At 31.6% G+C, this 62664-nt stretch overlaps 4 protein-coding genes across 5 annotated transcripts in view; 2 read left to right on the top strand and 2 right to left on the bottom strand.

Moving 5' to 3' along the window:
• The first annotated feature begins 11322 nt into the window (after positions 1-11322).
• On the top strand, positions 11323-49511 carry LOC111707050 (uncharacterized). Of its 2 annotated transcripts, none has more exons than XM_023480047.1 (15): positions 11323-11430; positions 12918-12975; positions 14210-14276; positions 17639-17709; positions 20044-20126; positions 21275-21322; positions 29238-29311; positions 31638-31740; positions 32228-32322; positions 34698-34770; positions 36099-36176; positions 37896-38009; positions 39492-39612; positions 41112-41214; positions 47437-49511. In XM_023480047.1, exons 1-15 carry the CDS (start codon positions 11347-11349, stop codon positions 47480-47482), a joined length of 1218 nt encoding a protein of 405 aa, XP_023335815.1. In that variant the 5' UTR covers positions 11323-11346; the 3' UTR covers positions 47483-49511. The 2 variants fall into 2 exon arrangements, with proteins under 2 accessions (XP_023335815.1, XP_023335816.1); XM_023480048.1 differs by having other exon boundaries at positions 11324-11430; positions 41112-41218.
• LOC111707051 (uncharacterized) lies at positions 44666-45713 on the bottom strand. Its single transcript, XM_023480049.1, has 3 exons — positions 45341-45713; positions 45038-45156; positions 44666-44848 (listed from the first exon to the last, which is right to left on the bottom strand). The coding sequence occupies exons 1-3, from the start codon at positions 45417-45419 to the stop codon at positions 44681-44683; spliced, it is 366 nt and encodes a 121-aa protein (XP_023335817.1). The 5' UTR covers positions 45420-45713; the 3' UTR covers positions 44666-44680.
• Positions 49512-55280: 5769 nt separating the features above from the next.
• Positions 55281-59905, top strand: LOC111707042 (trichohyalin). The gene is made up of 5 exons (XM_023480035.1): positions 55281-55455; positions 56571-56673; positions 57284-58210; positions 58332-58567; positions 59580-59905. Exons 1-5 carry the CDS (start codon positions 55295-55297, stop codon positions 59650-59652), a joined length of 1500 nt encoding a protein of 499 aa, XP_023335803.1. The 5' UTR covers positions 55281-55294; the 3' UTR covers positions 59653-59905.
• A 2016-nt stretch (positions 59906-61921) lies between these two features.
• LOC111707043 (uncharacterized) overlaps positions 61922-62664 on the bottom strand; it is a 12804-nt gene continuing 12061 nt past the window's right edge. Inside the window, exon 14 of the mRNA XM_023480036.1 lies at positions 61922-62625. Coding sequence (XP_023335804.1) covers positions 62296-62625 — 330 coding nt within the window. The 3' untranslated portion in view covers positions 61922-62295. The remainder of the gene's footprint in view (positions 62626-62664) is intronic.

The raw sequence follows: 62664 nt of genomic DNA, 5'->3' as shown, positions 1-62664 counted from the left end.
CCAACCTTATTCCGCAGCCTTCTATACCCAACAAAAGAGGTTATACCCAACCTTACTCTGCTATCTTAGTATAAACAAACCAACCTTACTCCGCAGCCTTCTATACCCAACAAAAGAGGTTATACCCAAACTTACTCTGCTATCTCCAATACTTACTAAACCTTATACTCAGCGATCTACTACACTAAACTGTAGATATTTAAAGTATTAATTCTTCTAAATAAGATTGTCTAAGTTAGAAAAATGAAAGTTTCCATCATAATGGGATTAGAAAATTTGTTTATTTACTTTTATTCATCTGTAAATATATATCTGTATAATGTCCGTCTGTTTATATTTCTGTCTCTGTCAGGGGCGTAGATAAGGATTCTGTAGGGTTGGTAAAAATTTTTAATTTGGCGCCGAAATTTTTTTTACGGGGGTAAAAAAAATTTCGGCGCCAAATTAAAAATTTTTACCACCCCTACAGAATCCTTATCTACGCCCCTGGGACCAGTTATACACACAATTTGGAATGAAAAACATTGTTCAGTCAAAAATAGTTTTTTGCAGATTGAACCCGAAAAGTTTATTGATTCACTTTTTAAAGGGTTCAACCAACGGTCAGCATAAGCAATCTATTCTAATCATGTAATAACTATAATAATATCCTCAATATCTTTGCAACCTGTATATATTAATCGTTGTAGTTAACTGACCGTATTATCGGTCAGTTTATTATTTTAGGTTTTTCAATGGGTTTTTATACTATTTTACGTAAATCTTGCAGTATTTGCGAAAATAAATAAATAGCCATGAATATGCTGGAACAGTTTTAACGAGTTCCATATAATCATTTAATTAAAAAACTAAATATCTGCAACATTCCATTATCAGAAAGTGAAGAATACAACATTTGATGAATTCTTTCGATGTATGGCTTAGTTAGGGTTTAACTGTTTATTACATGCCAAATACGTTGTAAAAATGATGAAAGTTGAAAATCATAATGAAACAAGACATTCATATATATGCTGCCTATAACCGGCCTAACGGCTGGACCGAATAGGCTGAAATTTTTTGTGGACACTAATGGGTAGCCAAGTGGTGTTTTAGGCTAAAAACCAATTTTTTTTCCACGGGCAACGCCGGGCCGTTCAGCTTATATAATATACGCCCATCTTCTATAATTTAACTTCTCTTTGTACAGTATAAAACAAAAACAAAAAAGTTTGCGGGTTTCTTAATATTTTTGATTTTTCGTGCATTTTCAAAATAAAAAAACTTTTAGATATAAATTTTTATCATTCATAAACCTTCTTTAAGGTCACGTGAGATCCCACACAAAATTTGGGCCCGATCGGTTCAGCTGTTTTTACGTTTATTGGATACAAACAAACAAACAAACAAACAGACAAAAAGACAAGCTAAATTTATACATAGACGTCTTTACCGCATTTAGCAATTTTTTAAGGCCTTCAGTGCGGCTCATAAACTTCTCAACGTTAAAGCTTTAATCTGGGAAACGCAAAGTTAAGTTTTGTGTTTACCATGTTTATGTAATATCTTATAAAGTTGGCCTTCTCCTTCAGGTTTGCGGTGCAGCGCTTGGTATACAAATTGGGATTTAAGCTGACTGGCCCAACGTTTGCTGTTGAATTAGAAAACTTCTATTTTTTCAGCCTTTTCAAATTTGGTCCAGCCGTTTGGCCAGCTATAACGAACAAATATATATTTTATATATAATAATATGCATGAGCGAAGAGCTTTATTTTGAATATAATTTAAACTATGATTTTTAAAAATTTGTTATAATAACAAAATCATCAACGTTAACTCTGTAAGCATCACCAAGAATTAGATAATAGATAATCTCTGTTTAAGTGATCACCAAACAGATAATCTCTGTTTATGTGATCACCAAACAGATTATCTCTGTTTATGTGATCAACAAACAGATAAACTATGTTTATGTGATCACCAAACAGAAAACAGATGAATAAAGGGGAATTTATCCTTGGTATTTTAGTTTCTTTGATAAAATTGTTCAAAGAGAATCTTGCAAAATAGACTTTGTTCATTCTCACCTTCATTTAACCCAACAACAATAAAATAAAAAAAATGGAGAAAATGATATTTTTTTATTAAGAATTTAAGTTTTATAGTTTTTGGACCTACTAGTCCCAAGAGCTAGTTCTTTTGGAAACAGATAGAAAGACAAATAGACTGAGAGATAGATTGACTGATAAACAGAAATATTTAAATATAGATATATATTTATATTATATATATATATAAATAAATAGTTAGATAGATAGATAAACAGATAGATTGATAGATATATGGATAGATAGATAGATCGGAGAGAATGCGGGCTCTGATCCTCAGCAACAGTTTGTCTGTAGAGTCGGAGACTTACCTCTGATAATTATCAGTCCCGGAGATATTCTCATCCGGAGGAGAGAGATGTAACCAGAACCCGGAGATATGGATTCAACTCTTCTCTGTCCAGAAAAATAAACCGGTCAAATAAATGCTCCTGAAGGGAAAGTTTGGGAATTTTACAGACTTTTGGCTTTATAAAATAAAACATCCCCCACCCCTTTTTTCTAAAAATGGGTTTGAAAGGAACATAGTCTTTGTCGGCTCAAACTCTGATTGTCTAATCTTTGCAACCCAATGTCATAACATCAAATAATTGAAGTTTGAAATATCAAGTAGCAAGTAGTAAGTAATTATTTATTTATGAAATATAACAAAGACATATACATAATTAAGTTTTTCATGAGAAAATATTTAAAAACCTCCAAAAAAAACGGTGTGGGAATATTTTCCCCCAATTCTAAAAAAATAACAGGAAAAGGTAAGGAAAGGAAAGTTACATATTTATTGTTTACATCATATTTAATATAACTTGTGGTGGATTGTTTAGAAATTGTTTAGAAATACAAATTATGGATATATTTGTGGTAAATGTGGTAAAAATAAAATATGCTTTAAAGCATCTTTTAAATTCGCGCCGATTTTTGACATCCTTTATGTTTATATCTTTTACATCATCAAGTTACAATGATATAAGGATGAGTTTGAGTATGTGGCAATAAATCAATTCCTCTGGTTCTTAGAACTATAAAAAAAGAATGCAGTTATTTAGGAAGTATTTACAGTGAAACCCTTAATAACGAATACATCGGAAGAATTTATAAAATGTCGTCTTGACAATTTTTCAATGAGTTTTGTACTATATTACGTAAATTTCAGTCTTTGCGAAAATAAATAAATAGCCATTAATATGGTGGGAACAGTTTTGAAGAGCTCCATATAATCATTTAATTAAATAACTAAATATCTGCAACATTCCATTATCAGAAAGTGAAGAATACGACATTTGATGAATTCTTTCGATGTATTCGTTATTAAGGGTTTCACTGTAGTAAAACTGAAGTCATAACTTTTTAGCTGTGAATCAAGTTTTCCTTTGCAGTCCTTTTAAGTAAGTAAGTAACAGCTCAGCTACGCTGAGATTACTCTGGGCCACGTTTTAGAGGAATTCAAGCGGTTTCCGAAAAGTTTAAACACAGCGATCTTTTGAGTCGATGATCAGTTAAACCAGTAAAGGCTGGGGGTCTGAATCTATGTATATCGGGGGGGGGGGGGGGGGTTTTGGGGCCCCCCCCCTAGAAAAAGGCCTTAGAAAATAGGTATAGGGTTGAAATGCAAGTTCATAGCCCAATTTTTCATGGCCAGCTCAAAGAAAAAAAATTAGACCGATAACTTTAATAGTTTGGGTGCTAAAGAGGGTGGAAAAAAATGTCTAAAAAGGGTAAAAAAAATAAAAAAAATAATTTTTTTGGTTTTAAACAAATATCAAAGTGAAAAGTGTGACACATGTTTCTACATGCATCTTTCAAGGGCTTTTTAAAAATATAGTTTTTAGATCTGTAGCTTTAGTCACAAAAAGGTTACGGGCTATTTTGTATTTATTTTTCACAGACCAGACTTTTTTCCGCACTGTACCCTACCCTTTAAATTAATAAAAAATTTTGTTTACAAAATACGCCCCCCCCCCCCTCCAACCTGTTTCACTCCGTACAGACAAATTTATAACTATATATTATTTATAAATACTTGGGACATAAAATGTCGTCATCCAACTATGAGTTTGGCCCACTTTAGTATTTAATCACTTTGAGCCTGAGGGTTAAAGAGCTTTTTCCATGCCAAATTGATTATATTGACTCAAATTGAAATATTTTTCTGAATTTGCGGAATTGGAAGGTAAAGGGCAAGGAGATGAGGAGATTTAGAAGAAATCAATTTGAGGAATTCTTATTTAGTTGGACAAGAAGATTGGGAAGAATTTGAATGAAGTTTTCAGAACCATGAAAACAGGATTTTTTACAGGGGTCTCGGGGAGCATCTTTTTTGTGTTGAAAAAAAAAATTGTTAGCGTATTTTAGGTTGGCGATTGTCAAATAACTATATTAATAATTTTTAGTTCGTTAGGGTTGGCTAATCTATTTTTTTATATTTTAACAATGGTTAATCGTTAATTATGGATTGATGGTAACAAAGTTTTATCTCTAAGGATGTCTGATCAAGCATCGATAATGTTGATGATTGTTGGTTGTCAACGCTGACTGATTGAATGATGGATTGTGTACCGAGTACGGTAAAGAAAACAAAGATAAGTAATGGGGGGGGGGAGGGTGGGTTGTAAACAGGGAAACTGAAAGGGACAGGAAGTGTAACTTCAAGTGACCCTTTATGTAAAGATGACCATGCCCGATTTACAACGATGACCTTGACAGCTTTGTCTGATCAAGTATGCTATGTTTTATTTTCTTTGAAAATTTTTATTTTCATTTTCGGTTTCTCTGCAAAACTGACTTGCGCATTTTTTGCGAAATTTTCAATAACACTTTTCCAGGCAGAAAAACGAAGATATCTCCCACATTTTTGATAAGATTAAGGTTTCAATGGTACCCTTGTAAATCGGGCCTTCTCATCTTCGCATAGAGGTTCACTTACAATTACGCTTACAGTCCCTTTCAGTATGATGTTAGTTCCTCTATAGAGATTAAAGTTGGTTCAAGTTAAGTACGTGTATAATATATCAAGTATACAATATATATAAACTCTATACTATGTAATATGTATATTAAGTACTCTTTAACATTATACTTAATGAAGGACAGCCATCCTATTAGCATTAACAGGGTTACCCACACAGGATTATAATTAAGAGACGAATGTACGAAATATATTTAGTCCTTTCTCTTTAATTCCTGGTAACTTGAACCCTAACACTTATTTTTTTATATTTGCCATATCAAATATTGTACACAAAAAGTTGAATTAAGTACAAATTCAATTTTTAGGACATTCATCATTCGGAAAGAGTTTCAGATAGTAATTAAAATCTTCTTCTTTGTGGGTGACCCTGTGCAAAAGAAGAAGAGGTTGCAAACTTGTACCAATATATCTGCATAAATAAACTTATTCTTTATATGTTGATTTATGTTGAAGTTGGAGCAGTGTTTGTAGATTTTTCAAGATCAAAAGTACAATAAAGAAGAAGCTGAAATGTATTTCACGAATTAAACAGCAAAAAAGAGAAAAAAAATCTTGTTTTCAGCATCTTTAACCTCTAAACACTATAAAGCATTAAACATTATATTCCTGAAACATAAAAAAACACTTCTGTAGTTGACTTTGTGGCGTCGCGTCTTCATTTCTGCTAATTAAGCAATATCGGCTAGGGTTTTGTACTTTGTATTTGTTTTAAATAATTGTTATACTTAGGGCAAAACTCTTGATTGGGATAGTGCCACAGAGGATATAGTGCCACAGAGGATAGCGCTTATCTGTAAAATAAAACAGGACATTCGTATATATGTTACGTAAAGCCGGCCAAACGGCTAGACCGATTGGGCTGATATTTTTTGTGGACACTCATGGGTGGCCAGGGGTGTTACTGTTAAAGGCAAAAAAAATTCGAATTTATTTTTTCAAATTTTTTTCATGGGCCCTTTAGCTAGTTAGTTAAAAATAGTGACTGAACTCGATATACGCAGTAAACTCTAGGCTTAATTATGAAAATTCACGAAGTAGTAATAAATGTTTCAAAGAGCTAAATAAGACCTTGTTCGTTAATGGTTAGAAAATTAACGTAAATGTCAATTTATCGTTTATTTTCTTTAATTTTTTTTCTTTTAAAGTTTATTTTCATTCCTTTACAAGATTTTTATAATTCTATAATGCGTTGCTGATCATTAACAAAACTTTGCATGCTTGAGGTACGAGTCTAAAAATACCTATTTTACACATTAAAGTAAAATATTTTTCTTAATGAACTGTTCTTTTGTTTTATAAACTAGTAGCATAACAGTTTACAAATGGTTCGTCAGCTGTTAGTTTCCGTTCATTTTTAACTCATAACGGTTCTTTATGCTCATTATAGTAATTATCTAATTAAAGACCCCTATATCTTTGCAAACTGATGATATTTCAGACTAAGATTATTTCATTTAATTGAGGCCGAATTTAAAGAATTTGAGCCGCCTCTCAATTTAAGACGTTGCCTAAGTTAAACATGGTTGGTTCCACTTGAAATTGTATTAAGAGTTTCGAGATTTGAGCCGGCGCTCAATTGGAACCGGTTTTTGGTGGTTTAAATTCTTTATATTCGGCCTCAGAATTCATATATTTCATGAATTCATAAATTTCTTAGGTCTATGATATTGGATGTTGTTATAGGGATAAGAAAATCAGAGTATGGCAATAACTCAGTTCATTTCTGTTAAATCTTAAAATTATCTTTTTTTTTACAGAATGTTACACATCGCTATACTCTCACTCTAGTTTAAGTTTAATTAAGAGGATTAGTGAGAATACATTATCCTTGAATGTACATCAAGCGGAAGTAAAAGCGGAAGTATAGACTATTTTAGCCTCCTGTAGATAATGGGTTTTCAACATTGCAGAATAATTTAATATTTTGCATCATGTTCGGAACTATGCAGAGGCGCTTAATGTGTGGAAGACGAATTCGGTGTTCGATGTATCCCGATTTTGGCTTTTTATGCAATTTCTTGTTTAATATCTTTTCCTTCATGCTTGATCCATCTAAAATATAATTAAACACCAAATATAAAGATTTTACATAGGAATTTTTTTTAATACTTTGAATATACTAAAAGCAAAATCATATTTGGGCGATATTTCACATTATAATCAACTAAAATTGTGCAATTAAAAACAATTTTATAAATATCGAACAATTTTTTTCATGCAGTGAAGAATCTGTTCATAGTATTTATTCTAAATATTATAATTGCAACATGTATATTTCAAATTGAAAACAAGGAACTAAATATTTCTTGGTTTAAAACAAGGAACTATATACAGGAACGCACAACTCAGATACGCAAATTGTGTACTGTACACTGCGGGAGGAATGTAAACAAAGCCAGTGCCCCCATAGAAGTTGAAGGGAAAGGAATAAAGCTCTGATGTGATATTAGTCCAACAAAAAACAAGTTAGTATATCAATCGTTAGATCGAATACTTATTATTTTTGGCTTTCTGGTCTTAATATGAAAAATACGATAGCAATATATTTTTTCCCTCAAAAATGATGCGTTGCCCCTGAATGCTTTGTTTTGATCTCCTCCCACTGCAGCACACATATTTGACGCATGCGATATGGCGGTTCCTGGTCTATATACTTCTTTATGAATACATAGAGTAACAAAGTAAAAAGAAAGTACCAAATTGACAGAAAAACTGCTTAAACACGTAATTTTTAAAATTTTTCAATTTTCGTTTTAAAAAATATTCACGTAATTTAACCTCTTATCACAAACACACGACATGAAAACAACAAAGTCAAATCTCAATGTAAAAATGTAAAAATGTAAAAATGTAAAAATGTAAAAATGTAAAAATGTAAAAATGTAAAAATGTAAAGATGTAAAAATAACCAAAAAGTCTTATATTTAAGCTACAAGTACAAGTGTAAAAGGGCAGTTATATTATACTTGGTTCTTCAATAAACATGGGAATTCAGTGATGAATTCAATATCTTCTTTTTAAAATAATTTTTTTATTTAGTATAGTGATGCCTACTGAGAAAGCTATAATCTGTAAGAGTTTCGTCTGCTATGTTCACATTTTGTTTGTTTATGTTTTGACTGCATGCGGTTGTACTTAGTAAAACAAGAAAATTGCATAGAAACGGAGTAAACTTGTCCGTCTACACTGTTCATCTTAGGGAGACATTATAAACACATCTTTACAGTCTTTTTATGAAATAAACTCTAGCAGACATAATAATAATATGGCTTGTTAAATCAGGTATTACAATGCTAATTCATAACAAAGACGATATCGAATTCGTCACTGAATTCCCATGTTTTTTGGGACACCCTGTAGGTAAACCCTGTTTATTTTTACCTTGACCTGGAAAAGCCTAGACACGGTCCATCTAGTAACACTGGTCAGGAATTAATTCCAACCCTGATTTACAATCAATCTCTCATCTTAACTTTTATTGATTTATACCATGTGTAGGCTAGATACAGGGTTACCCATAAAGGATGATACAGAAGGGACAGGCAAGGAAAGTTAATTGCGGTTGCGTATACTCTGCGTACATATTGAAACCAGTTCTCTCTGGGCGGGATTTGTAAACAAAATGCATCAGTGTTCGTTTTGAATCCGAGGAGGATAAAAGCATTTAATTTTGAAAATTTTAATAATTCACATAACAGTTTCCTATGAACAGAATATTTCATAGATTATTTTTGTAAAAATTGATTCCATGTCACGGATCCGTCATGTGTTTACTTTTTCCGCCCAAAGACAGTACACTGCAGTAAAAAAATGCGTAACCCTATGAATTATCTTTCCTTACATTAGTACCTCGGTCCAATATGTTTTTTTGTTGACGTTAAAGGTTCCAAGGAACTGAATAAAAAAAAATTTTCTTTGAAAAATCATTATCAGGACTGCGAACGTAATTTAAAGTGTCCTTCCATGCAAAGACGACAATGCCCGATTTTCAACGGTACCCTTAAACGTTTTGTCACATCAAATTTTAATTAGAAAAGTGTATTTTTATTTACGTAAACTGTTTGTTTTTATTTTTGGTTTCACTGTCAAAATGACTTTTACGCATGTTTATGCTTATAAGAAACAATGGAGAATTTGATTATACATTTTTTTTCCATTTTCTCTCGAAAATAATTTTTTCAAAAATGTTTAACTATGGTTTTTGACCAGTTACCGAAAACTCTGGAATAGGAAGTCGACTTTTAAGGTCAAGTTATGGCTTTAAATAGGCCAATGAACATGAGACATAGCAAATTTGCAGTCTAAACAGACACATTTCACTTAATGAGTGATTTAATAACTTACTAGTAAAGCTTTTAACTTTGTAGCAACATCAAATGCACTTCAGTTTTGCTTTAACGTCGTCTTTCTATTCTACAGTTTTCTGGTTATCACTGTATAATACGTTTGAAGGACCCTAGATATATTTAAAGATCTTTAAAAACATTAAATTCGTCATCTTTGTGATGTAAAAAAGTCAAATTGTCAAAATATTGGTTTCGACGTTTGGAAGTTGTATGAGAGCCTCCTTACGCAGAGAAAGATTAACAACGCTGAAGAGGATTAATTTCTTTATTAAATGGTTTGTAATATTAATAACGCGTTGTAAATATTAAAATTATCTTTTTGTCCATGTACTTGCGTTTCTTTTGGTAAAATCACCCTGTTTGATAGTTAGACAACTTGTTTATGAAAGTAAATGTTTGTTTATTTACAATTAATTTCTCAGACAACCTCAATACAAGAAATATTTATTTCGTAGAAATCACAAAATATGTTTGTGTACTGCATTGTTTACATTTCTCCCATTCCTTGATCACAACTATTATTATTTAATCCCTATATCTTTGCAAAATGATGGTGTAAAACTTATATAATAATATATACGAATTCTGAATTTCATAATTATAATGGTTCATAATTAAGAATTTGAAGTAGCTGCAGTTATGAATTCCAAATTCCAATATACCATAGTATGTCGTGAGATATTTTCTTTAAGGATTTTTGCAACTGTAACAATGAAGGAGATCTCCAAATTTTTTCTTTACTTGTTCAACTTCATAGTTTTTTATTTATAAGGTAGAGGGGAGGACATTCACACGGCGGTGGGTTGGTGTTTCGAAAAATTTAGAAATGCTTAACAACTTTTTAATTAATTAAGCTACAGAGCTAAAATTTGTATATTTAAAACGACCTTGATAAATGGAGTTGATACTATGTGTCACATGTTAATATTTGTCGAAAATTAAAATTATTTTTGAACATTTTCCTACGTACTTTTAGAAAGTTTTAGAAATCCTCTCTTGCACCCTAACCATTCAAGGTAGAGGTCTTCTTTTTTTTAATGAACACTCCTTGAAAAGTTGGACTGGGAACACGTATCACACTCGCCTAGCTCAACTCTAAGGACGAAATCATAGGCGGGGAATGGGGGGTAAGGTTAAGATTTACATTCTTGAAATTATAATCCGACGGGTTTCCCTTGAAACAATCTCCTTACTAAATAAAAGTTTTACTCTAGACTAGAGCACAAAATTAGGTGAAGAATTAGAGCTTTCGTGGCATTGCACATAGAGTAAATCATTTAGCTTAGAGTTAGACACTGAGATATTCAAAATTAAAATTGTATTTCCTTTCAGCATCAGAGTATATGGATCACAGAGCTTTCAGGCAATGAGATTACAACTTCTTACACAGAGTTAATAAGTAACATTGAGCATTATTATTTTATTTTTAACAGAATTGCAAAAATATATATATGCTGAGTCAATCTCGTTGTATTTGTGTATTTTCATAATGTAAGGGCATTTTTTTGTAATATCAATTCAAGATGGACATGACCGTTTTGCTGCGACACCATTATCAATATTGTGGAAGATATTATTGTTTTTCTAGAAACGTGTTAAATTCTTACAATTTCCTCCTTTTTTTGTAGCAGCATATCAAAGTTATTCTTAATCAATTAAATCTATTCACACGGGCAGCCGTAGTACATTTGAATTTCCGATCCGGCTCAACCTTTCCGGTCCCAGTTTGTACTGCACCGCATGGCCATTTGGTTAATAAAGAAGACAATCAACAGAACTAGCCAGTGCAATAAGACTGACGCGGTCAGACTTTATGCTTTAAATAGGTTGAATTTACTTTTACTAAAGTGGCAGCGGTGCGTGTTTAAAATATCGTTTAAAACGAATGGTCTCTTGAAATTACGCCTACATTCCCTTTAAACAATATTATAATATTTCAGATGAGATGGCTGCGGCAATCAAGCCAGGATTGGGATCTATTCCCTCTTCAGAACAAAAATGTCCTCCAAACTTCACTTGCTCAGCAACGGAAAATAATCTTTTAAGAATTTGTAAAAAAAATCTTTTGTCAGTTAAAAGGAGTGTTATTAAAAAATAAAGGGAGTGTTATTGAAAAAATAAAGGGAGTAAAGGCTAAACCTGGATTGAATGAAGGACGAAAATGGATGAGAGAATCGAGTCAGGGAAGAAATCATCAGCATTGAAGTCTTTCATTGGAGACCCGAATGGGCGTCTCGTTGGAGACCCCTAGATTCTCGTTGGAGAATGGAGACCCCCAGATTTTCTTTATAGACCCCCATATTCTCGTTGGAGACCCCCAAATTTTCATTGGAGACCTCATTTTTTCGTTGGTGGCCCCATATTTTCAAAGAGAATCTGGGGGTATCCAACGAAATCATGGGGGTCTCCAATGAAAATCTGGGAGTTTCCAACGAAAATATAGGGGTCTCCAACGATAATCTGGGGATCTACACCAAAAATATGTGGGTCTTCAACGGAAATCTGGGGACTCCAATGCACATCTGGAGATTTCCAATGAGAATCTGGGGGTCTCAAACGAAAATTTGGGGTTTTCAAACGAAAATTATGAGGTCTCCAACGTAAACATGAGGCCTCCAATGAAAATTGGGGGTCATCAATGAAAATCTGGTGGTCTCCAACGAGAATCTGGTGGTCTCCAACGAGACGTTCTAGGGGGAATCCAATAAAAGGGGTGTAAAATAGTACTCCAATGATGATTATTTCCTCCAAGACTCATGAGAATTGAGAATCACCTTCTTTCATCCAGACTAAAAAATCTTCTAAATCAAATATAACAAATCCACGAAAAACTGGATTTAAAAATGCACAGAAAAAATTAAATAATTTAGGTTTTTGCCGCAATAGTTGAAAAAGATTGTTACCGTTTGTTTTCAACTCTGGTTTAGCCTTTTTACCCCTTTATTCTTCAGGAACACTCCTATTAAATTTTTAGACTTTATTGAAAAATTCTTTAAACTTTATCTTACAAATTTTAAAAAGCTTTAGAATTCTTTCAAATTTTCAATAAACAACACCCCTTGTACTTTCTTTTATATTTTTGTCCTTTCAAATAGTTTTCAATTCAATTTAGGAGAAAATGGAGAATAAAATATCTGGAATTGACAGGCTTTAATAATCAAAAAACATTTTCGTTTTCCAAATCAAGATTTTCTTTTAAAAAGTAAGAATAGATTTATTAGGCATTGTTTTGATACTCAGATTCTTACCTTTAAACTCATTTTTGGATATTAACTTTTGAGGTTAAATTAATATGGCAAGCTAATTTTGTTTTCAAAATATGTTAAAATGAGTATTATTTTACAGACAGAGTTTTGTCAAAATCCAAAAACAATTTGTTTTTCTGCATAAGAAATAAGTCATTATCTAAAATCTAAAAATATCGAAATTCTGCGAACTTAAAATTTTGTATTCTAAAAAAGACAAGATATTTTTGAGGAAATATTTTCAGTCCTTCTAAAAGATTATTTTGTGTAGCCCTCTCTCACCTGTACAGAGGATATGCACATATCCGCCATAATCCTTCTCATTCTAGGAACATACAGATATTTCAAGTTTTTTTACATTAATAAAACCCAAGTGAGAACCAGAAAGCTGTAGCGTGATTTTTCCCCCCTTTTGTGATTTTGCAATGGTTGCAACTAAATGTTCAGAGCTGGGAATTTCTGTTTTGGATTCTCATAATCCCGATTACTTAATCTCGATTATCGAATAAATTAACTAAAGATCAAGAGCAAGCATTGATCTTGATATCCACAATACAATAGTTCCCAGTTAAGGCATTTTGATGAAAATGGTTCAGTTACAAATGACCAAATCTTTGTTTTTCATAATCATAACCAATCATAATCAGATCATGTTTGAATAAGATGTCAATTATTCTCTTTTAAAATCTAATTATTTCAAATGGTAGTTTTTCATACTGTTGTAGGCGATAATATCAATATAATGAAGACAACATTTTTATTTATAAGGTTTTAATTGTTAACAAGCTTTTTTCGAATTAGAAGTTTACAAGCAATTAAAGAGAAGCTTTTTTCAATGTTTTTTTGTGTATTTATTCTGTTTAAAAGCTTGATATAGATAAAAATTAAAATCGAAAGTCGTCTGACATAATCGCTTATTATCATAGCAAAAATTACTTGCACATATATACAGCAAATGAAGGGAAGGGAAATTGATAGAATTACTTGAAGGGTCATCTAAAATTCCAGCGACAGAGTGTTTTTTTATAGATAAATAAATAAACATAGATAGCTTATGTACGCAAATCACCAAGAATTGTACAGTCCGCGAACTCATACTTCTAGGGGTCAAAGTGTACTTCAATGATAAGCGGGGTAGTTTGGTGTTTTAATGGATTTCATAATAGAGTGAAAATAACTCCGGGAATGGAACTATTTGAACAACAATATTTCACTGAGCAATATATCATATTGACGAGAACTGAAGAAGGACATGAGAAGGACTAAACTAACTTAAATTTCTCTCTACAGAACTCATGCACACCACAAGTACTCAATGACATAAGAACAGCCAATGTTCACAACCAACCTAGTTAATCTATATAATAGGAATATCTTTAAAACATTTCAAGATGAAAAATGTCGTCTTATGCGCAATCTATCTTTATCTATGGTGTTTCTTAGTACATAATTTTCAAATATTTTTTTTATTTATATTTTTGTCTATTATGGGATAATTATAATATATACAATTAAGAAATTGTATGAATGAAAAAATACTAATAAATGGATACTGTACTGTAGGAGGATCAGGGGTTTTCATGAACTTTCTCTTTGTTCTCATAATAACAATCAAACGACCGCTAGAGAGGTAGTTTTATTCTTATTTTAACTTTCTCACCATTTAACGAAATCCACATTTACAAGTGATAAACTCATAAACTTTTGTTTACAATTAAAATAAAAGCCCTACCCTCCCCCCCTTGGGTGGCCCCCTAATTTTTCACATTATTTTTGTCCGTGGGAGGATGGGGGGGGGGTCTATTTGTCCGTACGTGAGAGGGGGGGTGATGTGTCTGTTTGTCCGTGGGAGAGGGGGGTCTGTTTGTACGTGGGAGGAGGGGGGTCTATTTGTCCACCAATCTAAAGTAAGTCTGGAAGGAATTTTACCGAGAAAGGTCTTAAAGAGATCTATAGCTGTAAAATATAAAAGATAAATGTTAGTTCTAAATTATTTTCTATTCTTCAATGTCTTAAGTAAACATTGAATGTTGGTAAACATCTAGAAGACGGATTGATGAAAATCAATTAAAAATGTTTTGAAAACTGAAGTTGGGTCTGTAAAACTTTAGAGTGTGAAGACGACATTTCAGAGATCTCATGTGTATTTTAGGTTGATTATAAGCAAAATAGTTGTACTGCAGTAGCTTTATTATACTCAACAGGTCTGTGTCATTGCACAATTGTCGTGTTTCATGGAGGCTTGATATCGCGGATCTTCGATATTTTAAGCTTTGAATTATGCTTTTAGATTACAAAAGCCAAAGTTTAAACTGTTTAAAATGTTTGAACCATATCTTTTTGAGAAAGTCTACAACGTTTGGTCTCGGTACCCAGTGCCCCCCTGTGAGGCTGTGAGTTGTGACAACGTTCAATTCATACAAATTTGTGTTTTTGCCAAAAATTAATGTTCTCTATAACGAATCTGTTGTGCCCTTCCTTTGTTAACTACAGTTAAACCCTGAATATTAAATACATCGAAAGAATTCATCAAATGTCGTATTCTTCACTTTCTGATAATAGAATGCTGCAGAAATTTAACTTTTAAATTAGATGATTATTTGAAGCTCTTTAAAACTGTTCCCGCATATTCATGGCTATTTATTTATTTTTGCAAATACTGAGATTTACGTAAAATAGTATAAAACCCATTGAAAAATTGTCAAGACGAGATTTGATAAATTCTTTCGATGTATGGCTCATTTAGGGTTTAACTGTATAAAATAATTTTAATAGTTTCCATTTATTATCCCATCTCCTAGTAATTCGCACTCTACAGAGTTACCCACTGCACAAAGGATGAGACTGTAAAGACGACCTCAAACTTTAATAGTATGACTTTCCCAAGCTTGAAAAAAAGTCCTCTTCTTCTTCAGTCTTTTAATGCAGATTATTTAATGATTGGGCAAAGAAAGTAACAAGTTTACAGTGCAGGGAATCATGAACATAAGTAAACAGTGTCCGAATTTAATGAACTTGAGCCGTGTCTCAAATCTGCCAAAAACCGGTTTCAATTGACCGCCGGCTTAAATCTTCAAAAATTGAAAACAATGTTAAGTGGAACCATATTTGCGCCGCGGCTTAAATTTAAACCGATGCTCAAATTCTTTATATTCGGCCCCAGGCAGTATAAATTTGGTACAGTCTCATTCTTTGTTGATAGCCTTGTGCTAGGTTCCAATTATTCTGCTTTGAAGTGTACTTGAGCTTAAAGTAAAACTTTCACATAGATATTTCATTAAAATATTCCTTGTCATTGAAAATTCACAAAAATCAAATTTTATTAACAGTCTAATTTTTTCCAGAAACCCTTTTCTTTCATAAGATGTTCGTTGTTAATATCATTAGACGGTGAACAGATCATAACTCTGTTTTAATATTATTTAAGATAAAAGGAAAACTTTTAGACATTGTTTTGATGTCGATTCGATGTTTCTGAAATTTAATGCTCGTCCTAAGGGATACAAAGGTTGCACGCTCTCAAGCAAAAATTCATGAGAATTTTGCCAACTTCTTCTTAAGAACGAAATCTGAAAACAAAAACTGAATAGTCTAGGGCTACAAAAAAAGCATAAGCTAGTTGGAGATGAGGTAAATTCAAATTCCAAGGCGTTGCGACAGTTTAAATTCAACCCAGTTTTGAAAAATGATGCAGTTTTTAATAGCAGTCTGGATCTATATGCGTCGTGGCCCCTTAAAAGTTTATGCACTTTGGAGAAAACAAAAAATACTGCCAACCAGTGTACAGTAGGTTATGCCTCATACCTTTCTCAAGAAAAGAAATTATACAGGGTGTCCCAAAACAAACGATCTTGAAGACATTGTAATACTTACCATGGTTCAATTTTCAAAAAAGTATTAATCGTTTGAAGTTTGTCATTTTGGCCCTGGTTGAGTTCATGAATTCAAATTACTCCAATTTTAAACATATTATGGAATTTAATTAGGGTCTGAAAAACATGCTAATCTTCTAAACAAATCACAGCTTTGCCTGAATTAGAACTAAGAAATGGTGGCTATTTGAATACTCTATCTATGGTGGCAGAAGGGCGGATCCTAATACTTCCTTAATGTTTGTGCTACAAACCACTAATTGGTATCAATTTTAAAATTTACAATTTAAAGTGGTGAGTGCTACACTGTCTTAAAGATCGTTATTTTGAGATACCCCGCAAAGTTTGAGATTTTACTAAAATTTCAGATTTTCTTTTTTTTTATTATCACAGGATCTAATTACTGGTTCCCCCCCCCTTTTTATTACGACTTTTTTAAAATCTAATTTTATCAAAATTCTATAAATCATTAGATGATAGCAACTGCAAATATTTTTACATCTCTTTTTTTCTAGATCTCCATTTTCTTCCTGTTGTTTTTGCATCATCCATTATTTTGATAAAGAAAACAAAATATTGCAATTGCCGATTTTGCCGATTTTGAACTCTGTATAGTGTTTGATCACTTAAAGTGAATATTTTTCTGAACTCTGTATAGTGTTTGATCACTAAAAATAAACATTTTTCTGAACTCTGGATAGTGTTTGATCACTTAGAATAAATATTTTTTCTGAACTCTGTATAGTGATTGATCACTAAAAATGAATATTTTTCTGAACTCTTTATAGTGTTTCATCACTAAAAATGAATATTTTTCTGAACTCTGGATAGTGTTCGAGCACTAAAAATGAATATTTTTCTGAACTCTGGATAGTGTTTGATCACTAAAAATGAATATTTTTCTGAACTCTGGATAGTGTTTGATCACTAAAAATGAATATTTTCTGAACTCTGTATAGTGTTTGATCACTAAAAATGATTATTTTTCTGAACTCTGGATAGTGTTTGATCACTAAAAATGAATATTTTTCTGAACTCTGGATAGTGTTTGATCACTAAGAATGAATATTTTTTTCTGAACTCTGGATAGTGATTGATCACTAAATGACTATAATTTCAGGTGGAGCCAGGGTCTGATTATTCATCAAGCGTTTATTGACTGTGCTAGAGCATCTATTCTTCTACCCATGGGTATATACTAACTATATATGCATATACATATATATACGAACTATGTATATATACATATATGAATAGCGAGATCTTGAATATAATAAAGCATTTTTTTGGTAATCTCATTTGAAAAATATGTATAAAATATTAAATTTTTATTTTTGATGGGCAATCTGATGGACCCTTCAAAAGAAGTTAAACTTTTTTTCCCTCAAAATAAGGTGAGTAGACATACAAAAGTGCGGGGATGTATTATTTCTATCACACCATAAAATCTTAAACAGATCATATGATAATAGTTTTTGGAGAAAATGCGCAAAATTAAATTCAGAAAATCCGCAATCAACATACTTTCATGAAAACATTCTTTTATGTGATTATTCCCGTTATTCTGATTCAGACATTCTTAACTATCTCAGAAATACATACCACAAAAACAATTTAGAAAGAATAAAAATCATTAAAATAAATTTTTCAAAAACAAAATTGCACAGTTTCTAAATTTAATATCGCGCATTTTTCCAAAAATATTCATCTGAGCTGAAAACTTTTGAATGGTGGATATCGAGATTAATGCTTGATCCTTTCTTTATCTTAATATCAAGACTAACCTAATCTTGTACTTGTATCCTGAAAAGTGTATAAAATTCAACCAATCAGAGTCGCGTATATGAAGCCGATAAATTTTAAATTTTGCCCGACATTCAAGATTAATTCAGAAACGGGAGGGACTCTCTTATTTTAAAAAAAACAGGTTTCTGATTTTAGTATACTTTATCCAAGAAAGAATGGATTAAGAAGAAAATCAAAAGTGTGTCCATTAGATATTCAGATTAAGTAATCCGGATTAAGGATATATTTTAAGGTGTTATAGAAATAATATATGCCCATACTCATGTTTTTCTACTTATCCAATTTTAAGAAAAAAATTGTGTGGCGGAATTTTTTTAAAGGGTTTATCAATCATATTGCCTATAAGAAAAAATTCAAAAATTTCATACTTTTATTGTCAAAAATGAGATTACCAAAACAAAAATTCTTTATTATATTCAAGATCTCGCTATTCACCCTATTTTTTTTTACTCACCCTGTTTATATATATAACCTCTTTTCTTTTCAACTTCTCTCTCTTTAACCATACATATTTATTTGACTTTTCGTTAACTTCCATTTAACTTCATTCGAATTGTCTTTCCCTTCCCTTTAACTTCATTTGACTCTGGGTTTAAATCCCTTTAACTTTATTTCACTTCTTTTTAACTGCCATTTAATAACTTTATACTTCCTTTACTTTTTGAAACTTAAATTTCACTTCTCTTTAACAACACTACAACTTTCTATCAACTTCTCTTTAACAACACTACAACTTCCTATCAACTTCTCTTTAACAACACTACAACTTCTCACTTCCCAACAACTTCTCTTTTACTTGGTCAACTTTACTTTTCCATCCCTTAACCTTACTTTTAACTTACCTGGCACTTCCATTTAGCTTCCCTATAAGGGCTCTTTTTACACTGCTTTAACAACAATGAGATTTCCACCAACTTCCCTTAAACTTGTTTTAACTTTCCTTTTACTTTCCTTTAACTTCTGTTTAATTACTCCGTTGCAATATTTTATCTTCATTTAAATATTTTAAACTTATCTTTAACTTTCTTTTAAATTCCCTTTAACTTTCCTTAAACTTTTCTTTTACTTCTTTTTAATTTCTACTTTGCAATGCTTTATCTGCACTTAAATATTTAAAACTTACCTTTAACTTTTCTTCAACTTTGCTTTAACTTTCCTTTAACATTTCTTTAACTTTCCTTTAACTTTCCTTTTACTTACCTTTAACTCTCCTTTAACTCTCCTTTAACTTCCTTTTACTTCCCTTTAACTTCCTTTTACTTCCCTTTAACTTTCCTTTAACTTTCCATTACCTTTCCTTTAACTTCCCTTTAACTTCCCCTAACTTCCCTTTAACTTCCCTTTAACTTCCCATTTATTTTTATTTTTTCTTTAACTTTCCTTAATGTAAGGGAATTAATATGTGACACATTAAGACAACTATGAACGTATAGTTTACTTTTAATAACTGTCGTTACTAACCTTGTCCTGGCCAGACACATATCCATCTTTAGTATATAGGGTTGTTCTATGTATTTTTAGCAATAAATCTTTACTTCCCACAATGGATGAAACTGAACAGGCGAACCAAAATGAATTCCGTACAGTCGTCTCCGAAGTCTCATCCTTTGTTGGTAACCCTGTATATAAGTTGACAACTGATTTTGTTTATCCTCTCAACCTATTTGTACCTACGTATATATATATAATTATAGTAAACATTTACAACTATTATCTTAGCGCGGAGTATATTTGAGTGTACACCCATAACAAAATGTTCTCTGGTAGAAACTACATTTCTTCTTCTAGTAACAGTATCTACGGTAACTTTTTATATCACACTTTTATTCCAAGTTCAAACTCATTTTCTATTTTTCTATTTTTTATATTTACGCTTTTATATTGTTCCATTTAAAAAATTACGACATTTATTTTATGCAAACTTTTTTAACATGACCATTTATTTATATTGATATTTTATTATAATTTACATAATAGCATTTTTATTTTTATTCCAAAAAGACAACTAACCTTCTTTCTATGTGATTTCTATTCACTGTTGAAAAGTTAATGTTTCTCTAAGAATAATCTGTAAGAAGTTTTTGTAATAACCAATAAAAACTTTTTCTCAATTCCGCTGAAAGATTTCTTCTTCCGGGTTTTATAAAATGACCTTATCAGAAATTTATCGGAATTGATCAGAATTCAACAGAATTTATTAGAAACTATCAGAATTTATCAGAATTGATCAGAACTTATCAGAATTCAAAGAATTACCTTGTAATTACAAGTACAATGAATTACCTTGTAACTACAAATACAAAGAATTACCTTGTTACTACAAATACAAAGAATTACCTTGTTATTACAAATACGAAGAATTACCTTGTTATTACAAATACAAAGAATTACCTTGTAATTACAAATACAAAGAATTACCTTGTAACTACAAATACAAAGAATTACCTTGTTTTTACAAATACGAAGAATTACCTTGTTATTACAAATACGAAAAATTACCTTGTTATTACAAATACGAAGAATTACCTTGTTATTACAAATACGAAAAATTACCTTGTTATTACAAATACGAAGAATTACCTTGTTACTACAAATACAAAGAATTACCTTGTTATTACAAATACGAAGAATTACCTTGTTATTACAAATACAAAGAATTACAAAGAATTAAGAAGTAGACTATGATACTTTTTCTGGGTATTGATATTGTCGTGTTATAAAATAGACTTTTTTCTGTCAATGTTCTTCTTTAATTTTAGTCGGTCAGTGCAACTTTTTAAGGAGACCACAAATGAAAATTATATATTATTAGAGGAAATATATGGCTATCTTTCTCATTGATGTTTAGTTTTTAATTCTATCATTGTGAATCAGGCGTGCTACTTCTAGGGGGGGGGGGTCTCATTCAAACAACGTTAACAGTCCCTTTAATAGGTATTTTTAAATTTAGGTAAACTTGCTCACAGTTGTCCTTAATGATGCCCCTGTGGTTCCCGAGGTATTATATATTTCTTCAACTACAGAACGCTTGGCGCCACTTTTTTCTTGACGAAAGGAATTGAACACTCGCCAATAAACTTAATCAGTTCATCTTTAATAACATTAAAAAGTTTACAACATCAGGTTGCAAATATTTAAGAGTTAGAGAGTATTCATTTCCTTTCTGTTTGTGTCTAACAATGTTATTTCCTTTAGTACAAAATTAAAAATAAGAAAAAACAAAAATATCACCAAATTATCCTTTTTGTCATTTAATCCAATAATGCTTATAAAAGACTGTATAGACAACAAACAAGCAATATGATATTCATATCTTTTTATAAAAAGGTACTTTGGAAAATCTATAAGTATACATTGTACACAATTATAATAACAATCTAGTACATATTTACAAGTGAAGATATACAGAGATATTGTGAAGATACACGTACTGTCAATTTGAAAAAAAAAACTAAAGAAGCTTTTTAAGAATCTTCAAATATAGTGAAAATACGTCACCAAAAAGTTAAAGCTTATTCAAAGAGTAAAAAGTTAATGTAAAAAGTTGATCATTTTTCCAGATTTACAAGATACTGTCTTTGAAAGTTGTAAGAAAACTGCACATTTTATGAGAAACTTTGTGGGAAAACAAATTTCATGAAATGTAAAAAGAACGCTGTTAATTTTTCTGAATAGTTAATCTTATCCCTGCCACACCGTGTCAAGATTTTAAATCAATAAAACCTTGAGTATTATTGATCGGCAAAAAGGTTGAAAGGTTCCCTTTGTGTATCGGACATGTCTTATTTCTAATCGATATTTGAAATGACAAGAAATCTAGTTCCTTCAACCCTTAAACAGGGGCTAAGTAGATAATCTAGTTCCTTTAACCCTTAAACAGGGGCTAAGTAGATAATCTAGTCCCTTTAACCCTTAAACAGGGGCTAAGTAGATAATCTAGTCCCTTTAACACTTAAACTGGGGCTAATTGTAGATAATCTAGTCCCTTTAACCCTTAAACAGGGGCTAAGTAGATAATCTAGTCCCTTTAACCCTTAAACAGGGGCTAAGTAGATAATCTAGTTCCTTTAACCCTTAAACAGGGACCAAGTAGATAATCTAGTTCCTTTAACCCTTAAACAGGGGCTAAGTAGATAATCTAGTTCCTTTAACCCTTAAGCAGGGGCTAAGTAGATAATCTAGTTCCTTTAACCATTAAACAGGGGCTAAGTAGATAATCTAGTCCCTTTAACTCTTAAACTGGGGCTAAGTAGATAATCTAGTTCCTTTGCAAAGAAGAAGAAATCATTGTTTACGCCTGAGTGTTCTGGCAAATATTTGTAAAACATTTTTCCAGAGCTGAAAAAATAATTTTTAAGACTCTTTATTTTTAGCATATATTTATTGAGCTCTACCTGTACCCTACACATGCTTCAAACAACGTTCGAAAATATCTAAAAAAACACTTTTATATCAAAGTTTTAATTTAAGACACCCTGTATGTAATGTTATTTAAAAGCCTCTCCTAGCTCTACTCACAAATTGAACTGTCAAACTCAATTCGGTTTCCCGATATTTTGAAAGGGAAATGTGTCTATAAAGTATATATGGTTATTTAACCCTATCCAGGCTGGTGTCTGGTTTACCAAAATAGTCTAAACCCCCTCCTCCCCTCTATTTCATTAGTGTGATACAAATCTATAACATTTGATAAACTTTTGGAAATTTCAAGTTATTAAGCAAAAATTGTGCAAAAACAAAAAGTTCGCGAAGTATGATAAATTATACATGTTTGAAAAGCAAAAAACTATTCAAATTTCTTCGCAAAAATTGTGCAATCTGCTTCCTTTTGTTAAAAGCTTTTTATAGAGCTATATAAAGTCGTCAAAATCCAAAGACCGGAAGTAGGTCTAAATATAGATTTAGCCGGATAAAGGTAAAAGTAAAATAAGGCAATCAGGCAGTATGCCTGAGGACTCAGGCAATTATTATAAAAGACCCGCTTTGAGCCTAAAGTTAGGAGCATGTGTTAGTTAGAAAGGTCGAAACATTTGAACAGCCTCAGTTTAATATTCAAAAAAATTGTCAAGGGGAGGGGGTCCTAGGGACCCCCCCTTGGCCGGTATAGGGTTAAGTGTTAAGGTTAAGTGTAAACAAAAATTAAACTGTCTTAAAAATTAATATCTATAATATTCTAGTATTTATTATTAGTTAAGTGGACGGCGTTGCCCGTAATATTTGCCAAACTTTCTTTAAACGTTGTTTCAGTGTATTTTTGGCGGTTTGCGTCTCGAATAAAATATCATGTATAAAAAGTAGTAATCTCTGTTTGTTTGTTTATTTTTATGTCAGTTCATAACTAATGAACCCCTGGACCGCTTTGCCTCAAATTTTGACTGGGAAACTCGGGAGAATCATGGAAAGTTCTTAGCTTGGTTTTGAGATTCTAAGTAATGAGTGGGCCGACTTTTTTTCAGGGAAACATAGCTGATATCGTAATTTAAGACTATTGCGTGGACAATTGACGGGAGTAACTTGAGTTACCTGGGCAACGCTACGTAGTGATCGGACCCAATTTTTTAACCCTATCTCCGCTGGGGTACTTGAAAACCAGGATACGCTGGGGGGGGGTCAATTTGACCCCCCCCTCTAAATCCCATGTTTTATGTCCAAATAAGACAAATGATACATCATTAGAAAACTCTTGTGCTCTACTTTTAGAATCTGCAAAAAAATTTGCAAATTTGCGAAAATTGAATTTTTTATCGCAAAATCCAGTTTTATAGTAAAAATGTTTGCAAAAAAAAATTTGTCCAAAAAATGACAAATTATACATTTTTGAAAAGCCCTTGACCATGCCATTTCAAATATGCAAAAATTTTTGCAAAATTTTAAATAACCTGATTTTTAATCAAGAAAAACTAAAAATGTGCAAATTTCCTTTGACAGAATTTTTGCAAAAAATTTGCAATTTTTTTTTCGCAAAACTTGTGCAATCCGTTTCCTTATGTCATAGGCTTTCCAAAAAGCTAAATTTTATCAAAATCTGACAAGTGAAAGTGGGTCAAAACAAAGATTTAGTTTGCTACAGGCAAAAGCAGTCATTCAGGCAGTGTGCCTGAGGACTCAGGCAGTTAGTATTAAAGCCCGGTTTTAGGCCTAAAGGGAGGGCTTTGGGTATGTAAGAAAAGTCAGAAAATTTCAACAGCCTCAGACCAATACTTTTAGAGTTATGTAAAAAAAACTACAGGGGGGGGGTCAAATTGACCCCCCCCCAGCGGGAATAGGGTTAAGGGCAACTCACGACCTCTGGAATGGTTTATAAATTATGGCTATGTCTTGTATTTGTTTTGATATAGTTTAATTGAAGGTCTCGGTTTTCCTAATTTTAATTTTCACAAAAGTAATTTTAAGAAAATTATTCTATTTCTTCTTATTGTTTAATATCCCTGAAATATTATGTTTGATAAATGTTGAACTATAAATCAAATCTGTAGAATCATTATATCCTAACCCTAGTTAATTAATGTTTACAATCCATTATTTGGTGGATTTGAACAAGATTATGTTGAAATTGACCCTAGTTAATATTGTAATTATTATTTTCACGAAAACTTCAAGAGCAGGTCCTTATTTTATTTAGTTGTCCCAAAGGACGTTAAGATACTTTAAATCCATTGTCCCAAAGGACGTTAAGATACTTTAAATCCATTGTCCCAAAAGACGTCAAGATACTTTAAATCCATTGTCCCAAAGGACGTCAAGATACTTTAAGTTCATTGTCCCAAAGGACGTCAAGATACTTTAAGTTTATTGTCCCAAAGGACGTTAAGATACTTTAAATCCATTGTCCCAAAGGACGTTAAGATACTTTAAGTTTATTGTCCCAAAGGACGTCAAGATACTTTAAGTTTATTGTCCCAAAGGACGTCAAGATACTTAAAGTTTATTGTCCCAAAGGACGTCAAGATACTTTAAGTTTATTGTCGCAAAGGACGTCAAGATACTTTAAGTTTATTGTCCCAAAGGACGTCAAGATACTTTAAGTTTATTGTCCCAAAGGAGGTCAAGATACTTTAAATCCATTGTCCCAAAGGACGTCAAGATACTTTAAATCCATTGTCCCAAAGGACGTCAAGATACTTTAAGTTTATTGTCCTAAAGGTATCAGAATGTTCCACGACGATATCTTAATCTTATTCGTTGTTTTATATAAATGTAAGGTCATTTGAAATTAAGTCTGGAGTCCCTTGATAGAAAACCTGTGTCTGCCCACATCTTGTATAGTCCCTAAGGTGCAAACACTAGGAGCGATCAAATAGATTATCAAGTACAATAGGTGGCAACAGTGAAATGGACCAATTATACACGACGTCACAAGTGTCAAATATAACAAGGAAAACGACTTTTTCTCACAAGTTTTCCAAGATTAAATAAAAAAGTATAAAAAAAAGAAAATAAAGAACACATACAATTGAACTTATTTCACTGTAAGATGAGTACTTTAAACTGAAATTATCACTATTATTAATAATTTTCTCTGACACAAAAACCAAGTTGACACTTGTGGTAACGTTAGAATACAGCCGTACTGAGAGTGTACAAAATCTACGTTGACATCTCGTGTACTAGAATCTATTTGGGAGCGATGAAACCCCCCCGTCTCATAAAATTAAAAACATTTTTGAAATTGATTATCATATATTTTCATATAACCTATACTATTGCAACCTGAAAGTGTAAACCTTTGATATATTTCAAACTTTGACTGTTTGATTTAGAAAATTAATAGTTTTACATCCTCTGCTTCTTTTTTATTTTGTAACTCCCGTTCCGCATTCCCCTCACGCTGAACTAGACAATGGACAGCAGAATATTGTCAAATTTACACAACAACACTGGTTCGACTTTGTTACTTCGTAGCTGCTCTAGCTTTAATTGTATATGCATAAGTATGAGAAAATAAAATCAATTGTATATATGCTAAAATTTCAAAACAGTTTTGTTCTTTTCGAAAGAGTTAAAATTAAAAATATTTCAATTTAATATGCAGAAAACTTCAGTTTATCATACTCTTTATTTTTTTGCCACCCCAGCCTTTTTTTTATAGTTCGCTTTTAACATTGTATGTAATGGTTTTGAAAACTTTATCTATTTCTTCATCTGTTTTTATTCAAAGATTCACTTTAAGTTTAATTGTGTTTACAAAGTTACATTAAAAGTGAGATGAGACAATCCATACAAACTGCCAAAACTGAAAAGTTTAAGCCAACGTAAACCAAAATAAGTTCTTTTATGCAAAAAAATCTGTTGTAAATCGTTAATCAATAGAATTAACTAATGACTGTCTTTTGTGTGGAGTAGAGAGGCAAGGACTTGGAAGGGTCGGGATGAGTAAAAAAGGTTAATTTGAAGCTGAGCAATAACATGAAATTACTTTTTTAAGAGACTATTCTGTTAACCTTCAAAACTTCCCTAGCGTTTACGGAACCTCTGTAGGCCTAGAGCTGGGCATAGTTTTTTTGGATGAACAAATTTTTTTTTGTGAAAAAGGGCGTTGTTTATTAAAAAACCTTAACGATGGATGAAAAAAAGGATCGTTTAGAGAAATGAAAAAATTATAGTTTTTAAACACTAACGAAAAAAAAATGTTAAATTGTTTGAACGAACTTGAAGAATGTTAGTTTATTTACTGAACGAGCAAAGTTTCCCTAAGATTCTGATTCTGAACAAACGATTTATTGAACAAACAATTTTACTAAACAACAAACCATTTTACTGAACTAATATTGCTGAACGATCGTTCAGTGAGAAAACGAAGAAAATGAATGGAAAGTGAACAATTATTTGAGAAAAAACGAAATCATTTTTTTGAACGATTGAAAAAAAGAACGAAATGAGTCCTTCACGAAGATGAACAAACAAAATAAAAAAAGTTGAACGTTCTCATCTCCATGAGGCCTGCATTATCATCCTGTAAGATACAGATTTTAATTACGAAAAAAACCATACGATACTATAAACGAGCATTATTGTTCATATTTAATAACTAAGACAGTCAAAGATTTAAATATCAAAGTTTACACCATCATGTTTTACAAATTTTGGGATTAGAAACTTGAGATTTTCACACAACATCATTCGCTTCATCGTAAGTTTTCAAAAACTTCATGAACGGCCATTTACCCCAACTCTAAATTGATTGTGCAGTGTGTACCATTCATATAGTTAGTTAAGCCTGTCTTCTATTTTTCATTCTTAAGCCCCTGCAATTACTCAACTTTATTATACTTGTCTAAAATAAGAAATGATAGAATGAAAATATAAAATAAGGATTATTATTCTTATAACAATGTTTTTAGTTCCAGACATTTTATTTTTCCAAGAAGAAGATATTATTTCTGAGCATTATTTTTACCAAACAGGCTTTCTTTTTTTTTTTTTTACAAATTGGGAATTTTTATTTTACCATAAGATCTTTTTATTTCTCTATTCCATACATACTAAAAATAGGTTTACTGTTTAAAAAAAATATGTACTCACTACCTCCATTAATTTAGATTAACGATGGTGTTTGTCTAAGTATACATAAAATTGACAATATTCAAGAAAAAACATTAAAGTGAATAATTGATGGAACTCTTTTATTGAATGTGAACTTTAAAAAGTGACCTATAATATGATGTATATAGATGGTATAAACTATTGTTAACACAAATTCAAAATATAAGGAAGACGATTTTACCGACTCAAATGCCGTCGACTATTCTCAAGACGTGTGTATTTATTTCCGCCATGAAGCGCCCATGTGTGTCACCCTCGCCCCTTTGTCCCCCCTCACCCCTCTACACATCCCAGCCCTCAGTCAGGTTAGGAGAGTTGAGCTGGTAACAGCTCCGACACAGGGAGCCTCTTGACTCCTTTATGATGATGACGCAGATACTCAGTTAACAGCAGACGTGCTTACCCGAAGGGTTCCTAGTTTATCATGCATTCCGCTTCCAGAGACAACATAATCGCTCTAATCCAGCATGATAAAGGCGCGATCTCTGCCTACTAGGTCGGATAAGCCCTGTTGTTCCAGTTCCTGTTGATCTGCTCCACCAACATGAAGCTCTACATCACTCCTATGAAGTACCCACAAATATTCATCATTAATTCCTTTGTTAATTTCTAAACCAACCAATTTTAACCCAGTCTTGGGAAAATATTTCAAAACTTTCGTTTTTTTTTTAAAATAAATGTTAGAAATATCCATGTTTAGATCTCTTTATTTTACTATAGTGACTTTTAAAGTCAACAACGATATAGTTCAATAAAATAATTTATGGTGGAACCATGTGACGTGTCGTAATTTAAAAAGGGCAGTAAGCGTAATTCTAAGTAACCCTCCATGTCCTCCATGCAAAGGTGCCATTGCCCAATTAACACCGGCGGTGGTACCATCAAAACATTTATCTGACAAATAATATGGAAGATATTGTCGTTTTTCTATGGTTGAAGTGTTTAATTCTAATAATTAATTTATGTTTTTCTGCAGTAGAAATGCCAAGTCACTTTTGCAGAGGAACCAAAATTTTAAATTATTAATTATACTTGATCAGACAAATCTTTAAGGGTACCTTTGTAAATCGGCCATTGCCATCTTTGCATGAAGGATAACTTGAAATTACACTTACAGACCCCCATCCCTGTAAGTGAAATATAATCTTAAATTCATTTTTATTATTACCTTTTATATCTTTACCTAAGAAAAAATAAAGGAGAAAAACTCTGTCATCAATTTAAAAATTGGAAATTTAGGATTTGTTAATCAGAATTGTAAATAAAACAAAAAAAGTTGTAAATCAGAAAAGCAACTCTTTTTAAGATTGTCAGACAATTTTTCGAATTTGTTTTACACATTTTTAACATAGTATTGTATCTGTCTTTAGGATGAAGAGCAGGAGGGGATAGTGAAAATCAGAGAAAACTCTCAATGTGTGGCATTTGGACTCTTCATGATTTGGTAAACTATATTTTTTTAATGCTTGAAGGCTTGTCCCGTTTCTGGAACTTGTTTTCGACATTGAAATGTTTAAAGTTAGGCTTTATGAGTTTTGTCGATTTATTTAGCGCTATAAAATTTTCAAATATCTAAATCTAATTGAAATATTTCTTTTTTAGTTATAACCGTACGTAGATAAAGAGTTATAACTCAAAGAAAAACAAATAAAAACAAATCTTTCCTTAAAAGAATTTAGTGTTTGCGAAAAACCTGAAATGAATAAAATGCCTTAGAACCGCGGGATTATTGTCAAAAAATTAAAACATTTGTCGCGATAGCAAGCGAAGAATCCAGCAATCTAACGGGAGACATATCATTGTCCTCCAAAATAACATGAAAACATAGTTTTATTTAATTAAGATAGTATAAGAAAATAATTGTGTTTTAAATAAAATACATTATATATCGGGGATTTCATTGGATTTTGTGTTTTTGCGAAAAAATTTTTTCTTAAAATTTTCTTATAACTCAAAGTCAAACATTAGGCTAAGAACATCTTGATATCTAGTACTCCCAAATCAATTCAGGGTTAGTCTATCTAAACCCCCTTTTAATTTTGTGCATGTTAATTCGTATTGATTATTGGAATGTAGATTTGTAAAACATATGGAGAAAACAAAAATAAAAAAACTAGAAAAGAAGATAAAAGATGGATATAACATTGCACCATATATCTATGAAAAGTTTATTTAAAAAAGAAAATTAGAATAATTTTAGGAATATATTTTAAATGTGAATACTCTACTTCAAACAGGTGTTAATGCAGTGAGCACCAGGTTTATAAATATTCATACTTTAAGTGCAGGAAGCGGTGGAAATTGTTGAATAAATTTATAAACAAAGTCTTGGAAGAGATACACCTAGCTACTTTCAATTAAATAAAAATACTAAATTGAAAGGTGGATAAAGAAATCATGAGATACACCTAGCTACTTTCAATTAAATGAAAATACTAAATTGAAAGGTGGATAAAGAAATCATGAGATACACCTAGCTACTTTCAATTAAATAAAAATACTAAATTGAAAGGTGGATAAAGAAATCATCAGCTTTTGCCACAAACTCAAATTTCCCAACCCCTGTCTCTTTGCAACCCAATATCGTAGACCTTTGTTATTCCAATCTATGAATTATGTCCAGGATTGAAATTGAAATATCAAAATCAGGAATATCAGGATGCAATGATGTAGGGACTAGAAAAGTAAAAAACTCAGATTTTTAAAACCTTTAGATTTGAGTTTAAACTAAACCATGATCGATAGGAAACCCTAATTCTTTGCCTTTATTTAAAAAGTGTCATTTAATGATTAAAAGCCAGTCGTCAAAAAAATATCTTTGAATTGCTTTTTAACGATTTCTATTGTAATTTTTCTATCTGGAAAAATATTTGATTCTAACAATATTTTATTTTTCTCCATGTGCTGCATAAAGACGCGATTCGCGATTCGCGAAACAATTTTATGATAATGATCAAAAATAGCATTTTTACTCATAATACGATTTTAAGGGTACTGTAGCAGCCCTTTAAATAAAAAGTGAAATTATTTAAGCATTCATATATATAAAAATTATAAATTGGTTAAACCAAGGTTTCAAATCAAAGAGAATAGAATATGTATTAGAGTGGAATTTAGACAATCTCTCGATATGAATTTTGTCAGTCCCTTTCAGCCTGAAAGGGAGTTCAAAGTGTACAAATTATGTAAATGTTCACAAATTAATATGCAGTAGAGTACATTAATACAGTATGTTCCCTAGACTATCCATTTCAATATCAAATTTTTTAAAATTGTTAAGTAAACTTTATAAAATGAATTAGGTGAATAAAAAACATTATTTGATTTATAGTTATAACGGAAAATCATCGTTTGTAAAGTGAAAGGCATAGAGTCTTTGTGAAATGATCATATGGTCAATTATGAAACCAGCCTATTTCATAATTTGGTTTTCTTTTAATATTAATTTTAGATTCTCTATAAAATGATTTTCAAGGGCCCAAAAGGTTATATAGCACAAATATGTGAAGTACACCTGCAGTATGGAAACAGTACAACAAAATGGCCATTTTACACTTTTTTCTAGTAAATTCTACTCAAATATATATTTTATTCTCTTTGTTTCAAATATATCCTATATTTTAAAATATACCTGATATCCTGAATATTTCATTTTCTAAACTTTCAATGTTAAATATTCATAAATATTCATATTTATTCTAAATAGAGGAAACTTAAGAACACAATTAGATAAGCAGGAATCAATATACTTTAGAATTTTTGGTTTAAAGGTTCAGCAGTATAACTGTTAATCTTGGACCAACATTCCTCTCAGGGGCTCTAGCTGCTAACTCGGAACAACATCTACATGAGCCTAGCTGCCCACTCGTACAGGTACACTTGCTTTACATTTGCAGTACACTTGCATTACCTTACTGTGTTTTTGCAGTAAACATGCAGTAAAACTTGCTATACACTTGCAGTACAATTGCAGTACAATTGCAGTACACTTGCAGTACACTTGCAGTACATTTGCAGTACACTTGCAGTACACTTGCAGTACACTTGTGTACACTTGCAGTGCACTTGCAGTACACTTGCAGTACACTCGCAGTACACTTGCAGTACACTTGCAGTACACGTGCAGTATATTTTCAGTTAACTGGAGTTAACTTGCAATAAAATAATAATATAGTTTCATAAACTACACTGCACTACACTACACTACACTACACTACACTACACTACACTACACTACACTACACTACACTACACTACACTACACTATACTAAACTACACGTGTAGTTCAGTATAGTACACCATAGTGCACTTGCAGTACACAACACATTGCAATTTCTAAAGTGCTGTATTATTAATTAGGGCCCCTACAGGCATTATATTCTGAACCTTCTCTGGATATCGATAAATTTACTCTGTATGGTTCTAACTATGTATCATCTGCATAAGCTCTACAGGTATTTTAGAACAAACTCTGTATAAAAAAACAAGTCCATCGTATATATGTTCCCTATAGCCGTCCAAAAGGCTGAACTGAATGGGCTGAGTTTTTTTGAGGGAACCCAGGGGTATCCCAGGCCGCAGAAGTAACATAGGCTAAAAAATAGTTTTAAAATATATGTATTTTTTTATTTCACGGGCAACACCAGGCACTGCAGCTAGTATAAGATAAATTTTATATTAACCCTATAAAAAGGCTGGGGTATCTGAATCTATGCATAGCCAGGGGGCGTCCTATGCACCCCCTCCTAGAAAAGGGCCTTAGAGTTAAGATTTATGGTTTAAATGTATGTTCATGGCCCAATTTTTCAAGGCCTGCTCATTAAAAAAAATTAGACAGCTAACTTTGATATGTAGTTTGGGTGCTAGAAAGGTTAAAAAAACCTTTACAAAAAAATGTGAGCTATAATTTTACATTTTTTTAAACGGACCGGACCTTTTACCGCCCAGTCTCATACCCTATGCATTCAAAAAAGAAATTCACAAAATATCCATTAAATTACTTTTCCTAAAAAGATGATATTGTCAAAAATGAGAGTGCTAGGGCAAAAAAAGGGAGGAGGGGGGAGGGAGTCAAACGCTCTCCCGGCCCATCTGTTAAGGGTTAATTATCGTCTCAGAATTTACTGTGCATTGCTAAATATATATAAAGAAATTAAGTCTTTTTTTCCCCAAACTCAAACACATGGTTATCCTGGGGTAACACGGGCTAAAGAAAAAAAAGAAAAAAAATCATTACCATTGTTTTTTCTTCAAAATTAAAATTTTAAATTTTTAAATTTTTTTAAATTCAAATATTATCAAAATGCCTATCTTATTCTACCTTACTCTAATTTATTAGATTAAATTATCTTCAATTCCTCTATTATTCCAAAGTTGTATGAATATTATCTATAAGTTAAAACTTGGCAAGAAAGTTATAAAATGATTAGAACTTTCATTGTTTCAACCTTTGTGTCCTGAGTGTTAAATACCATCCCTCCCATGCAGTAATTAGTGTCCTGAGTGTTAATTACTATCCCTCCGATGAATTAATTAGTGTCCTAAGTGTTAATAACCATCCCTCCAATGGAGTAATTAGTGTCCTGAGCGTTAAATACCATCCCTCCGACTGATTAAATAGTGTCCTAAGTGTTAATTACCATCCCTCCGCTGAAGTAATTAGTGTCCTAAGTGTTAATTACAATCCCTCCGATAAAGTAATTAGTGTCCTGAGTGTTAATTACAATCCCTCCGATTAAGTAGTCAGTGGCCTGAGTGTTAATTACCATCCCTCCGATGGAGTAATTAGTGTCCTGAGTGTTAATTACCATCACTCCAATGAAGTAATTAGTGACCTAATTGTTAAATACCATCACTCCGATGAATTAATTAGTGTCCTGATTGTTAAAAACCATCCCTCCGATGAAGTAATTAGTGTCCTGAGTGTTAATCACCATCCCTCCATGGAGTAATTAGTGCCCTGATTGTTAATTACCATCACTCCGAAGTAGTAATAAGTGTCCTGAGTGTTAATTACCATCCCTCCATGGAGTAATTAGTGTCCTGATTGTTAATTACCATCACTCCGATGAAGTAATTAGTGTCCTGAGTGTTAATTACCATCCCTCCATGGAGTAATTAGTGCCCTGATTGTTAAATACCATCCCTCCAGTAGAGTAATTAGTATTAAATCCCAATTGTGCATTTCCTCCGCTGAAAACGGTTTCCCTCCGGTGGCCTCGACTCCAGCGCAGGGGACCCAATACGCTGCTGAAAACTTCAATCTCTCCAGATGAAGAGCCATTTGAAAAGGAATTGAGTCTTTGCCAAAAACTGAAATTTTCTAATCCAAATGTCTATGCAACCTGAACGTGTAAACTTTATATTTCAAACTTTGACTTTTTGATCTAACATAACTTAAAGTTTGAAACATCTAAGAAAATAAGAGTTTGTTGCCAAGAAGACTTAGGTCCTACTCCACTGCCTGCACGAATAATAAAAAAAACTGTAATTGGAATAAAGGTTGTCTGCAGCAAGGTGACTTTTAAACCATGACTGAGCATATTTATCATTGAAAAGCTTATTTCTAAATTTATTTGTCTCTAGCTGGGTCTTGGTTCCCTTGAGGGATGGTCTCCTTGAGCTTTTGTCAAAGCAAAAATATTTCTTTTTATTTGGAAATTGATTATCTACTTCGATTTCCTTCAAATTGACTTACGGTTTTAAGCTACAAAGAGAAGGAGGGAAGTTGAGAAAATGACAATAATTTCTCATTTTTTAACTAATGAAGGGCTCACGGGTAAATCGCTTAAAATTAAGTCACCTGTTATTTAAAGTATTCCTAATTTAGAGACTTTACTCGATGCAATGTTGAAACGGTTAAGATAGCTAGCCTTTTAACTTCGATGATCAACATACAAACGGTAAATTGTTTTTTATTTTTTATTTTTAACACTTTTCCTGTTTTTGTACTTTCCCTGTTTTCCTTTGACTGTTTATTTTATACTTCAAGATATTTTTGTTATTTTCATTCTTAATTTAGTTCAGAGCTGTTTTTATTTGTTGTTTTATTGTTTACATTTTCTTTTTTTTTAGTATTTCCTTTAATTTGTTATTTTTAGTTTTATTTGTTTAATCTTAGTTGTTTTTTTGTAATTCTGGCATGAGAACTTTGTAGATAAAAATATTGTTTTCTTCTTTTATTTTTTGTTCTCATCCTATTTTTTATTTATTTAAAAATATACACAAAGTCTAGAGTTTCTCATAAAGGAATTAAGTTTTTACCACAAACTTAAATTTTATGCTCCCTATATCTTCGCAACCTGATGGTAAAAACCTGTTAGTGCAAACCTTTGATTATTTGATTAAACAGAAATCATAGTTTGAAATATCTCAGCTGCAGTACAACATTGGATTGCTAAGATAAAGGAATTAGAAAATCGGAGTTTGTGACAACGGCTAAATTCCTTTGACCAATTATTATTATTAGTAGTATTATTGTTATTATTATTATTATAATATATATTATTCCGGCTAAGGGATTATTTATTGCAATAAACTGAATAATAAGGTGCACCGTCCACTGCGTTACATTTCATATTATAATGTGCAGTTTTATATATCATGAGTAGTTTATTGTAAACAATTTACATGAAAGAGATAATCTTTTTTCTTTGTTTTCCAATTTTCCTAGGTTTTCAATATCTTCTTTCTTCTCATACTTATTGAGAGGCCGAAAATTTTGTATCTTAAATCCATGGGTTCAGCACTTGCTCAGTTTTAATCCGGCCCCCTCGACGATGTTTTCCTGGACGATGAAAACCTCATTAGACAATGTCTTGATTATCTCTTTGTGAATTTTTAGTTTATTCACAGATATAAACTTAAATTGTCTGATTTAAAAGTTTACACGATAGATATTTTAGGTTTTGTTCACAATTTCAGCATTGCCACATGTAATATACAGGGTTTCTCGCGCAACATGACAGTGAAGATAAAGAACTTAAATATCGTCTTAGATTTTCCTAATCATTCGCGGCATTTATTTGTCAGCTTACTTTTCTTTGTTTGATTTTAAAACTTCCCTAGTCCTGGTATTTCCAAAATGTGGTCTGCCTTTTTTGTGATTACAGGGGATATTACGAATTTTGTTCAGATTTCAATTTGTTAAATAAAAATCAAATTTGTCGAATTCTGTACGAAATTCTTAATATCTCCAGTAAATTGAATTTTTGAAGATTTTTATTTTTAGAATTCAAATTCTGATCCTCCAATTCGTCTGAAGGGTTATCTAGAGAACATAGAAAGAGAAGGATTACACAGAGTTAAAGTAAGTAAAAAAAAATAAGCGGTTAGGGCGCTTCGCGCTCCACTTTCCACTTTTTCGTGAGTGTACATACATTTCTGTTTTTAAGGCTGAAAGTCCATATATCATCTATATATAAAGCCCCTCCCCCCCAAAGAAAAAAATCTTGCTAGGATATGTGTGGGGGGGGGGGTATATGAATTTGAATGGTCAGAAGATATAAAAGTATAATTTTCAAGGAAAAATATTTCTTTCACTAGCAGGTTACATAATGCCAAGTAACAAGATTATCTTTAAGTTAAGAACCAATCTAAACTTTAAAGCAAAATCCTCTCACCTTATTTCAAATAGTTGAAAGCTTAGTTAGATTTTTAAATAAACTTTAAAGGGACTGTACAAATAATTTCAAACGCCTTTCATTCAAGAATGGGCATATCTGATTTATAACGGTACCCTTTAATATATCGTTGTTATTTTAGCTTGTAAATTTTCTCTTATTTTTTCAGAAGTACAAATGCGCAAGTCACTTTGTAAAACAAAGCTCTTTCAGGAACTGTCAGCCTAATTTTAAGAGAGGCATTACCGATTCACTCCGGTACCCTTTCAACTTTTAACTGATTAAGGATGAGAGACATGTACCGTATTGGTTATGTTACTAGAAGATGGGAGAAAATAAAATATTACTTCCAAATTTTTGAAAACCGTTTTTAACCATTAAAAACTAGATATTTTTAACGGATCAGATGTGTTGAGTACCAATTCTATAATAACGCAGAGTACACTTGGTTTTAAAACACTTCACCAACTAATTAAAAGATTTCTAAAAAGAGCTTTCTTCATTCGATTAGCAATCAAAGGTTTAAAAAGGTTTAAAGGGTACCGTTTAAAATCGGACACACATTTGCATGGAGGGTCACTTGAAATTACGCTTGCGTTCCTTTTCAGGCTAATTAAACCAGATACACCACTCTATAAATGGAGGGTCAATTGAACTTACGCTTACCTACCTTTTCAGGCTAACTAAACCGGATACACCACTCTATAAATGGAGGGTCATTTAAAATTAAGTTTACAGTCCCTTTAAATATTAGAAAAAAACTTTAGTTTCTTGATTCTGTTTATTTTAACCTGTTACAAAGGATTGGGTTTTATCTTTTATCTCAAATATTTAAACAATTCCCGGACGAAAATAAAATAACTAACAAAAGAAATAATATATATCTATTGTATGAGAAAAATAGGAGGATTCTTTATAAAGATAAAGGAACATAAATAATAAAGCCAGAATTTATTTCAAAACGTCGAAAATATCCCTCCCCCTATTCATGATTCCCCCCCCCTACTCCATGATATCCCCCCCCCCTCCGACTCCAAGTACAATTGATGATTTCTTTAAAAATTATTATAAAATCAATTTGTCTAATTCAACTTCTAATATTTTTTAGAAATCAGTAAATTCGATATTTTTTGAATAATTCAAATTTTTGAATAATTGTATATTGTTACAATTTTACTAGACACTTATCAAGTCACTCATGAAGTGAAATAGGACTGTTTCATCTGCACAATTGCTGTTTCTCATGCTCATTACACTTTTTAAAGCTATAACTTGTTTCTGAAAATCGTCTTTCTTTTTCAGAAATTTTCTGGTTATCACTGTAAATAGCTTGATTTTGCAATGAACACGTTTTATGTTACTACAACTGAAATCTAAAAAATAAAAAATAAGATTATTTAATTTAGATCTTCTCAATAATAACTGGAGCATATCTATTATTCTGGGGACCCTTGTTTCTAGTTACTCTATTACACCCTGGTTGGGAATGGAAGGATGCTAAAAAATCTATGCTTCATGAGGTAAATATAGAAAACTAGCTGAGGCACCCGCCGTTGCCCGTGTAATTTTTTTAAATTGAATTTTGAAAAAAATTATCATTGAAAAAGAATAAAATTTAAATTTGTTTAGCCTATGTTACCCATGGGGTACTCCTGGGTTCCCTAAAATAATGTCTGACCATTCGGTCCAGTCGTTTGGCCAGTTATAACTAACATATATTCATACAAATATATATGAGCGAAGAGCTTTATTAAATAGAATAAAACAAATAATAGATAAAAAACATTCCAATATAATAATAAGCACAAAGTATCAAGAAATTGAATCTTAGCCACAAACCTAAAGTTTGTCTTCATTATATCTTTGCAATCTAATGGTTTAAATCTTTGATATTTTAAACTAAGAATATTTAAAATAACAAAATTCATAGTTTGAAATGTCTTGGTCTACGACATTTGGTTTCAAATACATAAGGATTAGAAAATCAGAGTTTGTGTCAAATCCCCACACTCTCCACTCCACTAAACCCTACTATTTGGTTTCAAATACATAAGGATTATAAAATCAGAGTTTGTGTCAAATCCCCACACTCTCCACTCCACTAAACCCTACTATTTGGTTTCAAATACGTAAGGATTAGAAAATCAGAGTTTGTGTCAAATCCCCACACTCTCCACTCAACCCTACTATGTCTTCGGTCAGAGTACTGCAAATCACTGCAGTACATACTGAAAGCATAGTTGAGGGTGCCTAATTCTCTGACTCCGAGGTCCCTAAAATATGTTATAATCAGCTATTTTTCCTAATTTAGGTGTTTACTTAAATTATGACTGTAATGGTTAAATGAAAGGGGTATGGGCTGCAGCCTAAAAGATTTTAGAAGTTGATCGCGACTATTATTAGTTCTATCTGTTGTCACTAGAAATTGCAGATATAAAACGGTGTCAGAGTTATATATTTTAGATATAACTAATATTGGTAGCGAATTTAGGGTTTGCAGCGAAAAGGAAAAATCGTTTCTCAAAATTTCATTTCATCCCATTTCGCGAAAAATGCGAAATTTTCGAAAAATAAGAAATGCGAAAATTTCGCGAAAAAAATGCGAAAATTTTGCGACAAAATTCGGAGTTTAAAAAAACATGCAAAATTAATCAAAAAAAATCATCAAAGTACAGCTCCAACACCTATGATTTTTGCGAAATTTCGCTTAGTTTTCCCATTTTTCGCTTTTTTCATTTTCGCGAAAAAATGCGAAATTTCGCGAAAAAGTTATCGAAATACGAACGAAAAAGTTCGCATTTTTTCGCGAAACGTTTTGTTCGCTGCAAACCCTAGACGTGATCAACTCCTAACATTTTTTGGGCTTCAAATTAATGCAAGTTTAGATAAAGGGCAATGTCATCCAAAAGTTCCAAACGATGAACAAATAAAAGTGTCATGAGTAAAAAATGTTAAGTAATTATAAAAATCAATATTAAATTTATTATTATGTTTTTTGTCAGGTTTCATTACACGTTTCATTTGTTCATTCATTTGTGAATCCTCTCCTGTTTCTGGTTCTCCATAAATCCGCCAGAAATGCTGCTCTAGATATATTCTGCTGTTTCTGCTCAAGAAGTACAGGTAAATGTTATAAATTCTCAATGAATGCTGTTTTTAACGTTTTTTAGAAGTTACATAGGGTAACATCTATTTATAAATCCACGTGCTGAGGCTTCTGTTTTTAATACTGTTTCTGTTCGAAAAGTATTTACAATGTAAAAAAAAACATCTTGCTCACCTAACAGAAACTATTTTGAGATTATTAACATTAATCTAAATTTTGAACAGATTGTTCGTAAATTTGAAATACTTTTGTTACTTTGATATAAGGAACAAAATGTTCATTTTTTTAATGATTCTGAAACAAACTTTGATAAATAAGCAGTAATCTCTGTCGCATCAATATAGCATATATAACGTAGTAATCTCTGTCTGTTTGTTTGTAAGTTTGATCATTACTCAAAATCCTATTAACTACTTTGTCTCTAATTTTGATTGGTTTTATCCTGGTTAGCAGATTCTAAATGAAGTGGGTTGCATATTTAAAACTTAGTTTCCAGGCAAAAGTCTTCAGTTCCTAATCTACTATAGATACTTTTGTCAACTGTGTATTTATCAAATGTATATATCTGAAATTAAAGTGGTGCAAAAAGTATGACATTTTTTTCTGTGTAGGATATTAAATAGATTAAAATGGCGGGTTTTTAAAACGTCTCTGCTTTTGTTTTCAAGTGTTGATAAGGTTTAAAGGTACTTGTAAATTTTATTAAACTCCAGCAAACTAATTTCATAAAAGTTCACATAAAATGCAAGACTCATAGAATTGGAAAAATACTTTTTAATTCTTACAGTGATTGTCAGGAAATAATTTTTGAAATGCACTTTGCATTGTACTCATTTCGACGCATAACAAATTGTTTAAATAACTATAGAACTCTCCGTACTTGAATTTGGCTCCGGCGGTGCTTAAATAGTCGTTTTTGAAATAAATAAATTAACGGTTTGTATTTTGAAATAATTTGTCCCTCTCTTATTTATTTAATTTATAGAACTTTATGCATTATGATGTTTTTAATACGTGCTTTGATGTCTTTGAACCTTTGTCTTTCAATTTGTTTAGTTATTTTTACATAAAATAATCCTTGAAGGCACATTTAACGATTTCAAAAAACATCTGCCGCTAACACTGTTAATCAAATTGAAAATTGTTAATAAATTGTAACTCCGTTTTAGCTAAAAAACTAACGGCTACCTAGATTTTTTTTATTTTTATAATTTTAGCTAACCATTAACAAACAGCTAGATAAAAAACGAAGGTGCCCCCTTACCTCTCCCCACTTTAGAAAATTATTAGATAGCCCTTGTTTGCTTGGAGTGCAATATTTTTAATATAAATTTTATTCGTTAAAACTTAAATTAAGGGAAAAAATGATTTATTGCGGAAAATAATACAGTTTTTGGGTAAACAGTATTAATCAGAATGTAAAAACTTGCCTTTAGATTTCCATTGTAACAAGGGGGGGGGGTATTTTTTTAAATCCTATACCCCCTGAAAATTCTTAACTATCCTTGTCCTTCAGGGGGGAGTCGACGAGCGCAGCAGAATCCGTTCTCCTCCTCGGAGGTAGAAACAGAACTAGGAGATGATGATGTTCAGGGGCGGAGGAGTAATGGTAATTTCATGTAGGTAAAATACACACACACATCAAATATTATAGGTTTTCAGGGGCTCTCGTTGGAGTTTTACATGACCCTTCATTTGAAGACTAGTAAGACAGATTCACAACGGAACCATCTAATAAAGACCTTCTAAAAATGTGAAATATATTATATTTTCCTAGAATGTAAAGTGTTTAATTTTGAAAAATTTCCTCCAATCTAAAATTAAACAAATTTTCAAAGAGAAAAGCATAAATATTTTTGTAGTTCTTAATTGTACAAAGCTGTTTAAAGCACCGTTGTGAATCAGACAGGGTTTTACTAACCTTAGATGAATTGGTTCAATTGTAAATGCGTCTATTAGCATACATAGGTTTACAGTTTGATATTGTAGGTTTACTGGTTCAAATTATAGGTTTACAGTTTGATATTGTAGGTTTACAGGTCCATATTATAGGTTTAGGTTCATATTATAGGTTTACAGTTTGATATTGTAGGTTTACAGGTTCAAATTATAGGGTTACAGTTTGATATTGTAGGTTTACAGGTTCAAATGATAGGTTTACAGTTTGATATAGTAGGTTTATAGGTTCAAATATTAGGTTTACAGTTTAATATTTTAGGTTTACAGGTTCATATTATAGGTTTACAGTTTGATATTGTAGGTATACAGGTTCAAATTATAGGTTTACAGTTTGATATTGTAGGTTTACAGGTTCATATTATAGGTTTACAGTTTGATATAGTAGGTTTACAGGTTCAAATATTAGGTTTACAGTTAAATATTCTAGGGTTACATGTTCAAATCATAGGTTTTAAATATTATAGGTTTAATATTAAAGGTTTTAATATTATAGGTTAACGCGTTCAACGTTATTGGTTTGATATTATAGGTTTTAAATATTATAGGTTTAATATTATAGGTTTAATATTATAGGTTTTAATATTATAGGTTAACGTGTTCAACGTTATTGGTTTGATATTATAGGTTTTAAACTCTTCAAAAGAGAAATGTATAAATATACTGCATACTATACTATGTATAAATATACTGCATACTATACTATGTATAAATATACTGCATACTATACTATGTATAAATATACTGCATACTATACTATGTATAAATATACTGCATACTATACTATGTATAAATATACTGCATACTATACTATGTATAAATATACTGCATACTATTGGGATGAGAAATATGAATTATTGATAACCAAAAGAAAATGAGGTCTTATTGACCAGTTTTTAAAAAAGAATTCAGAATTTGAATTTTAGAAATGAATCAATTTATTAATAATGATGACCTATATTTCCAAAGCTCGGTCCTTAAATTTTCCCTATGCTTCCGGGTCAAAAGACAAAATAAGGGAATCAAGGGGAAAAATAATCTATTGAATTTGCAATTTCCAACAAAAGTACATACAATAACAAAGTATTGGTATCTACTGTAGTACATGCCATAAGCACCAAGAAAAATCATTTACAATAAGATCCCATGATCAAGAAAATGAATATTAAATATGTAGGAAATGCCCTACTCCATAAAGGTTTCTCACACATGTATCTATCCAGGTACAACTCAGTTTCACTATCACTATCAATGTCAAAGCCCAGACACGATCTCATAAACTATCAATTCCAAACCAATGGGAACAATCTCATCAGCTATCAATGTCAACATGGACACAAGCTTGTTAACTATCAATGCAAAATTAATGAGTACAATCTCGTCAGCTATCAATGTCAACACGGACACAATCTAGTAAACTATCAATGCCACACCAATGGGCACAATCTCATCACCTCTTTCGTTTAACAAGGAACGATTACTCTCTAACCGTAATCAAAGCAGAGTTTTTACCAACTGAGTATATTTAGTTTCTAGATTAAAGATAAAGTTTAACAGACATAATTACAAGTTTTGCGTCGTTATACATAACATAGTTAAGCTAGTCACAATATGGGTTTGATGGAGTTATATATATGGATCTAGGTTAGGTTAATTGCAATACATGATTTGCGTATTTTCTAATGAGCGCATTTAGCTCTACAGACAATGTACAACATAATTTAATATGGGCTGCTATATTTGCTAAAAATGGGGAGGGGGAAAGAATGTTGAAAAATAGGGCTATCTATCCCTTATTTTCTACAATTCAGCCACTCCACATCTTTTCTTGTTTTGCTTCCATTCTGATTTCTCTGCTGCAAACAGAGAATGTATGAACTTTTTTATATCAAACAGGCCAGGTTTCATCACTGGGGACTGGGTGACAGGAATTTGTACACCTTTCTCTTTAATGCAGTTGCATTGCCCTAATATGCAATTGTCTTCGTAAATACAAGTCATCCAGGTCATCCTCTAGTTCTTCATAGGATACAATTGGGATAACTTGTTGACTCCTTTTAAACCCTTCCCAGTGTCACCAGTTTGATTCTCCATGTTGCTGACTTCTCTTCGAAAAACACAAACCTACTACTTCATTCAGCTTCTGTTTTCTCCAGTTCTGCCACTCTTTTGCCTCCTTTATTTCCATTGACTACTCCTTTATTACTCCATCTCTCTTGGAAGTTTCGCGGATAATGTCTGCTTTTCCACAATTGAAACTGGAAAAATTTCATTTCTCCTATTATTACTACAGGGTGTCCCAAAAAACATGGGAATTCAGTGACGAATTCGAAGTCGGCTTTGTATAAGATTTATGATTTAGTATAGCGATTCCTACTTATATGAAAGCTGTCATCCCGGTGAATTTTTCGTCTGCTAAAGTTTAAATATTGTTGTTTGTTTATGTTTTGGTTCAATACGAGTGTACTAAATAAAATTAGAAGATTTCTAGTAAAAATAAAGTACACTGTTCATACTGCAGAAATGAAAAAAAATAATTATTGCAGAATATATGTGTACAATCAAACAGAAGACCCTGTTACGAGGTTTACTTGTCTATAAAAGACAAGTTAATCCAGGAGATATTTTAAGTGTTAACTTGACCAATTCTGGATGTTGGAAAACCCCAGTCGATACAGCATTGCTGTCAAAGATTTGTTTAACCGAATGGTAAGCATGTCAATCTATGCATTTCCTTAATTTCTCTTTCTTTATTCCGCCATATTTTCGTTATTTCTTCAACCAAATTCCTCGTTTTTTCATTTTCTTTTCATTAACTTTAATTCTAGTTCCGTTCTTTCATTAAAGAGACTGTGGTGGGGCTTTTAAGTGACCTTTTATTTAAAAAGAGTGGCATACACAATACATAACCAGTACTCTTTAATTCTTATTGAACAAGGTTTTTAAGGGTACTATTGTTCATTGTGAATCGGAAATGCCACTTTATAAATGGAGACAATTACTTGACAATTACTCAAACCCCTTAAATATTTCTTTTTGTATTCTTAACAATTCTTACTTCTTTTCCATTTCTTCAATTTCACACTGCAATTTTCATATTAGATTGGATGAATAGTGTCTCCTTATTTTCTAAAACTTATAAAATATGGTTTCTTCAATTGATCCGTTGTTTGCAGCCTTCAGCTGAGGAATGCACTCCTCCTTAACCAATTCTTGGTACATCTGAGAATTCATATTTCCGTGTATAAATTTTAAACCAAAGAGTCTTCCCTTACAGGTGCCGGCAAACACCATCAACTGAAAAAAATAATAATTATTCATTCTGAAGAAAAATACAAAGACCAAAGATACTGATACCTGGAGTAAGGTTGGGTTTAATTGATACTGGGACCTGGAGTAAGGTTGGGTTTAATTGATACTGGAACCTGGAGTAAGGTTGGGTTTAATTGATACTGGAACCTGGAGTAAGGTTGGGTTTAATTTTACCTTCTCTGCATGTTTCTCCTTCATGTGGATTAAGTTTCCATCAAGACCAGCTCTGCTTTCACCCCCTTTCTTTTTGGATCCAATGTACCGTGTACAGTTACGTGAATTAACCTCTCCATCTGCAAAACGAAAAATTTTTTCAATTAATTAAACTCATTTTTTTTATAAAACTTACGTAGTTTTTTATTTAAACATCCATTTTAAGTTTTAGTGTGAACAAATTCTTTTATTTGCATCTATTTGAAAAAAACAACAGTAATATTAAGTTCATTCTGCTTGGCACATCAAATTTATAATTCTTACCCAAGTAAAAGTTAGCTTCGTCAGTGAAAGGGATATTGATGAGTTCTTCATCTGAGAGCGTCACCAGCCACTCGCACATCTCAAACCTTTTATCCCTCTCCCCCTGTGATAGACGAAGCTGTTTTGCTGTAATCAATCTAAAAAAAATACAAGTTAAAGAATGTCCATATGTATATAATGAGAATGGCAGCGGAATCAAATAGTCATTTTTAGTGATGAAGTTTAAAACATGCCATTTTCTAGATTTCAGTTACACCTAGTTTACCAACTGACTGACTAAGGGTCAACTTGCCCCCCCCTCTTTTTCTTATTTTGATAAGAAACTATTTACTTATTGTCTCTGAAGTAGAAATTCAAAACTCACTTAATAGAAAAACTATAATTAAAACTAATCAATTTTGTAGCCTACTAATGAGGATATCTCATTCATCATTAAGCAGACAAAGTTTAAAAGGGCTTAAGGCAAAATTTCCAGTGAAATTAAATTTTTACAGTGGCGTTTCCGATTCACAACAGTACTCTTGTTCAGTGTTCATAGTTTTCGTGTTAAGACACAGAATAATAATACAGCATTTTATTAAAGTTTACGTAAAATATGCTCTAGCAGACAAAATTACATAATATGTCTTTACATCAGGTATTACAATACTAATCCTTAAAAAAGACGACATCGAATTCGTCACTGAATTCCCATGTTTTTTTGGGACACCCTGTATTTTACCTGCTTGGATTCTTCTTGTTCAATTCTTTAAGCTTCCTACAATCTTTCTCCAGATTACCGCTCACTTTGCGGAAGACTGTATTGCATTGACATCTTCATGACTTTCCTCTCTAACTGATTCATCTGATACTAAACCAGGCATTGCATGCATACCTACATATGAACTTGCCCAGTATTCCATATTTTATCTGTAGCCAAATCATGTGAAGTAGCCCTGGGGTCTGTGTTGATTGTTATCAGGTTAACCAGCTGATGATTCAGTACTGCCTTGATCTGACTCTCATTTTGCAGTACTTAAGGCATAAACTGTAGACATGTTCTCCGCTGTTCACAATGGCACAACCCCAAAACCATTGCATTCATGAACTCTGACAATGTTCTCTTAGCTAGTGCGTATTTTCCTATGTCTTCACATATGATTCTTTTTCTTTTTTTTTCTTTACTTCTACATCTTTTTGCACTGCTCCAACTACTCCCTGTAAAGCTCGTTTTCCCAACTCCATTTGCTCCAACCTCTGCATTATGATCTGAAATTCTGAGAGTGGAGGGTCTCCCCCTCCTCCGGCTTCTGTCATGCTTAGTTCTATCTCTGAACCGTCCTTACTAGGTAGCCTAGGGTACAATTAGCGATGTTAAAGTTTTCATTTTTATAAAAAACGATAGTTTCGTTATGAAAACGACGTTGAAAAATTGAAATTGGTCACAAATCGTTTTTAAAAAACGATAGTTTTTTAAAATGAACCATTGAAAAACAAAACAAAACGATTGTTTAACGATTGTTTTCAAAAACAACCCCAGGTACAATGATTCAACAGTGTTTAGTGTCCTCTTCTAAAATATCTCCTTGTCTTGTTTCTTTCAGTACTCCAGTAAACCAGGTACTAACTAGTTTTGTCTTCCTTGAAGTTCCAGGCATTTAACTAGGGTTTCTTGATTCTCACAGCTGCTTCCACTTTTGTAGTAAATGCCCTACTCCATAAGGGTTTCTTACAACAATATCTATCCAGGTACAAATCAGTTTCACTTTCTATTTCCAGCCAGGGAGCAATAGCTATGAACTGCACATTTTTACTTTTCTTTACTAGGAGTGTTGCTATTCAACCAAAGATAATCAAGTGACCCGCTCAGAAGTAATTATGTTGTAGGATTTAACAGAGAAATGTCCTCGAGTCTCATTTTGCTGCTTGTGAGAATGTTAGATGGTAGGTAGAGGAGATTTATAGATGAGGATAAGGGTTTGTAGGAGTGGCGTATTGTGAATGTTTCGTTAAAATGGAAACTATAATTGAAACCAACTCTGCATGATTAGCATTGATGATAAATACATCTTTCAATTTTTTAAATCAGATTTTCAATAATAGTTTTCTGTTTTCAGGAAGAGTTTGAGATATGGAGGCAGCAAACAAGAAACTGAATTATGAATAATTATCTAGTTTAATTAATATTGGTCCCTAAAATGGGTCATATGGTCCTTAAAAATGGTGTTTATTTAAAATTTTGATACAAACATGATCCATCAATTTTAAAGAATTTAGGCATGCTTTGGTGTAATTTTGTGCTTTTTCGTATTGTTTTCAATTGGTGTAATTTTGTGTTTTTTTCGTATTGTTTTCAATTGAAATATCACAAAATGCGTTGTCGATATTTACTATTTTTAACTAATTTAACTCTTGCTGAGGCATGACTATTTGCTCCTTTAGATCTATGAAACTTTTTTACTTTATTCTAAATATTATACTTCGAAAACGACGGACAATAAAATGAATAACTAAAATCAAAAGAACTGATTTCGTGAAACAAGCTCATATTTTCTAATCTTTGAAACAAAATTTCGTAGATCTTTGATTTATCTAGCTATGTCTTCTGTTGTATTAAAAATGTAAGTTTGAAATTTTAAAGTTTTTTTTACCATCAGATATTTAAGGATTAGAAAAACTAAGTTTAAGTGGCAAAAACTTTGGTTTCTGTTTTGACGATATGTAAAATACTATGTATATATTTTTATATTTTTTGGAGCTTGGTAAAACACTGTTTAGAGATAACACGCATATCTTTTATAATTTGTCGTTTAAAACTATAAGTTCTATACGTATACTACATTAATCAAATTTTCATAATTTTGGAAATCAATAAAATGACATATTTTCCATCATGAATAAATTGATATATCTTGAACGACATATAGTTCAATCTTTAAAACAACTAATTAAATTTTAAGATAAAGCAAGAAGTTTTCCCCTGCACTTGGTTATGCTAAAACATTTAAAATCTACTTATTTTTTTTTATCCAGAAGAATTTAATTTCTCGATGATTATACATAAAAACCACAAAAAAAGGGTTCTGAATACCATCCATCACTAATGAACAATATAATATTTATTACATTATTACATTCTTTTTTGAATATCTTCTTTTTTTTACTTTCAAACGTTTTTTTAAAATCCCAATCCTCATATTTTTCAAATTAGAATCAATTATTTTATGATATTTTTACAACATTATTTCATTCCACATTAGGTTAAAAAGCATGCAATATATTTATTGTTTTTAATATTTTTGTAAAACTGAAGTTTGAAATAGCTAAAGAATACTTGTTTAAATGTGTCTGTTTAATGTTTTGTAAACCCATGAACTTGTGTTATAATTAAGGCTCAAACTAAACATAAATGATTAACGAAGTGTAAAAACTTTAATCCCCTCAGATGTACACATTTAAATAATGAACCCATCGTCAGTGAAATTAATTTCTCTATGCTAAACAGAATTATAAACTGTTAGTCAGAAAAATTAAATATTAAAAATATGTAGTTTTTACTTTAACACCCTTCACCCAAGCAGTAATAAAGAATACTATTGTAATGCATGCATGTTGTTATGTAATCACGTGTTTCTAAAATTTGGCGTACCATTGCTTCGGTAATGGTTGTATTTGTACAGGGAGCCACATAAAAACATGACAGTTAGGAGACCTAATTAAACCAGTTCTAGTCTTAAAACAGACATCATGGATTACCCTTTTTTATAACAGTATTTGGGCATTTACAAAATGGGGTCTTCGTTTAATTAGAGGATTTCAAAATTATTAGTGATTTAAATAAATATCTCTCTTTCAGATTTTTATTCATGAAATACAACATGAAATTTCGTTACATAACTTCTAAAGATACACAGGAGGTTCAACACACGTTGAAAAGCCCAAAAGTTGTCCCATCTTATTTAAATTTACAATATGTCAAATTCAAAGACGATTTTAAAATCGTCTCTAAGCTGCCATGTTCAGTGGGACACCTTGTATTTGAATCAGGTGCTAATGTGAATAATATATTATGCGCTGTAAACCAAATTAAATTTGTATCCTAAATGTAAAATTTAAGATGTATAAAGCTTAAAATGTCTCAAATATATGTTTCCTTTATTATAATTTGGACAAATAAATCATATTTGTGTGATGTAAATAGAATATTATTTAGAAGAAAGAAATTTAGAAACTTAGAAACATTATTTTGCATTAAAACATTCAGCTATATTCAGAAATTTAGAAAAAAATATGGATAAGATGTGGATAAAATGTAGATGAAATGTGGATAAAATGTGGATGAAATGTGAATAAAATGTGGATAACATGTGGATAAAATGTGGATAAATTGTGAATGAAATGTGAATAAAATGTGAATAAAATGTGGATAAAATGTGGTAAAATGTGGATAAAATGTGGATAAAATGTGGATAAAATGTGAATAAAATACGGATAAAATGCGGTTGAAATGCGGTTGAAATGTGGATAAAATGTTGATAAAATGTGGATAAAATGTGGATGGAATGTGGATAAAATGCGGTTGAAATGTGGATAAAATGTGGTTGAAATGTGGATGAAATGTGAATGAAATGTGGTTGAAATGTGGTTGAAATGTGGATAAAATATGGATAAAATGTGGATAAAATGTGGATGAAATGTGGATAAAATGTGGATAAAATGCGGTTGAAATGTGGATAAAATGCGGTTGAAATTGTGGATAAAATGTGGATAAAATGTCGATATATGTGGATGAAATGTGGATAAAATATGGATAAAATGTGGATAAAATGTGGATAAAATGTGGAAAAAATGCGGATAAAGTGGATAAAATGCGGTTGAAATGTGGATAAAATGAGGATGAAATGTGGATAAAATGTGGATAAAATGTGGGTAACATTTGAATAAATTGTAGATGAATTGTGGAAAAAAAACACCAAATCGGTGTGAAATTTGTATTGTAGGTTTTAATTTCAAATTAGCAACTTGTAGTTTGATGATTTGAAATTACTTCAATGTACAATAAGTTTCCACAAATGTTATGTCGTGTCAGCCCAAAACACAACTTTGGAATAGAAAACGACCCAGTACAATTGATTTGTGCTTCTTGTTCAAATAATTATTTTGAGTTAAAAAGTCGTCTTCCTATTTTACAGCTGCATGGGTCTCAATATAAAGTGTATAATTAGAAACTGCAAACTCGCTCCGGTTCAAATCCTGAACCACCAATTCAAAGTTAAAGATTCATGAGGATCTGATTCACTGAATCAGGATTTGAACTGGCGGTATATAGCTCAGCGGCCTCTTGAGTTCATTAAATTCCATCCCACGTCTAATATACCTTCGAAGAATTTAAAAAAAGAATCCTATTTAGTTCCACTCAGGGGGTTAATATGCTGTCTACCTGCCAGTCTAGTTAGCTGGACTGTACAGTTCTATTCAGGGGGCTAATATGTTGTCTACCTGCCAGTCTAGTTAGCTGGACTGTACAATTCTATTCAGGGGGCTAATATGTTGTCTACCTGACAGTCTAGTTAGCTGGACTGCACACTGGCCTTAACATAATCAAATATGCAGTACGCTCTTGGTGTAGTTCCTGGCCTATACATTAGTAAAGGGTTAGCGTACACTATATCACTTTATACACTATAATCTCGTTGGTTATATTACATGTTAACTAAAGACATTAATTCTCATGAAGGTTTTCCCTCAAGCCCTTATCTCTAATTAAAATGGGTCACGTGTATTTGATTAAGGAAAAATATCTAACTACCAAAACAAATTTGTTAGATTATGTTGTAGTCTCCTTTATAACATATAGAAAAATATCTAACTACTAAAACAAATTTGTTAGATTATGTTGTAGTCTCCTTCATAACAAATAGAAAACAAAATAATAGTTTAAAGATTTAGACTAATACAATATATAAGTTTTTTTGATACAAGGAAAACTGTTTAAAAATCAAAACAAATTTGTATGTGATGTTATAGGCTTCATTTGACTAAAAGATAACAAATATAATAACTTAAAATTTTAGATTATTTATTATAGTAATGAAAATTTAGGCGTTTAGAAATTTTTTGTACTTTTTAAAATGTAGATTTAGATTTTTTAAAAATTAATGAAAGGTTAATACAAGATTAAGGTTAAATTAAGACTTCTGCCTTAAATTTAGTCTTTGAAGGGAACGTATAATTATTTTGAAAAGAAGGAAACAGTTAAAAAGCTGAAGGGAATCATAAATATTATAAAACAGACAGTTTAAATTCCGTAGAGTCGTCTCTGCACTATAGTTTCAGTAGAAGTAAATATTTCCATTTAGCAAAATAGCGCCGATATAAGGATTTATCTCTAAATGTATAATGAGATAGACAGAAAGATAGATGTTACCGCCATATTATTTCTACTGGTTCAGAATAGACATCAAACACATGGCTGAACCCTGATTGGATCAGGCGCTAATGGACTCGGCATACAAGAGTGTCTGAAGTCTCATGCAGTATAGGTAACCCTGAACCTATTCAATAAAGCTGTAAATCGACCTTAATTGTATCAGATATAATTTGTAAAAACAAGTTATAAAATTAAATATTTAGGATCAGATTTAATGAATAGCGAGACATTTAAACTAGGTATACTAAGTTGAACCACTGCTCTTGTTCAACTATTTTTTACGACCCAAGAGGCATTATAAGGATTTAAGATAGATAGATAGAAAGTCGGACAGGTACACATGACATCTTCATGTACTTCTCGTTCATACATATGTTGAATATATTTCCAAACCAAATATTTTTAAATACCGAACTTTGACAAACCCTAGGTGTTGAGTGTGAAAAACTTAATATTAAGTATTTTTACATTTTTATAGCTGATAAGGCCGGGTTTTTAAGTGAGCCTATAACCCCATCTTTTTTCTGAACGCTCCCTTTCAGGTTGATTTTCCCATAAACTTCCCTTTGAATATAAAATAGATTTTACTTATTCTTTTTCTACTGTTAATATCCTAAATTTCCTGTTGCGGAAATACAGTTTTACCGCTAAATAGAAAGATATACAAAATACTTCCATACTTGGGTTTGGAACAGGCCGTCAGGCATAGTGAAGGTCCAGCGAGATAGGTTTGAGGTAAAGAAATTGAGTATTTGTTACAAACTCAATTGTTCTATTCCTTATATCTGTGCCACCTACTGGTAAAAACCTTTGATATTTTAAACTTTAATCTAACAGAATTGCTAAAAAGTGATTAGAAAATTTGAGTTTCTGGCAAAACTCAAGTCCTTTTCTGTGCAAACATTGCAATAAAAAAATATTTTTAAATCGTTCACACGATTTAATACTAAAGAAATTACTATAAACTGCCCCAGAAATTAAAAAAAAAATTGAAAAATCATTAAAAAACGAGTAAATATATTGCTCATTTTAACAATTTTTTAGTTCATTTGAACTTTTTCATTTGAACTATTAATATTTTAAATGAAATAAACAAAAAAAATTGTTCAAATGAACATTATTAAAATAGTTCAAATGGAAATAAAAATAGTTCAAATGAAGAAACAAATAGTTCAAATGAACACAAAAATAGTTTAAATGAACAAAAAAATAGTTTAAATGGACATAAAAATAGTTCAAAGGAATATAAAATGGTTCAAATGAAATAGTTTAAATGAAAAAATAGTTCAAACGAAATAGTTCAAATGAGAAAAAAATATTTCAAATGAAAATGACGAAAAAATAGTTAAAATGAACGAAAATAGTTCAAATGACAAAAAAATAGTTCAAATGAACACAAAAATAGTTCAAATGCTGTGGATCAGCTGAAGTAATTAGGGGAAAGAGCCTCGGGGGCCTGCAGGCCCCAGGGAGGAGGCAGACGCTGAACTCCAACCTTCTCTAGTGTGCGAGGTGGGGAAGACTTCACTGCCGCGCTTAATTAAAAGCATGATTAATTGGGGGATGACATTTGTAGATCAAGATTGAATCCTAGCCGCAGCGCTCGGCCCAGAAAGTCTCATAACTTAACATAACCTGTAGCCTGTCCCCTAGCCCAGTAAACCAGATCACATCGACTAAGCGTTGAAATGGTCTGCAAATGACGTCATATTTGATTAAAATGTCAACGTCCATATGATGTCAATGTGTAGTTGTCCATGGTCGAAAAATTTTGAAATTATTTTGACCAGATTCCATGTCGACTCCACGTGGAAAAAACGCCTAAATGGCGACCTTCTCGTCGTGCGACGATATCTGGTTTACTGGGCGCAGCGCTCGGCCCCCTATAGCCTGTTCTAGTCGCAGCGCTCGGCCCAGAAAGTTTCTTAACCTAACCTAACCCTAAATAAATACCAATTTAATCGAAAATTGTTGAAAAAGTGGTCATGTCAAAAAGTAAAATCTGCAGTGAAGTCTTCCCCACCTCGCACACTCGAAGGTTGGAGTTCAGCGTCTGCCGTGGGAGGAGACAGACAAAGGGGCCGGGTAAAATCACGTCGGGAGTAGGAGTAAATCACATTTGAACTATTTTTATGTTTTTTAACTATTTTATTTGAAATTAAATTTTTTTTATTTTTCATTTGAGCTATTTTTTTTCTCATTTGAACTATTTGTTTCTCAATTGAACTATTTTTTTGTTCATTTGAACTATTTGAACTATTTTTTTCATTTAAACTTAATTTTAAATTCATTCGAACTATTTTTTTTCATTTGAACTATTTCATTTGAACTATTTTTATGTTCATTTGAACTATTTTTTGTTCATTTGAACTATTTCAATTGAACTATTTTTTTAATGTTAACTATATTTTAAGTTCATTTCAACTTTTTTTTCAATTTGAACTATTTCATTTGAACTATTTTTATCTTCATTTGAACTATTTTTATGTTCATTTAAACTATTTTTTATGTTCATTTGATCTATTTTGTTTGTTAATTTAAACTATTTTTATGTTTATATATTTGAAACATTTCTGTGTAATTGTTTTGTCATAAACTAACTTTATGCGAATTATAAAAAAAATTTAAAAACTGAATTGCGGTAGAAAAATAGTTCAAATGAGCAAGAAATGTATTGATTTGAACTACAGGATTTGAAGTCATGTCAGTAGTTCAAATGAACAATAGTTCAAACGAACAATAGTTCAAACGAACAATACTTCAAACGAACAATAGTTCAAACGAATAATAGTTCAAACGGGAGTAGTTCAAATGAGAATCCACCTTGACTTCAGCATAAAATTTCAATGAAAATTAGGTGTATAATTTTTGAAAATAATTGGTGGGGGGGGGCCTTTGAAGTACTTTCTCAGATATTCAATCGTCGGATCAGAACTTCTGAACTCTATAATGGTCGGATCAGAACTTCTGAACTCTATAATGTTCGGATCAGAACTTCTAAACTCTATAATGGTCGGATCAGTGCAGAACTTCTAAACTCTATAATGCATTATAGAGTTTAATGGTCGGATCAGAACTTCTGAACTCTATAATGGTCGGATCAAGAACTTCTGAACTCTATAATGGTCGGATCAGAACTTCTGAACTCTATAATGGTCGGATCAGAACTTCTGAACTCTGTAATGGTCGGATCAGAACTTCTGAACTCTATAATGGTCGGATCAGAACTTCTGAACTCTATAATGGTCGGATCAGAACTTCTGAACTCTAGAGCCGGAATATGAAAAAAAAAATTTATCGATCATCGTAAATAGATCATCTCTACTGTACATTAAACAAGATGATTTAATTCATATTATAAAACGAATTTGTTAATAGAATAATAAAATAATGTAAATAGAAATTTGATTTTGCACAATTTTAGTTAAACATAATCACCTTGATTTGAAATCAGATTGACCGCATAGCGGCGTAAATAATTTGGGCTGAAGAAAGTTATTTTCATATCTGCAGTATTCATAGATATTTGGGACTCAGTACAGAAAATGTTTCGGAAAGGGTTATGCGTTGTTGGATCCGGCTCGGATTTTCGGAGATTTTATGAAATATCCGGATGTTTGAGAAAGTCCGGATGGAATGTTCATCCGGCTCGAGAAATGAGAAGTTTAACCCGGCAGAATATTGAAAACTTCAAACTTGCAGACAGGTCACATAGATCCTAATATAAAATAATTAAAATACTTTACAGTTTTGTGAGAGTAATGTTCTCCTTTTCAAGAAAAGAAAAGACATTGTTTTTGCCACAAACTGAAATTTGATAACCCTATCGTTGAAACCTGATGGTGTAAACCTTTTATATTTTAATTTTAGATCATTTGATCTAGCAGAATTAAAATTTCGAAACAATAGAGGTTGTATAATATAGGGGTTAGAAAATAGAGTTTGTGACAAAAACGTAGTCCCTTTCCATTCAAAAACGTAGTCCCTTTCCATTCAAAAATTTAGTCAATTTCCGTTCAAAAACTTTATAGTACGTTATAGTGACTGGTGCAAGTCGCTAGTCGCGACATACACATATTTGAGTAAAAACCAGGAAGAAATATTCGCCCCCCCCCCCTAGCTCAAAACGGGAAAAGGCGAAAGACATTGGATCAAAATATACATAAGAAATAAGAAAAAACGAATGGAAACCGTAAGATTTTTATCTATTATCAAAACATTGTTATGATAAATAGACTTCTACAGTTAGATGTAGATTAATCTCTTTCTAAATAATACAACTTAATCGAAATTAGATAGGTATTTACAAGAAATAGGAANAATAATAATAATAATAATAATAATAATAATAATAATAATAATAATAATAATAATAATAATAATAATAATAATAATAATAATAATAATAATAATAATAATAATAATAATAATAATAATAATAATAATAATAATAATAATAATAATAATAATAATAATAATAATAATAATAATAATAATAATAATAATAATAATAATAATAATAATAATAATAATAATAATAATAATAATAATAATAATAATAATAATAATAATAATAATAATAATAATAATAATAATAATAATAATAATAATAATAATAATAATAATAATAATAATAATAATAATAATAATAATAATAATAATAATAATAATAATAATAATATTAATAATAATAATAATAATAACAATAATAATAATAATAATAATAATAATAATAATGATAATAATGATAATGATAATGATAACAATGATGATTAGTAATAATAATAATGATAATAACAATACCTTTACTCCTACATCTAGTGGGTTGAGAGTGTTGAGTAGAGGACGGGTTGGTGTTACAGAGAACAGCTCTCTGATAAGCCTGGATATTGCAGTTGGAGATTTTACAGAGAAACAACTTCAGGTCAAACATTAATACATTTTTCAAGAGAATACAGAAGATAGGATTTTCGAATTTTTAAACCGCTAACTAGCTTTAATAATTTATGTGCTAGAGTTTGTGACAAAATGTAAAGGAATTGAGTTTTTGCCACTAACTCAAATCTTTTGATCCCAATATCTTTGCAACCTGATGGTGCAAACCTTTTATATTTCAAACTTAGATTATTTTATCTATAAGTATTAATAGTTTGAAATATCTATATATAGAGATTATAAATCAGAGTTGGTGGCAAAAACTCAACTCCTTTGAGATATTTAGTTTGAATAATAAAAATTTAATGAGTATTTTGGATTTTTTTTAAATACCGACCAGCAGAACCGTCGATCCTGTACCCTGTCTTTTAGCCAATTTTTTGCATTTGTTCATAACAAAATCATCCCAACCCTTATATCTTTTTAACAAACGAACCCAGATAGCCACCACTATAGAATTACAGCTATGTATAGCACGCTGCATTAGACTGCTACATATCTGAATGGAACTAAGTATTTCTTAATTATTCTTATAATTACATTTTTAGAAACCAAACCATGAATTACTCAACTGATTGAATTATTATTGTTTTTTTTAGATAAGATTGGATGGAGCCGATCTTATTATTGAAGCTAGAAAACTTGTGGAAACTGAAGAAGAGAAAGAAAGAGAGGAAGGCGCAGCAAGACAAAAACGAATTAGAAAAAGAACAGGAAAAATGTCGGATGAAATAAAACAAGTTAAAGGTTTGATGAAAGACGCCGCAAAGCGGAACGTTCTAAAAGATGAGGACTACAAGATCGAAGCCAGGGATGATCTTCATCAAGCAATGGTTCAGGATTTAGAGCAAGGAATGCGTCTTGGAGGTGATTGCAACACGGAATCTTTGACGTTAGAGAAGTTGGACCAATTTCAACCATTGGATGGTTCTAGCCAGCAACCTTCCGGCAGTGAGATAAGGAAGGAGGAGTTTAACACCGCGTTCAAGTCTTTCCTGGAGCAGGAGGTCATGTCAGAAGAGGACAAAAAGACGTTTGAAGGAGAACCGGAGAAGGAGGTAGAGGTGGAAAGGGAGGTTGAGGAGGAGTGGAGGCAGGAGATGAAGGATGAGGAGAAGCAGATTGTGGAGGATGTGGAGAATGAGTGGATAAGGAAGGTGGAGAAGGAGGAGATGAAGGAGGAGGAGAAGCAGGTTGAGAAGGAGGTGGAGGAGGAGTGGGTGAGGAAGGTAGAGAAGGAGGAGATGAAAGAAGAAGAAAAGCAGGTAGTGGAAGATGTCGAGAGTCAATGGATCAATGAGATTGAGAAGAAGTTTGTGAAGGAGAAGGATATACTGAAGAATGTTGCAGAGAAGTGGGTTGATATTATCAAGAAGGATGGTGTCAACAAGGAAGTAAAGAATGTGGAAACTGAGGTGGAGGAGGAATGGTTGGAGAGGAAACAGGAACTGTCCAACCCTTGTCAGGTCCAAGTCTTGACTGAAGATGAGATGCGTTCAATAAATCATGAAAAAAGTTATTCAAAGGTAAACATTTCTATTATAAATTCACAAAAGATAAAAATTTAGATTCTGTGGAAATTTGATAGTGGTTCCTGAACAATATTAAAATTTAAATATATTTATAAAAGATTGTGATTATTTTAAGAAGAGAGGTGAAAAGATCTTTCAAGAAGGAGGCAGACATAATGAAAACAAGATGGCGGACACAATGTCGTCTTACAAAATCCGTGAAAACAAGATGGCGGATAAAATGTCGTCTTCCAAGAATAGAATTGTAAAAGTAGAAGAGTTGATTTTGTCCCGGATACATTTACCAAATGGAATTGATGACACTGATCTTACTGCTCTGTTTAATCCTGGACATCTTAATATATACATCAGGTACAAATATTCAAATATTAAAGGCATTGTAGGCTATATGGTAGTACCTTGCTATACCTTTTTGATGACCCTTAATACAAATGACCGATTCACAAAAGTTGATTCTTTTTCTTGAGTATCAATGAGGATGATATCGTAATCTTCTAAAAAAAATTCTTTCATGTGTATATGATTATTGCAAAACTTTAATTAAACTTAACCCTATTCCTGCTGTGGGGGGGAGGGGGTGTCAATTTTACCCCCCCCCGTAGTTTTTTTTTACATAACTCAAAAAGTATTGGTCTGAGATTGTTGAAATTTTCTGACTTTCTGCATACCCAAAGCCCTCCCTTTAGGCCTAAAACCGGGCTCTAATACTAACTGCTTGAATGATTGCTTTTTCCTGTAACAAACTAAATCTTTGTTTTGACCCACTTCCACTTGTCAGATTTTGATAAAATTTAGCTTTTTGGAAAGCCTTTGACATAAGTAAATGAATTGCAAAAGTTTGGCGAAAAAAAATTGCAAATTTTTTGCAAACAGCCTGTCTAAGGAAATTTGCACATTTTTAGTTTTTCTTGATTAAAAATCAGGTTATTTAAAATTTTGCAAATTTTTTTGCATATTTGAAATGGCATGGTCAAGGGCTTTTTAAAAATGTATAATTTTTCATTTTTTGGACAATTTTTTTTGCAAAAATTTTTACTATATAACTGGATTTTGCGATAAAAAATTCAAGTTTTGCAAATTTGCAAATTTTTTTTGCAGATTCTAAAAGACCCCCCCCCCCCAGCATACCTGGTTTTCAAGTACCCCAGCAGAGATAGGGTTAAACTTAAATTTTCACAAGAAAAACAAGGGCATCAGCTCCATCACTTTTGTCTAGACAATGCAAATGGTTAAAGGGTATCGTTGTGAATTGTTTTAAAATGAGTCTCTAGAAATTAAGTCGACTGTACACTTAATAAAGTACTTTTTCAAAACTAGTTTCAGGGTCGTTAAAAATTGATTAATTAATTTTGTTGTTTTTTAGGAAGCATCCTCAGGTTTTCATTCCAATCATTCCGGCCAAACCTTACATTCATCCTATCCTAGAAATGTACTAAATAAAAATAAACATTACACATCCTAGAAAAGTACTAAATAAACAGTATCCTAGAAATGTACTAAATATAAATAAACATTACGCATCCTAGAAAAGTACTAAATGAACAGTATTCTAGCAATGTATACGGTATCCTAGAATTTACTAATCATTCAGTATCCTAGAAATTTACTAATTAAACAGTATCCTATAAATGTACTAAATAAACAGTATCCTATAAATGTACTAAATAAACAGTATCCTATAAATGTACTTTCAATATTATTCTCATATTGTACTTGTAATTATGAGATGTCTGGCAATGAGAAGTCTTAATACGATATGTCCCAACAGATTTTTAAGATATGTCCTACATATCAAAACTCAAAAGAATGAGTAATGCCAGCATGTTAAAAAAATATTTGATTATGTTTGAAATAATTGTTGGTAAAATGTAATGAATAATTTTAGAATAAATTAGACTAAAAAATAGGATTACACACAGAGGATGATAATGTAAATACGACCTGAATGGAAATTAAGAGTTCAGAGCCGCGATTAAAAAAAATCGGGAAAATACGGCTCGGGTCTAATCTGGTGTTGGGCCTTATTTACGGCTTGAGCTTTCGGATTCAAGCCGCATCTTATTTTCAACATAGTTGAGTTTAAAAACCCGGTTTCATATTCTATTTGGCTCATTTTCATGGTAGGAATTGGAACATTCCTGGTTTACATGAGAACAAGACTCAGCATTGAGCCTTATTCTTCACTAAAACCAACCAAGGTCGGTTTTATTTTCATTGGGCTTAACTCCTTAATCCGAGCCGAAGATCTTGCAGCTGTTAATCACGTTACACAAGCTGTCGTCAAAGTTTGGTCGAAGATTGGGTCGTAAAGTCGGGTTTAAGGAATTTTGGCTCGAGCCGAAGTTTTTAAATCGCGAGCACTGGCTTGAATGTGGTCTTTAAATAACTTATTTTATGATTAGGCAAAGATAAGTTTATAGTTGCAGGAAATTATGAAAAAAAGAAAAAATACAATAAAAATAGTAATAAACATAATTGTAACTTTATAAATTGCTATCTGAAACATTTCGTCTTTAAAATACAAGCCCTGTACAATGTGAACTCTCTATATAATAGATTAAAAATACCTTTGACATGTAGTTCACTATCAAATTTCAAATGTCATCCTTCAGAACCCGACACATTTACTCTCAAGTTTGGACAGCAAACTTAGATATTGAAGTTCCATGGTTATCCACAAATGATGAGACTATAATGATCACAAACGCTTTAATTATGACAATCTGAATATTAGATTTGGATTTCCGTCTTTAATCTAGCCTCTTAATGGTTTACTAGAGAAAGAAGCTTGTTTCCAACTGCAGAGATTGATGAATGTAAGATAAAGGACTCTATATTAATTACGTACAGTCGTGTATAAAGTATCATCCTTTCATGAACACAATTATTGCAGTATTCTAGTAGAAGCATCTAATATCAAAAACCCCTGCTCTTGAGATTTTTAAAATGTGGTCTACCTTTTTTGTATCTACTATAATTTGACGATATTGCAAAATTTGTACAAATTGTAATTTATTTAACAAATAAAAATTGTTTAGCATAATATCTAATATCTTCGCACAGACAGCCAGAGTACATTTTAATTTCCGAGCCGGGCCAACCTTTCCTGTCCCAGTTTGTACTGTACCTGGCTCTATGGACAGGACTAGCCGTATAGACCACTTTATCAAAAGCTCGAAAGACGTACAGCCTCGTTTTTATACGTTCTTTGACATGCATTAAATATCGGAAATCAAAAACGATTTTCGAGTCGTCTCCTGATTCCCATGTTTATTGGGACACCCTGTAGTATACACTTTATTACAAATTATTAGAACAAATTGATTATTTTTATTATAGGCATGGTTTTATTTCCAGAAGTTTAAATAAAAACATTTTTTTTATTTTCCATTACCTTTCTTTATTATTTATTTTTTGTGTAAAAAAAATTCATTGATTATTAGTAAAGTGAAGAAATTTGAGAGTCTTAAAATGGCTTTTACAACAGTTCTCAAATATCCGACCTTATATTAATTCTTTAGAACATATTTTTGATATTAAATTGTAGTATACATCCATTTGAAATTGCAATTAGTGCAGAGCAAGTTGTTTTTAAAAAATAAAGATGTTTTTTTAGATGCTCTTTCTCTCTCCTGAGATTTTAAATAGTTATCTAAACATTTATTTTTAAATGATTTTACACTCTTAAGAGCAATAATGTTAATATAAATTATTTTCATAAACTTATAATACAGATACATACATTAAGATTAGTTTAAATACAGTCTTCGTTATATATATCAATACAATGAAGACGACTTTCTATTTTAATTTGATTTCTACAAAGCTTTCAAACATCATATACACATAAACAAGTAAACAAAGCTAATTTTCTCGTTGTTTACAAGTAAAATTTCCATTTGAAAAACGTTAGTCAGGGATCAAAGCATTATTCCTGAAAAGTCGTCTTCATTGTATTGATATGAACGTCGACAACTGTAGTTCAACATCATGGAAGCAAATATTTACAAAACTATAGAAAAAATATGAAAAGAATAATTAATTGTAAAAATATTAGAGATTATTACTTATAAATTCTATCACATGTAGCGTGTAATTATATACATGAATGTTGGCACAAAAAGACCGTAAAGGACAAAATTAAGTCCAAAATACTGAAAACTGCTGCTTGAACTAAACCAATCAAAATCTTTGATTGATTTTTGCAAAGTTAGAGGTTCAAAGTGTAAACTACTCTCGAACATGTCATAACTTTTTATGTAGAAATTTGTCAGGGTCTCCGCTGCGTAGAGACCCCCGCATATAAGAACCCGTACAAGGAAGTAGGCTAGGAGTAGTGTGAGAAGAGCTAACCCAATATATCTTGCAGCAATTGGGAGATGTTCATGAACAAGATGCTGTCTCTCAACCTACAAATAGAAAATTAATTTCCTTGTGCTCTGAGGGCC

The sequence above is a fragment of the Eurytemora carolleeae genome, unplaced genomic scaffold (genome assembly GCF_000591075.1).
Source record: "Eurytemora carolleeae unplaced genomic scaffold, Eaff_2.0 scaffold594, whole genome shotgun sequence".
Lineage (NCBI taxonomy): Eukaryota > Metazoa > Arthropoda > Copepoda > Calanoida > Temoridae > Eurytemora > Eurytemora carolleeae.
The sequence above is the reverse complement of the archived record's forward strand: the minus strand, read 5'-3'. Positions and strand labels throughout refer to the sequence as shown.

Coding starts and splice junctions, on each gene's coding strand:
- LOC111707050 (XM_023480047.1), top strand. CDS start 11,347: ATGGCTGCGGCAATCAAGCCAGGATTGGGATCTATTCCCTCTTCAGAA. Junction 38,010..39,491: donor AAAAATCTATGCTTCATGAG/GTAAATATAGAA, acceptor GTTTTTTGTCAG/GTTTCATTACACGTTTCATT. Junction 39,613..41,111: donor TTTCTGCTCAAGAAGTACAG/GTAAATGTTATA, acceptor CTTGTCCTTCAG/GGGGGAGTCGACGAGCGCAG.
- LOC111707051 (XM_023480049.1), bottom strand. CDS start 45,419: ATGTGCGAGTGGCTGGTGACGCTCTCAGATGAAGAACTCATCAATATC. Junction 45,157..45,340: donor CGAAGCTAACTTTTACTTGG/GTAAGAATTATA, acceptor TTCGTTTTGCAG/ATGGAGAGGTTAATTCACGT. Junction 44,849..45,037: donor AGGAGAAACATGCAGAGAAG/GTAAAATTAAAC, acceptor TATTTTTTTCAG/TTGATGGTGTTTGCCGGCAC.
- LOC111707042 (XM_023480035.1), top strand. CDS start 55,295: ATGTTTCGGAAAGGGTTATGCGTTGTTGGATCCGGCTCGGATTTTCGG. Junction 55,456..56,570: donor AACTTCAAACTTGCAGACAG/GTCACATAGATC, acceptor TCCTACATCTAG/TGGGTTGAGAGTGTTGAGTA. Junction 58,211..58,331: donor ATGAAAAAAGTTATTCAAAG/GTAAACATTTCT, acceptor GATTATTTTAAG/AAGAGAGGTGAAAAGATCTT.